This window comes from Mustela erminea, chromosome 3 (assembly GCF_009829155.1).
Source record: "Mustela erminea isolate mMusErm1 chromosome 3, mMusErm1.Pri, whole genome shotgun sequence".
Taxonomy (NCBI): Eukaryota; Metazoa; Chordata; class Mammalia; order Carnivora; family Mustelidae; genus Mustela; species Mustela erminea.
Window position 1 is genome coordinate 8,420,590 of NC_045616.1, and position 72,089 is coordinate 8,492,678.

The 72,089-nt window shown below is 39.3% G+C and overlaps 1 protein-coding gene and 1 pseudogene across 14 annotated transcripts; one reads left to right on the forward strand and one right to left on the reverse strand.

Annotated features, from left to right (window-relative positions):
- Positions 1–2,415: 2,415 nt before the first annotated feature.
- NLRP3 (NLR family pyrin domain containing 3) lies at positions 2,416–48,770 on the forward strand. 14 transcript variants are annotated; one of them, XM_032335144.1, is made up of 13 exons: positions 2,416–2,475; positions 2,976–3,036; positions 4,011–4,064; positions 4,179–4,240; positions 4,594–4,771; positions 8,633–8,731; positions 9,240–11,007; positions 13,100–13,273; positions 15,441–15,611; positions 16,970–17,140; positions 44,154–44,324; positions 44,794–44,964; positions 48,300–48,770. In XM_032335144.1, exons 1-13 carry the CDS (start codon positions 2,431–2,433, stop codon positions 48,436–48,438), a joined length of 3,264 nt encoding a protein of 1,087 aa, XP_032191035.1. In that variant the 5' UTR covers positions 2,416–2,430; the 3' UTR covers positions 48,439–48,770. The 14 variants fall into 14 exon arrangements, with proteins under 14 accessions (XP_032191035.1, XP_032191038.1, XP_032191046.1 ...); XM_032335147.1 differs by lacking the exon at positions 2,976–3,036 and having other exon boundaries at positions 2,458–2,475; positions 4,011–4,087; positions 4,443–4,771; positions 48,300–48,769; XM_032335146.1 differs by lacking the exon at positions 2,416–2,475 and having other exon boundaries at positions 2,952–3,036; positions 48,150–48,392.
- A 22,576-nt stretch (positions 48,771–71,346) lies between these two features.
- The window catches only part of LOC116585790, a 10,561-nt pseudogene continuing 9,818 nt past the window's right edge, over positions 71,347–72,089 (reverse strand).

The window sequence follows — 72,089 nt, forward strand, 5'->3', positions numbered from 1 at the left end:
CAGTAGAACACATCAACAAAACTAGAAGCTGGTTTTTTGAAAGAATCAATAAGATTGATAAACCACTGGTCAAACTAATCCAAAAGGAAAAAGGGAGGACCTAAATTAATAAGATTATGAATGAAAGGGGAGAGATCATGACTAACTTCAAGGAAACAGAAACAATCATCAGACATTATTATCAATAGTCATATGCCAGTAAGTTAAGCAACCTAGAAGAAATGGATGCATTTCTGGAAAGCTCTAAGACTGAGACAGGAAGAAACTGACAAACTGAATAGACCAATATCTAGTAACAAGATTGAAGCAGTGATCAAAAACCTCCCCGAAAAATAAGAGCCCAGGACCTGACAGATTCCCTGGGGAATTCTACCAAGCATTCAAAGAAGAAATAATACCTATTCTCCTGAAGCTGTTTCAAAAAATAGAAACAGAAGGAAAAGCTTCTAGACCTTGTTTTTTTTTTTTTTTTTTTAAATGAAGCCAGCATCACCCTGATCCCCAAATCAGGCAAAGACCCCATCAAAAAGGATAATTTTAGACCATCATCCCTGATGAATATGGATGCCAAGATTCTCAACAAGATCCTATCAAATGGGATCCAACAGCACCTCAAAAAGATTGAAGGTTTCTTTTAGATCTACTTTGAAGAAGTGGGGTCTATTAACTGATTAATTTATTTCTTACTCATATGAGTAATGCCTGGTAACAAAATAAAATTCAAATAGTACAGAAAGATAGAAAACAAAAGGGAAAGGCTGTCTCGTCCTAAAAGAAAAAAAAATTAAATTCCATGTTTTCTGGTTCAGCGTGATTGTCTGTGTCTCTGTCCTGACCATATGAAGTGCTTGCTACTCCTCAGATCGGTAAAGCTTGGCATTCAGGTCTGTTCTGCCCTTTCCATAGTAGGAGTAGGTATCTCTCTTTCTTCTCTCAGGACATTCTGCACACAATTGTATAACAATTGCTACTACCAGTAGCAGGACTTAATCACCGACTCCAGTTTCACTGAATCAGGTTGTGCTCATTTAGTCATTTGTTCAATCCCTAGGATAACTCTCTGCCTTCAGTTCCATCAGCACAGAGACAAAACCATTTTCCAGCACCCCTCCTCTGGACATGGATTCATGTCCCTCTCACTCAAGGGTTCTGCCCTGGCTTGGGGAGCTGAGCACCTATCCTCCACTATGCTCTATGAAACACATGACAGTGGCACACTCTGGTCCTGCAGCCACCATGAGTGCTGGGAAACATGGTCTGGGTGCTTCTCTGACCCCAGATCTTCCTGGGCCTAGCAAGGTGCTTTTCAGGCTTGCAGTCATGCCTGGCACACACCAGGTGCTCTTTAAGTGTTTGTAGACAAGTGAGTTAGTGAGTCAGGGAGCAAAGTTTGTGTCTGTCCAAAGGAATTGAAATCAGGCTCTCAGAGAGAGGCTTACACTCCCAGGTCCATTATAGCATTACTCACAATAGTTAGATATGGAAACAATCTAAGTGTCCATAAACTGAAGAATGGATGAAGATGGGGTGTGTGTGTGTATATATATACATATATATGTATATATATATGTATATATATCACACAGCATGGATATTATTCAGCCATGAAAGAAAAGGAAATCCTGGTGTTTGCAACAACATGGATAGACCTTGAGGGCATTATGCAAGGTGACATAGTCATACAGAGAAAGACAAATACTGTATGATGTCACATATATGTGGAATGTGAATTAGTCAAAATTATAGAAACAGAGAGTGGAATAGTAGTGGCCATGGGCTGGGGAAGGGAGGACTGGGGAAGTATCGGTCAGCGTAACCAAGTTTCTGTGATGCAAGATGTCCGAGTCCTGGAGATCTGTGCAGCACAGTGCCCATAACTGATCATTCTGTGATGTGCACTAAATATTTACTAAAAGGTAGATCTTGTATTAAGTGTTCTTACCATACACACAAAAAAGTAATGATAAAATAACAACAATAATACAAGGATATTAGGAAACTTTGGGAGGAGATAAATGTGGTCTGGTGGAGGTGATGTTTTCACAAGCATATTCTCACTTCAGTAAGGTGGTTACAGACAGTGACAGGTGATGTGGAGAGCCTACTGCCTGCCAACGGCTTCCATCTGATGGCTTGAAGGCTGGTCAGGCTTTTGATCCTGTACTTGCCAGCCCTGGCAGAATCCTTTATCCCACTCAGAACCTTCCCATGGCCACTGGAGACCCAGAGGGAACATCCCTACCCCAATGGCCACTGAGGACAGTGCAGACATCTCTGACTACAGCCAGAAATAAGAACACTATTCATTTCGTTTAGAAAATCCAGCTATATAAGTAACTGTTAGTCTCTGGCTTTGTCTGTGATGCAAGCTTGTTCACTCCATGCTGAGGCCACATCCTTCCTTCTCCTGCTGGGCTGTGACCATTATAAATGCATCAAGTTTCCTCTTGGGCTGTTTCTGAGGCTGTCGTCTGGGTGAGTCCAGTTCTGTGGAGCTGCATGGCTGGAAAGATCTGGGGAGAAATGAGGAGGGGATGTTGAGGGCCAGAGTTGTCTTGGTTAATACACTAAGGATTTCTTCTGACCACTTCCAAGTCTGCCCTTCAGCAATGATTCTGGAAATTCCTTTTATGTTTCTCATTATTGGGCTCTGTGCATGTATGCAAGTGTGTATGTGTGTAGGGGCAGGGGGTGAGGGAAGTAGTGTACAGCTTATACCCACAACTGCATCAGATTTGCCAAGCACGCCCCCCACCCCCTGCCAAGGAGTGGATGTGTATGAGGAAATAAATGTCTTGGACACCAAGGGACACAGGAGGTAAAAGGATAGAGTGCATGAGACTTAGGGATAGGGGTCACAGAGGAGAGGTAGAGTCCTGGTGTGGGTGGAAAGACTGATGGAGGGGTACCTGGGAAGGTCTGTAAAACTGATGGATCTATCTGGACATGCCCCACCTCCCTTTCAAATGCGTAAGGAATGGACTTGGTGGTTGTGTGGAGCCAAAAGTGAGCGGCAAGATGAAGGTACAAGGAGAGGTGAGCATGCTTCAGTTTTCTTGCACACTCGCTGTGGTCACACTAAATTCCCATATGCACTGTTCCACAGCTCCATAGGCCCTCTATCTCCTGTTAACATCATTTATGGCTTCGGGTTGGTGTGCTTTCCCAAATTCAGTAATGTGAGGGGATTGATCCCAAACAAAGACAAAGTATTTATTAATCCAAAATATGGGAGACATAGAACAGAGAAAGACACAGTAGCTGACCTCTGCTCTTTGTGAACCCTAAGTCTATGTAGTAAAACAGATCATGAACTCTGTAACAAGATGCTGTGTGTGGTAAATGCTGCGAAAGTGCTTTTTTGCCTTTTAACCATCTATTTTATTGTCTTTGATCTTGATTGTTGGTATCTGACTAAGGAACCTAGGTATGTAGTGGATGATAGAGTCACACACATTTTCATGCTGTGAAAGTAGTATTTAACATAAGTTCAGAAATCAGTGAACCTGATCTAAATTCTGGTTTTGAACCACCCCCCCCTTTTGTTTTGAAACCCTGGGCAACTCACTTAATTTCTCCTAAGACTCAGTTCCTCTTCCATAAAGTGGGTCTAGGCCTATGTACTACCTCCCAGGGCTTTGCAAGAGTTAAGAAAACACATTAGTGCAGGGTCCTGCCCATGAGAGGTTCTCAGTAACCAAGAGTTCTACAATGACTATGATTGTTAATGTTGCCAGGAGACCTCAAGGAGGTGTTATGTGTTTATCATTCCCCCTATGCATCCCAAATGTCATCTCATTTGTTTCTATCTATCAATAGATGGATGGAAGTGCAGTCGAAGACCATTCCCTTCTCTGTGCATGTCCGTCTTCTCCTTTCTCTGTCTAGCCACGTGCTGCTCTATTACAATTATACTTACTCACTTCCTGGGTCAAAACAGAAACAGGGAACCAGAGCCTTTCAGTTGGGAGGAATAGAAAAGGCATATTTTCCATTCTGTCATTTTATAGATGAAGAAACAGAAGCTGAGGAAGAGTTTGTCCTAGAACATAGTCCAGGAAACAGTAAGAACAAAGTTCTCCCCGTGGTATGTTGAGGGGACATTGTGAAGCGGTTTGGGCATATAGTACTGTGGACATGATTGCGTTTGTAGGTTTAACTACTGTTTCTCTCTATAGGGACACCATTTTTCCATGGATCAGGACACACCCCTGAGTCAAGCCAACAGGAAAACGTTGTGGTGGGTATTTGGGTCACTTTTCAAAACTAAAGATGGCATCTAATTAAAGTTCAGTGTATATATATATATATATACATATATATATATGTATATATATATATTTTTTCCTTTGTATTGTGGGTTTTTCATGGTTTAGTTCTTTCTAAAGAGGATAGACTTTATTGAAGACTCTCCTTGCATGTGCACTGTTTTCACCATCCAGCTTCCTTGTGTGAATCTCTACACAAGGACCCTGAGAAAAGCCACAGATGAACATGACTAGTGTCCGTTGCAAGCTGGCCCGTTACCTGGAGGATCTGGAGGATGCAGACTTTAAGAAGTTCAAAATGCACTTACAAGACTATCCTTCTCAGAAAGGGTGCCGACCACTCCCTCGGAGTCAGACAGAGAAAGCCGACCACATGGATCTGGCCACTCTGATGATTGACTTCAATGGTGAGGAGAAGGCATGGGCCATGGCAGTGTGGATTTTTGCTGCAATCAACAGGAGAGACCTTTATGAGAAAGCTAAGAGGGATGCACCAGAGTGGGGTGAGTGGAAGGAAGACAGCATATTTTTAAAATCATAATAAAATTCATATAACATAAAATTACCTTTTTAAGCCATTTCTCAGCATACGTTTCAGCAGTGTTAAGCACATTCCTGTTGTGCAATCAATCTCTACTTTTCTTCATCTTGCAACACCCTGTGCCCATTAAACAACAATTCCTCTTTTCCCCTCCCCTCAGACCCTAGAACCACCACCTTCCGTCTCTATGAATTTAACTACTCTTGGTACTTATAAACTGCATGATAAAGTATTTGTCTGTTTGTATCTGGCTTACTTTATGTAGTATAAAGTCCTTGAGCCCCTTCCATGTTGTCACATATGACATGATTTCAGTCCTTTTTAAGGTAGAATAATATCCTGTGGTATGTGTATACCACATTTTGTTCATTTATTTATCCATCAGTGGACATTTAGATTGCTTCTAGTTTATTGTGAATAATGATGCTAGGAACATGAAGGTACAAACCTCTTTGAGACCCTGCTTTCAGTTCTTTTGATTATATGTTCAGAAGTAGAATTGTTGTATTATGTAGTGACTCTAGGTTTCATTTTTTGAGGAACCATCATAATGTTTTTTATAGGGGCTGCCCCATTTTGCACTTCCATCAACAGGGTACAAGGGTTCTAATTTTTCGTCATCATCACCAATGTTTATTTTATTTTATTTTTGTTTTGATACTAGTTATTCTAATGGGTGTGAGGTGATATCTCCTTGTGGTTTTGGTTTGCATTTCCCTATTGACTACTGATACTGAATGACTTTTCATGTGCTTGTTCACCATTTGTTTATCTTTGGAGAAATGTCTATTCAACTTTTCCCCATATTTTAATTGGGTTATTTTTTTTGTTGTTGACTTATAAGGGTTTTTTATATATCCTGGATACTAACACTATCAGATATATGATTTGCAAATGTTTTCTCCCATTCCATGGATTACCATTTCATCTGTTGATGGTATTTTTTGATGCAATGAAGTTAGTATGTTTGTTTTTCGATAATTCCTTTTACCATCTTGGCTTTATCCTCTGTTTTCTTCTCATGATAGTGCTATGAGAAGTTGGAGAAAAACGGTTTTCTTTTTTCTAGTTTCTTTAAAAATGAAACTAGAATGAAATGAAATGAAATTTTCTTTAAAAATGAAAGTCAGGGCTCACCTACCCCTAGGACTATGGAGATGCTAGGAGTGAAGTTTTTATTCTTTTGGCTTGGTGTTCAGATCATGGGAAGAGCACAAGCAAGGGCTCAGAGGAATCTAGAAAATCACAGGATGGTGATGTTGAACTAGTTGAAAAGAGGAATAAAAATGGAAAAGCAGATTAGGAGAAGCAGGGTGAGTGGAGCAGCAATATGGGTGAAATGAGGGAGAGACACATGACATGGAGGCATGAGGCAGGGGTGCACGGTAGGTGGATGTTATAAACAAATTGCATATAATAACACAATTATGATTGTGTCAGTGCTTATATACTAGCTAACCAAATTTAAGTTACAGAAGTGAGTTTACTAAGCAGTTTTTACGGATTTTCATCATTCCTCATAAAAACACCACAAAACTGGCATTTTACCTTTTTTTTTTTTTTTTTTTGTAGTCTGTACACGCCCAGGGCTTGAACTCACAATCTCTAGATCAAGAGTTTCATGGCCTACCAACTATACCAGCCAGCAACCTTCAGGCTGCACTTTCGAAAGAACTTTCAATTTCATTACTAAACGAAGTACACCAGTCACGAAAAGACAAATGCAGTATGATTCTGTTTGTAATAGGTACTAGAGTAGATAAATTTATAGACAAGAAGTGGTTGCCAGGGGCTGCCGAGTAGGGACTGGGGAATTTTTAATGGCTATAGAATTTCAGTTTTGCAAATAAAAGATAATTCTGGAGGTCAACCAACCACGTAAAGTGAGCCTGAAAGAGATTTTGGTTGCTTGTGGTTCTCTTTCAGTCAGAGCCAAGGCCTGGGTTCAATGTTGGGTGTGTCTTTGGCTGGAATCTGGCTCTTAACCACTAGGCTATTTTGGCTTCTGTAACTGGGCTATGAGATGGAAGAATTATACCTAGTAAGAAGTTTGTTTGTCTTTTGCTGGGGAGGACCAGATTATAGGGTAAGGCTTTAGATAAGAATTAAGTCATGATTTTGGCATGAGTTAATGTTTAGATTTTGTTTTGTAATTGGGGTCACCAATAGCTTTTGCATTCAGACTGAGTAGACGCCTACCAGGAATCCTTTATGTTGATATTGGGTTCATCTCCCAAATATTTCCCCTGGTGCTTAGCACTCATTCTTTTGTACCTCAGTTTCTCCAGTGAAGTGCCTCCTCTTTAGGATGTGTAATTTAGTGACTGCTTAGATCTATGATTCTTTTTTAAAGATTTATTTATTTATTTATTTGACAGAGAGAGATCACAAGTAGGCAGAGAGGCAGGCAGAGAGAGAGAGAGGAGGAAGCAGGCTCCCTGCCGAGCAGAGAGCCCGATGCGGGACTCGATCCCAGGACCCCGAGATCATGACCCGAGCCGAAGGCAGCGGCTCCACCCACTGAGCCACCCAGGCGCCCCCCAGATCTATGATTCTTAACTGTAGATGCATGTTGGAGCTTTCAAAATATAATAGTGCATGTGCACCCGAATGTTTATAGCAGCAATGTCCACAATAGCCAAACTATGGAAAGAACCTAGATGTCCATCAACAGATGAATGGATAAATAAGTGGTAGTATGTGTATATATATATATATATACACATATATATGTATATATATATGCATGCATATACACAATGGAATACTATGCAGCCATCAAAAGAAATGAAATCTTGCCATTTACGACGACATGGATGGAACTAGAGGTTATTATGCTTAGCGAAATAAGTCAATCAGAGAAAGACAACTGTCATATGATCTCCCTGATATGAGGAAGTGGAGATGCAACATGGGGGGTTGGGGGGAAGGAAAAGAATAAATGAAACAAGATGGGATTGGGAAGGAGACAAACCATAAGTGACTCTTAATCTCACAAAATAAACTGAGGGTTGCTGGGGGAAGGGAGGTCGGGAGAGGGTGGTTGGATTATGGACATTGGGGAGGGTATGTGCCATGGTGAGTGCTGTGAAGTGTGTAAACCTGGCGATTCACAGACCTGTACCCCTGGGGATAAAAATACATTATATGTTTATAAAAAAATAAAAAATATATAATGGTGTTGGTCACACCTTGGATAGACTGAAAAATATTTACTGGGGGTAGAGCTTTTTAAAAACTTCCTAGGTGAATTTCAAGTCAGTAGGGATTATGAACCACTGAGTTAAACAAACCAGCTTGACAATTCTGTCTTGAAGACTCAGAATGTGTGTATGATTAATCCAGGCATTTGGGGGCAGGGGAGGAGGAGAATCCTGCTGGCCCATAACCATTTTGGGGATATTTAGATATTTAGTGTGGGGATGGCCTCAAAACCAGGGCACCAAGGGAAGTTTGCCAAAAACAAAGGATAGGAGAAACCTTGCCTATCTCATGTGTTTGCTGATTGATTTCTGAGCCTGGGAGAGATCCTGAGACTGGATACTGCGGGCACACAATGCTAACTGGGTAAGTGATAGTGACATCCATTGCTTTGAAATTAGGAGTGCACAAATGCCACAAACTGGATGTTAAACTGTACACCTGTCATCTGAAGTTCAAAGCTATGTTTTTGTTTGCAAGATGTCTGGGATAGTGACTTTGAGCTGTGCCAGGTGTTGAGTACTGGGTGTCAATTACATCATCTTATTCAGGAGTCCTGATTTTTAACTTTGTATTTCTTTTTTTTTTCTTTCTTTCTTTCTTTTTTTTTTTGTTCTTCCAGATAATGTATATGTGGTATGCCAGGAAGAAAGCCTTGAAGAAGAGTGGATGGGTTTATTGGGGTACCTAACCAGAATCTCTATTTGTAAAAAAAGGAAAGGTAAGCAATGAGGGTAGTGCTTCCTATTGCATTTGGAAACCCAGTTTTGGAAGCTGAGAAGCTTGATCATTCTAAATGTTACTTCTCCTTGGTGAGCAAAGGCCCATTTCAGGAAATCCACTAGAGCTGAAAAACAGATCAGTGTTCACATGGCTCCTTGTAGTCCCAGAACCAAGTGGAGGTGATTGAGTGTCTCAGGTTCTAAAAGGTATGGGATGCAGACTACCTAAAGGAATATAACTGAATAAGAGGAAAAAAAAAAACCAAATAAGAAGGATTTTCTGGCAAGTGACAGTACCTATGGCACTTTGCTGTTCTCCTGGTCAACTGTGTATAGGAAGATTTTGACATCCTAGATTTTCTCGGGCTGTCCATACCCACAGTGAAGAGAATGTGCATCTCCCTTTCCTTAGCTCTGTTCATCACTCCCTCTGGACCACAGATCCTTGTTGATAGCTCATGTATGCTTGGACTTCTCCCAAATACTACCTTTCTGTCTTTACCCCAGATTACTGTAAGAAGTACAAAAAACACGTGAGGAGCAGATTCCAATGTATTAAAGACAGGAATGCCCGTCTAGGTGAGAGTGTGAACCTCAACAAACGCTACACCAGGCTGCGTCTTGTCAAAGAACACCAGAGCCAACAGGAGAGGGAGCATGAACTCCTGGCCATTGGCAGGACTTCAGCCAGGATGCTGGACAGCCCTGTGAGTTCCCTGAATATGGAATTGCTGTTTGAGCCTGATGACCAACACTCAGAGCCTGTTCACACGGTGGTATTCCAGGGAGCGGCAGGCATTGGGAAAACAATACTGGCCAGGAAGATCATGTTGGATTGGGCATCAGAGAAAATTTACCAGGACAGGTTTGACTATTTGTTTTATATCCACTGTCGGGAGGTAAGCCTCGGGACACGGAGGAGCCTGGGGGACCTGATTGTCAGCTGCTGCCCTGATCCAAACCCACCCATATATAAGATTGTGAGCAAGCCTTCCAGGATTCTCTTCCTCATGGATGGCTTCGATGAGCTGCAGGGTGCCTTTGATGAGCACACAGAGACTCTATGCACAAACTGGCAGAAGGTGGAGCGGGGAGACATTCTCCTGAGCAGCCTCATCAGAAAGAGGCTCCTTCCTGAGGCCTCTTTACTCATCACCACAAGACCTGTGGCTCTGGAGAAACTGCAGCATTTGCTGGACCGTCCCCGTCATGTGGAGATCCTGGGTTTCTCAGAGGCCAAAAGAAAGGAATATTTCTTTAAGTATTTTTCAGATGAGCAACAAGCCACAGAGGCCTTCAGGCTGATTCAGGAGAATGAGGTCCTCTTCACCATGTGCTTTATCCCCTTGGTCTGCTGGATTGTATGCACTGGGTTAAAGCAGCAGATGGACAGTGGCAAGAGTCTTGCCCAGACATCCAAGACCACCACTGCTGTGTATGTCTTCTTCCTCTCCAGTTTGTTGCAGTCTCATGGAGAGAACCAGAAACACCAAGTCTCTGCCAACATCCGGGGTCTCTGCTCACTGGCTGCAGATGGAATCTGGAATCAGAAAATCCTGTTTGAAGAGTGTGACCTTAGGAACCATGGCCTTCAGAGGGCTGATGTGTCTGCTTTCTTGAGGATGAACCTATTCCAAAAAGAAGTGGACTGTGAGAAATTCTACAGCTTCATTCACATGACTTTCCAGGAGTTCTTTGCTGCCATGTACTACCTGCTGGAAGAGGAGGAACAGGGAGAGTTGAGGCACCTGCCATGGAGAAGTTCCAAGCTTCCCAACCGAGACGTGACTGTCCTTCTTGAAAACTACGGCAAATTTGAAAAGGGATATCTGATCTTTGTTGTCCGTTTCCTCTTTGGCCTTGTAAACCAGGAGAGAACCTCCTACTTGGAGAAAAAACTGAGTTGCAAGATCTCTCAGCACATCAGGCTGGAACTGCTAAAATGGATTAAAGAGAAAGCCAAGGCCAAGAATCTTCAAATCCAGCCCAGCCAGCTGGAATTGTTCTACTGTTTGTATGAGATGCAAGAGGAGGATTTTGTACAAAAAGCCATGGGCCATTTCCCCAAAATTGAGATCAGTCTCTCCACCAGAATGGACCATGTGGTTTCTTCCTTTTGTATTGAGAACTGCCACAGCGTGGAATCACTTTCCCTGAGGCTGCTTCATAACTCCTCAAAGGAGGAGGAGGAGGAAGAGGAGGAAGAAGGGGAAATGCAGCTCTCTGAGGTGGATCACTGTGTCCGCCTAGATCCTCATGCTGCCTGTACTCACCGGTAAGGTGATTTGCCTTCAGGTAGGTATTAGAATGGTAGGGCTGCCCTCCGCCATCTAGCCACCTTTCTCTGGGCATTTGTTCTTTCTGCCTGCTTCTTAACTGTCTTTACAATATGGTTGCCATAGCTACATAATAATACCACCACCCCCCATTTCTACCAGACTCCTTCAGTGGCAGAGATGGACAAGTAGAGGAAAGGGAGGTGGATAAATGGATGAGGAGAAAAGCCAATGAAGAAAATAAGCAAGTGTTTGGTAGATGCCAACTCAGTGCAAGGTATTATGTGGGTTACAGAGTTGAATAAAAATGTAAACTCAAAATGCTTGCAGTCGACTTGGGGCTCTACTGCATAGTATTCAGTTAACACACAAGGAGCCAAACAACCCCAGTGACTGTCCCAGGAACACAGAGGACAGAAAGCCTTTAGTTCTGGGTGCTGGGGGGAGGTTTATCAGAGGAGTAAGTATTGAGCCTGCCTTGAAGGACTGGTAGGATGTGGGTGAGTGCAGGAGAAGTTAAAGGGATTCTAGCAGTAGAGTCTGGTGTCTGAGGAACAATGTACATAGGAGACTATGCCAAGGGACATGGCTTCATTGGAACAGATATAATAAGGGAAAATTGAGGGATATAGGCCTGGGAAGGAGAGGGTGCTTTTAAGCTCCTGCACTGTGTTTACAACCAGGAAGTCACCAACAGCTCCCTCTTTGGGGTCTGTTCAGTAATGTAGGAGATCAGAGGCGAGTTGCTATGTTGGGACAGCAATGCAGTTCAGTTACCTGACCTCTGAAGTCCCTGCTTGGGAACTGCCACAGCTACGGTGGGAGGGTGGATAGTCTATGAAAGCTTGGGTTTAACCTGCACAGAAAGCACTTGATACGGGATAAAATTAAGGAGAAAGGGGACTGGCCTTTCCACCAAGAATAATAAATTTTCAGCTCCTTCTTTCATCCTTGGCATCACTAGCAGGATGACCTTTTAATTTATCATTTGGTCATCCAGGACCTCCTGCTGGGGCTTCAGTGGTGATGAAGACCCAGGCCTTGCTCATAGAAACTTAAGGTTCAATTGTGGGGATATCTGGGAAAAAAGGACAGACAGTGGAGAGGATGGGCTATGGCAAGAACACATATAGAATGCGCCAGAAACACATGGTGGGAAGCCCTTGAACAGCTGGACTCTGACACATGGAGTATGAGAAACCTGAGTGTGGGCAAGGGGCAACTCAAACAGAGGGAACAGTGGGTTCAGAGGGCAGAGGCTGGGGAAACAATTATGTCCCTATGATGGCAAATGATTCAGAAAACCTAGAGAGGGTGAGAGAAAGGTAATGAGGGAAGGAAGCACATCTGTCTCTTAGGGCCCTAAAAACTATGTTGGAAAGAAACCTGATCAAGATTACAGAGCTATAAAGAAGGCTGGCAGAGACTTGAATTAAAACTCCTGATGAAAAGCCTGATGCCCATTTGATTGGGTGACAGTTACCTTCTTCTGAGGGCAGGAGCTTGCTTTGTGTGTTCCAGAACCTTCTGAAGGCCAGCAGCATGGATATCCCACCCCATGCTGTCAAAAGTGCAGAATTGCAGGCACAATCTTAGACACACAGAGCCAGAATCTGTATTCTTACAAGGACTGCATGTTGGAACCATGTGGAAGTCTTAAAACTATTGATATACTTGGTCCTGCCTCAGAGATTCTGACTTTAGTCCTATGGTGTGGCCTGGCTCTCTTTTGAGAACATTGGTGATGCTATTATGCAGCCAATGTGAGATCTGAGATCTGGATCTCACAGTGTAGTCTCTGGATCACTTAACAGAAAACAAGGCCTTGGGCAGGACAGCTGTCTGATGACAGAGGGAGGAGAAAGACATCTGAGGGAGGTACTGGAGGGTGTGCCAAGGCAGCCAGTCACAGACTCATGCTGTTTCCATAATAAGGTATGCAGGACAGTCTTACCATGGCCCCCTGGTCTTTGTCATTCCTTAGTAGGCAATTTTTGGTTCTGTGAGTCAGTTCTTAATCCTTGGGGAGTCTTTGAACTGGGGCCAGACACTCCTGATTTTCTTTTCTTTCTTCCTTCCCTACAATTTCAGGTTGGTGAATTGTTATGTCACTCTCAGCCTTTGGCAGGGGCTTTTCTCAGTCCTAAGCACTAACTCACTGAACCTCACTGAACTGAACCTCAGTGACAATGCTCTGGGGGACCCAGGGGTACAGGTGTTATGTGAAATGCTCCAGCGACCCGGCTGTAATATTCGGAGACTGTGGTAAGAAACTGTGTGTGTGTGTTTGTGTGTGCACGCATATCTGTGAGTGACACAGAGAGCAGAGTGGAGGAAGACCTCAGGGTCCAGATCAATGGTTTGTTAATTTTCTAGGGCTGCTGTAACAAAGTACCAGAGAAAAAGAAGCTTGAACAATAGAAATTCATATTCTCATAGTCCTGGAGTCTGGAAGTCCAAGCTGAAGGTGTCAGCAGGATTGGTTTCTCCTGAGTTTCTCTTTTTGGCTTGTAGATGGTGGTCTTCTCCCTAAGTCTTCATGTGGTCTCTGTGTTCGTGTCTGATTTCCTAAAGGATACCAGTTATGTTGGATTGGGGCCTGTCCTCATGACTTCATTTAAGGGTCTAAAACCTGATCTCCAAATATAGTCACAATTCTGAAATCCTAGGGATTAAGACTTCAACATATTATATTTTTTGGGGGGGGTGGACACAGTTCAGCCCATAACAAGTAGGAAAGTAAAATGGATTGGAGGTCACTTGTTTAGAAAGCTTCAAATAGGGAAGAATGATGGGGAACTGAAAGTAAGCCATTTCTTGGTGATAGGACAAAAAGTGCATGGCCCTCAATACCTTCTGTTTCCTCACTGGCTCTCATCACGGCTGAGAATTGGAGAGTTTCATCATATACAATGTCTACCTGTGCTGGACCCCATCAAAACATTTCATATAGGTTGAAATGTCACGGAGAATCTCTTTCAGCTTTCTTAATAAAGAGTGCTTGCTCTGGACTCACACTGTGAATCAGACTCCCATTCCCCAAGATAATACATGAGTGTCTGGGCCATCCTACAAACACTCTTCCATCACACATCTGCATTTTTTATGAGCTACATAGCCAGCACTAAAGCCCATCCCTCCAGGGTGTTTTCATACATCCTTTTCTTGATCATTATACCCACCCTAACACCAACTTTATCAATTTTATTTCCTATACAAACCAGTAGCCCAGGCCCAGTAACCATGACTGTTTGCCATGATATTGCAATACAATTCAAGATCATGGGACAGAATTTGTGTTCATCTTTCCACTGTTCCTACAATGTCTGGACAAGTGTCTTAGCACACATCAGTGCTCAAAAATACATACTGAGTGACTACTGACTGGTTTTCCCACATCCACCCTTACCACCTTCCTATTCTCCATATAGCACCAACCTATTCTCCATACAGAAGTCAGAGGGTTATTTAGAAAATTCTACTTTAATTATGTCATTCCCTTGCTTGAATGCTTTCTCTTTGTTCTTTTGATAAGTTACAAATCCTCCTCTTGCCTTCAAGGCTCTGGCTGCTTTGGGCTCCTTGCCTTCTCTATCCCATGCCAGTCTTCCCACTATCCTGCTGGGTGCCCCTGTGTGATTCCATAGAGTGAGACACAAATAGAGAGACATGGGTGATGATGAGATATTTTGCAAGTAAATAGAGGTTTAGTCATGCGTTCAGCTCTAGTTGGTGTGAAGATAGGGGTATAAAGGAAGATGTTAACAGGCTCTAGGATGATGAAGTATTCATCTGGAAAGAAGAATCAACATTCTTAGTCCTCTGACACAGGCACTCCTAGTTGTTGTTGTGGATGATGGTGATAATGGTGTCTTTGTGTGTGTCTGTGTGTGTGTTGGGGGGAGTTGTAAATCAAATCAAGAAACAGAGCTTCCTGCTATTTTGGTGTAGGTGGAGGGCTGGAATTTAATCATTAAACAGAACAATGGAGACAAGATTGACAGAGAAGTAGATAAGTTAAAAACCCCAGAGAGATCAGTGTCCACCTGAGGGATTTTTGCAGTGAAGAACATGTGATACAGAGGTGGGACACAGATTTACCTCCTTTTTCATTTATAAAACAGGGACATGCCTGTATATATTGTAGAGCTGACCATTATTTATGGAGGGAGTTCACTGACATACTCAGTGGTTGTGGTCCCAGGCTATGAGTTCATAAGCCTGGGAACTAACTTCACAATAAGTCTCAGCCTGCATGTAGGAGTTCTGGTAAGATCATACTCTCACCTAACTTCTTTCCTTAAAATTTTCCCTTTGTAACATGAGACCACAAATTGCCCCAGTTGGTGCTGAAAACTGGCATAGACCAGAAGGCAGTGTCAGAGAAGCAGCCTTTGTTCTGATGCTTTCTGCTTCTGTACTTGGCATGAAGGTTGGGGCGGTGTTGCCTTTCCCATCACTGCTGCTTCAACATCTCCTCAGTCCTGAGCAGCAACCAGAAGCTGATGGAATTGGATCTGAGCCACAACACCCTGGGAGACTTTGGAATTAGACTTCTTTGTGTGGGGCTGAGGCATCTATTCTGCAATCTGAAGAAGCTTTGGTGAGTCTGAGCTATTTTCCTTCAGGTAACATGAGCTGTGGCTTCCGGGATCTATGATGCGCTACAGTTTTAGCATGAGAATAGACTTTACTGCTCAGAAGATTTCCAGGTGTTTATCAGTAATTCATTCAGTTAGTGTTTGTTGTGGGAAGAGCCATATACTAAGTCTTAGAAATGAACTTAAGTAATCCAACAAATCATGCTCACTTTTAAGGTATTTACAGTCAAGCTGAGAAAATACAACCAGTGTAATGCATTGCTCCAGGAGAGTTTTGGGACTTTATGACAAGCTCTTGGTCTCCACACAAAACAGAAAAGAGGTGTTAACACACTTGATCTTTTATGAAGCCCTTCACTAAATGTTTCTGGGAGACTTAATTTTTGAATAAGAGAAAGCACTTGAAAATGGTAGGGCCAATTCACACCCATTAGGATGGCTATTATAAACAAACAAAACAAAACAAAAGATAAGTGTAGGTGAGGAGAAATTGGAACCATCATAATGGCTGGTGGGAATGTAAAATAGTATAGCTGGTATGTTAGTTCCTCAAAGTGGACATAGAATTACCGTATGATCCAGCAATTTCACTTCCAGGTATATAAAAAGCAGTGTAATCAGGGATCCAAACCTGTATTTGTACACTTGTGTCCATAGCAGCATTATTCACAATAGCCAGAAAGTAGAAACAACTCAAATACCCATGGATGAATGAATGGATTAAACATGTGGTAAGGGGGTGGGGTTGGGGGTAGAAGAATGTGGTAGATATATGCATACAGCCTTCAGGAGAATTCAGACACATGCTGCAACATGGATGCATCTTGAAAACATTATACTAATTAAAATAAGCCATACACAAAAGGGCAGAAATGTGTGATTCCACTTACAGGAATGACCTAAAATAATCAAATTCATACAGGCAAAAAATAGAATAGTGGGTCCTGGGGGCTGGGGGAGAGAGGAGTGAGGAGTTAGTGTTCAGTATGTACTAAGTTCCAGTTTGGAAAGATGAAAACCTTCTGGAGATGGATGGTGGTCACAGTTATACAACAATGAGAAGGTAACTTAAATGCTACTGAATTGTACACTTAAGGATTACAATGGTAATTTTTATGTTATGTATATTTTACCACAATAAAAAAAAGTATAGGGAGCTGATAAGATGGAGTATTGGCATGGGCTTGGAAGGTGTTTACTTGCTATTACACCAAACAAAAGGAAATAAATAGTTAATATACAGTTTGGACACTCTTCCTGTGTGTGGAAAGGACTAGAAGCAGCATTGGAGCAAATGCTTCCATGACTCACAGACAGTGAGGTGAGAGAAATGTCTGACATTCTGCCATCTTTATGGAAGGTTGGTCAGTTGCTGTCTCACATCAGCATGTTGTGAGGACCTTGCATCCGTCCTGAGCACCAACCAGTCCCTGACCAGACTCTACTTGGGGGAAAATGCCTTGGGAGATGCAGGAGTTGGAATTCTATGTGAAAAAGCAAAGCATCCACAATGTAAGCTGCAGAAACTGGGGTAAGTCTTCATTGGTATCTCAGTAGAAATCAGCTTCTCTTCACGATGTATTGCTTGGGAAACATGGATGAGGGTCGTTCTATAGTAGGATGATCAGACAGAGTTGAGGGTAGAGAATGGAGGAGACAGTATATGAAGTCGTTGGAATACTAGATACTACTTTCTACTAGTAAGTTATTTATGACTATAGAACCTAAAGAAACCTTAGGGATTGCTCAGCTCAATCCCCCACTGAGGGAAACCATTGTTTTCTCAGACATTCACATGGATAGTTACTGGTTTCATGTGTGGACTCTTCCAAGCACACCAGCCATTGCTGCACATGTGGCCACTGCAGTAAGAGAGAGTTCTTATTTCTACATAACACCTTTGGTTTCTGTGTGTTGGTCCTTGCTCTGCTACGCAGGACTCTGCTGAGAGATATTTATCTCAGTTCCCCAGAGACAATACTCACATTCTAGGCCTTCTCCTCTCTTGCCTGGACATCTCTAAATTCTCAAGAAGGATATAGCTTCACGCCTTCACCTACATAGTCATGTTGTCCTAGGGAAGGGCTGTTCTGTTCGTGTCCCTATTTGAAGTACATTGCCCAGACCTGAACCTGATACTCCTAGAGATGTATGGTGGAATTTTCACCTCCTGTGGCAGGGCCCTGTAACTGTCACAGAGGGAGCCTCTGATTTTCTTGTGTTTCTGGCAGTCACATCAGATCACAAGTTCAAATTGGAATTCTGTAGTACATAATAATGTGAAATTCTGGTGTGTTTTCTAACATTAACACCCAAATCTCTGCAGACTTCCAACTAGGTGCCGTACAAGTCAATTCAGTTTTGACACTATCTACTCAGGGGTAGTGCGGACCCCACAGGTTAAGAACCTAGTCCTACATGTTCCCACACTGGCAATATCAGATATCATCGCAAGTAGTGGCACAGGTTACTTGCACTTCTTTCTTTATGACCTGGGGGTTTTTACACCCCCCTCCTCAGGTTTTAAAGTTTGCTAGGACCCCTCACAGAAATCAGGGAAACACAACTTACAGTTACATTTATTATAAAAGATATTATAAAAAATACATATAAACAGTGATACAGGGTGAAGTCGAGAAGGGTCCGGAGCACAGGGACACTTGTCCCCATGTATTTGGGGCATTTCACCCTCCCAGCAACAGATGCATTCACCAACCCATAAGGTCCTCATTGTTTAAGAGATTTTATAGAGTTTGATCAGCCTTCCTCCTTTCTGCCTCCTCAGGGTTGGTGGATGGGTTGAAAGTTCCACCTCACCAACTGCGTGATCATTCTGGTGACCAGCCCCATCCCAAGGCTATCTGTGGGACCCACCTTCAGTCACCTCATTACTACAAACTTACCTGTGATCAGAAAGGGCTCTTTTGAATAGGAAAAGAGGCTGCTTCACTTAGGACATTTCAAGGGTTTTAGAAGCTCTGTGCAGAAACTGGGGACAAAGACTAAATGTATTTCTCATTATGACACACAAAATATCTACTGATAATCATGTAGTTAAACATGTATCATGGCTTTTCCATGATCATTTTACATGGATTATCTCAGCTGACCTCATAAAAATTATGCCAAGTAGATATTAGTGTCTCTAACTCAAATAGGAACAAATGAGGCCAAGAGAGCTTAAGACCTTTTCCCAAGGACACTTGGATAGAAGGCAGTGGAACCCATGAAGACACAGCCCAGTGTAACCCCCTGCCTGTTGCCTTAACACTAGTGCAATACTGAGTCATGAGTCTTGCTGTCAGGTTTTCTATGGGGCATTTACATCCCTGTCTGGGCCTCACAATCTTATCTTTTTTTGGACAGATTGCTTAGGCATTTTTGAATTGTGATTCTGTCAATGTTATCTCTACCTACAACAAGCAAACTGTAAATGTCTTCATTGACATTACTGATATGAATACCAACCATATCAGCACCAAGACAAATATAACAGAAAGGGTCTTTAATGAGGAATAATACATTAATTCATCATTACAACCTGCATAGGTTCACAACACTCTGATATCCTTCTATCTGTCCCATCAACCCATCCTCAGATATCACCGCATCTCTTTCCTTGGAAAGCCCTGTCTTCAACGTCTCCATATCCTCTCCTTCTTACTCTACCTCAGCAGTTTGGCTTCTGCTACTCCCTATTTGTTCAACAGACATATTTTGGCTCCTTTATTTCTGGGCATGCTGGAGGCTCACTTGTAGTTGCTGACAGTGGCAGTGAGTAAGACAGACCAAGAGTCATTTTTCACAAATATTGGTAGAACAGGCAACAGACACTAGACAATAGACAAACAATATACAGTACATGCAAGTGACATAATAAAACTGGAGTTGACAGTAAAAGTCTGCTTTCTTGTCCAAGTGTTCCTCAAATGCCTCTTGAGTGACGTGGGATCAAGTACTTAGTGAAGTGAAAGTATGAGTGGTGAAGGAGTCAGGAAAAAACAAACAAACAAACAAATGAAAAACAAAACCCAAAGGAAAAATAGAAGGAAGAGGTCCAGAACATAGACTCTCAGTTGGTCCTCAGTGATCCTGGTTCTGACGTATACATCCTTCCCAGTCTCTATTTTCATTGACATCTGTTGCCTTTAATTCTCCTCATTTTCCTGAAACTATTCTCTCTTATTTTTGGGGAATTGCTCATTCTTTCCTGTGAATTCTAAAACTTCTCCTTCTCTGGGTCCTGCATTGACTTCTCATCCTGTGGTCTGGGGAATTTCACCACTGGTTTTCTTTTTTACTGATGTTTGTACACTCTCTGGGAACTTTTATATGCCACTTAGCCTCAAAAACAATGTGTACAGAGGTGGCTCTGAAAAATTGTCTTAAACCCAGGTATTGTTCATTAACTTTTCTTTTTTAATAGATTTTCGTACCTTAGAGCAGTTTTAGATTCACTGAGGATTGAGGGGAAGGTACTGAGATTTCCTATATGCCTTCTGCCCCCTTACATGCATAGTCTCCCTGTTATCAACATCGGTGACCACAGTGGTACATTTATTACAGTTAAAGACTTAATGGCATATCATTATCACACAAAGTGCACAGTTTATATCAGAATTCACTCTCAGTTATGTACATCATATGAGTTTGGGCAAGTGTATAATGACATGTATCTACTACTGTAGTATCACAGAAAGTAGTTTCATTGTCCCCAAATTTTTTGTGTTTGGACTATTCATCCATCCCTTTTGCTAATTCCAACCAACGACTGTTTTTTGCTTTTTAATTGAAGAAGAGTTAACATAAAATGTTATATTAATTTTAGGTGTACCACAAAGTGATTTGGCAATTCTATACATTATGCTATGCTTACCATGATAAATACAGTCACCATCTGTCAGCATGCAAAGTTATTACAATTTTATTGACTATATTCTCTATGCTGCACTTTTTGTCCTCATCACTAATTTATTTTTTAACCACAAGTTATCCCCTTCACCTATTTTGCTTTCTCATTTGTCTCCATCTCCATTTGTCTCCATTTTGTTCATGGAACCACCAGTTTGTTCCCTGTATTTATGATTCTGTCTCTGTTTTTTGTTGATTTCTTGTTTTGTTTTGTTTTTTAGATTCCATATATATATCATGTGATATATTAAATAGGATCATTTTCTCAATTTCTCTTTCTGTTCCATTATTAGTGTATAGAAATGCAACCAATTTCTGTATATTAATTTTGTATCCTGCAACTTTACTGAATTCATTTATCAGTTCAAATAGTTTTTTTGTTGTATTCTTTAGGGTCTATAGTATCATGTGATTGGCAAATAATGAAAATCTTTCTTTTTCCTTACCACTTTAGATTCCTTTTTTTTTTTTCTTGTCTGATTCCTGCAGCTAGGACTTCCAGTAACATGTTGAATAACAGTGGTGGGAGTGGCAATCTTTTCTCATTCCTGGTCTTAGAGGAATTCTCAGTTTTTCACAATTGAATATGATGATAGCTGTAAGTTTTTCCATGTATGACCTTCATTATGTTGAAATATATTCCTTCTGAACCCACTTTGTTGGGAGGTTTTATTATGAATGGATGTTGTATTTTTTCATATGATTTTTCTACATGTATTGAGATGATCATATAACCTTTCTCTTATTAATGTGATGTATCACATTGATTGTTTTGTAAATATTGAAGCACTCTTGCATCCCTGATAAATCCTACTTGACCATGATGAGTGATTTTTTAGTGTATTGTTGAATATTGTGTTGAGAATTTTTTCATTTAGCTTCATCAGGGATATTGGCCCGTAGTTCTCTCTCTCTCTCTCTCTTTCTTTTTCTTTTCTTTGTGTGTGTGTGTGTGTGTGTGTGTGTGTGTGTGTGTGTGTGTGTCTTTGTCTGGTTTTGGTATTGGAGTAATGCTGAATTACAGATTGTTTCTTGTAATTCATGAATGAATTACAAGAATGAATTTGGAAGTTTCCTTCCTCTTCTATTGTTTGGAATAGTTTGAGAGGAATAGGTAATACTCTTTTTTTAAATATTTGATAGAATTCACTTGTAAAACCATCTGGCCCTGACTTTTATTTGTTGGTAATTATATTTGATTACTGATAACATTTCATTAATTGGTCTGTTCAAATTTTCTATTTCTTTCTGATTCAATTTTGAAAAATTATGTTTCTAAGAATTTATCTACTTCTTATAGGTTGTCCAGTTTGTTGGCATATACATTTTCATAAAATTCTCTTATATTCATTTGTACTTCTATGGTGTCTGTTGTTATATCTCCTTCATTTCTATTTTCATGTATCTGGGTCTCCTTTCTCTCTTAATGAGTCTGGCTAAGGGTTTTTAATTTTGTTTATAGTTTCAGAGAACCAGCTCCTGGTTTCATTGATCTTTTGCACTGTTTCTTTAGTCTCTATTTAATTTATTTATGTTCTAGTCTAGAACATTTTTTCTTGTTTCTTCAGGCAGGCTTGTATTGCTATTAAGTTTTCTCTTAGAACAGGTTTTGCTGCATCCCAAAGATTTCGGATTGCTCTGTTATCGATTTGTCTCCATGGTTTTAAAAATTTCCTCTTTGATTTTTTGGTTGACCCATTCATTGTTTTGGAGAATGTTGTTTAACCTCCATGTATTAGTGTTCCTCACAGATTGTTTCTTGTAATTCATTTCTGGTTTTTTACTGTTGTGGTCAGAAAAGATGCTTGATATAACTTCAAACTTCTTAAATTTATTGAGATTTGTCTTGTGGAGAATATTTATATGCACTTGAAAAGAATGTGTATTCTGCTGTTTCTGGGTGGAATGTTCTGTATATATCTGTTAGGTCCATCTGGTCCAATGCGTTATTCAAAGCCACTGTTTTCTCATTGACCTTCTGTGTGGATGATCTGTCCATTGGTGTAATTGGAGTGTTAAAATCACCTATTGTAATTGTATTACTGTCATTTTCTCCTTCTATGCCTGTTAATAACTGATTTACTTATAGGTATTCCTATGTTGGGTGCATAGATATTGACAATTGTTATAGCCTCTTATTGGATTTTCCCATTACCATTATACAGTGCCTTTCTTTTTTCCTTTTTTTTATTACAATCTTTGCTTTATTTTTATTTTTTTAAAAGATTTTATTTGACAAAGATCACAAGCAGGCAGAGAGGCAGGCAGAAAGAGAGGAAGGGAAGCAGACTCCCTGCTGAGCAGAGAACCCATTGCAGGGCTGAATCCCAGGACCCTAGGATCATGACCTGAGCCGAAGGCAGAGGCTTTAACCTACTGAGCCACCCAGGCACCCCACAATCTTTGCTTTAAAGTTTGTTTTGTTAGAGACAAGTATTACCACTTTGACTTTTTTTTTCTTTTCTATTTGTATAGTATATTTTTCAATCCTTTCACTTTTAGTCTGTTTTTGTCTTTTTTTAAAGATTTTTTTTAAGATTTTATTTTTTTATTTGACAGACAGAAATCACAAGTAGGCAGAGAGGCAGGCAGAGAGAGAGGAGAAAGCAGGATCCCTGAAGAGCAGAGAGCCCAATGTGGGGCTCGATCCCAGGACCACCAAGGTACCCCTTTTTTCTAAAGATTTTATTTATTTATTTGATAGAGCGAGCACAGTGAGAGAGGGAACAGAAGCAGGGGGAGTGGGAGAGGGAGAAGCAGACTCCCCGCTGAGCAGGGACCCTGATGCGGGGTTCAATTCCAGGACCCTGGGATCACGACCTGAGCTGAAGGCAGATGCTTAATGACTGAGCCACCCAGGTGCTCAAGTCTGGTTTTGTCTTTAAGTTTGTAGTAAATTTCTTGCAGGGAACATGTAGATGGATCTATTTCTTTCTTTTTTTTTAAATTTATTCAGTCAACCTATGTGTTTTGATTGGAGTACTTAGTCCATTTACATTTAAAGTGGTTATTAATAAGCATGCGTTTATTTCCATTTGGTTAATTGTTTTCTGGTTGCTTTTGTAGTTCCTTTCTTGTCTTCTTGTTCTCTTCCCTTGTGATTTGATGACATTCTCCAGTGTTATGTGTAGATTAAGTTAAAAATTTTGGGGGTAGGTATTTATTATAGGTTTTTGATTTGTAGTTACCATGAGGTTCATATATAGCATCTTAGGCATTTATCAGTCTATATTAAGTTAATGGTTGCTTGAGTTTGAACACATTCTAAAAACACTAAATTTTTACTCCCCTTCCATGTTTTATGTATATGATGTCATATTTTATCTCCTTTTTTAGTTTGCGTATCGCCTGACTGATATTTGTAAATATAATTGATTTTATTACCTTCTTGTTTTAACCTTCATACTAACTTTATAAGTGATTAGTCTACTACCTTTACTGAATGTTTTTTATTATTGATTTTTTTTCTTTTATAATTTTCTTACTTCTAGTTATGGCTTTTTCTTTACATTGAAAGCTTTTTCTTACATTTCTTCCTTTTGCATTTCTTGTAAGGTTGATGTAGTGGTAATGAACTCCTTTAACTTTTTTTCATCTGGGAAATACTGTGTCTCTCTTTCTATTCTGAATGATAATCTTGCCAGGTAGGATATTCTTGATTGCAGACTTTTTCCTTCCAACATTTTGAATATATCATACCACTATCTTCTGGCCTGAAATTCTTTTGCTGAAAATTAAAAAAAAAAATTCTATCATTACTTTTTTGTCATTTAAATTGTTATGCATTCTTGTGTAAACCTCTTTAGGTTTATCTTGTTAGGAACTCTGTGCTTGCTGGACCTGGATGTCTATTTCTGTCCCAAGATTAGAGAATTTTTCAGCTATTATTTCTTCAAGTATGTTATTGCTCTTCTCCTTCTGGATCCCTAGAATGTAAATGTTATGCTTGATGATGTTGGTAAAGTACTTTAATCTATTGTAATTTTTTCTTTTCTTTTTTCTTCTCATTGTTCAACTTGGTTGGTTTCCATTACCTTGTCTTCCAGATTTTTGATCCATTACTCTGTATCCTTAAATCTGCTGTTGATTCCCTCTGGTGTATATTTTATTTCAGCTATTGAATTCTTTATATCTGGCTTGTTCTTTTTTATATTTTCTATCTTTTTGTTGAGGTTCTCTCTGAGTTCATCTACTCTTTTCTCAAGTCCTTTATCTTTATGACTGTTACTTTGAATTCTTTACCAGGCATATTGGTTTTCTGTGTTTTATTTAGTTCTTTTGCTGTAAATTTGTCTTGTTTTTTCCATTTGGGACATATTTATCTTCCTCCTCTTTTTGTATGACTCTCTGTATTTGCTTCTTTGTATTAAGGAAGTTATCTACATCTCCTGGTCTTGGAAGTAGTGAACTTGTGTAGAAAAGATTCTTTGATTCCTTATGGTGCAATGCTCCTGGTTAACAGAATCAAGAATTCCAGGTGTGCTCTTCTATGTGGACTTCATACACCTTCTTGTGCCTACTGTAGGTGCAGTGGATGGGGTTTAGTTCCTGCTCTGTTGAGGAGCCTTCTGAGGCTGCTACAGGCTTATAGGTAGGTGGGGTCAACAATCAGGCTAGTTTTCTGGACTTAGCCTCTCTGCTACAGATGTGGGTACATGGAAAGGCAAGGCAATCTTCCTGTGCAGCCAGCTTAAAGGCTTAGCTGCTGAAGCTGGTGTGTGGGGTTATCTTCCTATCTCTAAAGGACAAGAGTCGCCTTGGAGTGGTGCAGGTCCCTGCTGGGGTGGCTTACTGGTTTTGGTGGGGCAGCCATTTTGGGTGGACACGTTGAGGTGGGTGGTTTGGATATGATGGATCTGCAGGGGAATACAGAGAAGGGCATGCAATGTTAGTAAGGTAGGTGGAGAATGTTAGTGCTGGCTTTGGCTAGTTTCCAGCTATCTAGGTGAGGAAGGAAAAGAGAAATGGTACCAACTAACACTTTTACTCTCAGAAAAATCTTCTGAAGACTACTGCCCCTCCAGAAGGTGATCTTAGATAAGAAAACAAATCACTTTTGGGGCGCCTGGGTGGCTCAGTGAGTTAAAGCCTCTGCCTTTGGCTCAGGTCATGATCTCAGGGTCCTGGGATTGAGCCCTGCATTGGGCTTTCTGCTCAGCAGGGAGCCTGTTTCTCTCTTACTCTCTGCCTGCCTTTCTGCCTACTTGCGATCGGTCTGTCAAATAAACAAATAAAATCTTAAAAAAAAAAAAAGAAAATAAATCATTTTCACATATACCCCAGGCACTTAAAAAAATATATTAATTAATTAATTAATTAAAAAGGGGATGAAGGGCAAAGGGCAAAGAATCTCAAACAGGCTCCCCACTGAACATGGATCCTGACACAGATCTCAATCTCACAACCCTGAGACCATGACCTGAACCAAAAATCTACTGAACCACTGAGGCTCTTCCCCTCTGACTAGGCACTTTTCAGTTGTGTGTTGTGTTTTGGGCTATATTATCTTTTATGCTGTTGTTGTTTTTTAAAATATTTTTAACTTGGGGCACCTGGGTAGCTCAGTCCAGTAAGTATCAGACACTAAGTGTCTGACTCTTGATTTCTAGTCATGTCATGATCTCATGGGTTATGGGATTGAGTCCTGCTTTGGGCTTCCTGCTCAGCAGGGAGTCTGCTTGGGGTTCTTTCTCTCCCCCTCCATCTTCTCCTTCTCCCACTGTTTCTCTCTCTTTCTCAAATAAACAAATAAATAAATAGTTTTAATTTTTTAAAAAAATTACTCTCTGTACCCAACATGGGGCTTAAATTCATGAATCTATCAAGAATCCCACACTCTTCTGACTGAGCCAGCAAGGATTACATTTTTTGTTGTCCTCTGGCTCTCCTAAATTTTAGTCTGCTGATTTTTAAAGTGCCCAGAGTTAAGTCCTGCTTATTTTCAAAGCTAGATGTTATGGTGAATTTTCTTCACAGTTTGAGTCCCTCATGCTTGTGTTGTCCATCTCATTTGTGGTTAGACTTGCCAGGCATTTTGTTCTTAACTGGGCCTCCATGACTGCTATCTGTTTCCATGTGGCCTTCTCTCTGTGGAATATCTTTTCCACCAGTTTTCCAATTATTTTCAGAGTTTTAGTTCTAGAGATGTAGCTCTTGGTATGTCCATGGGTCAAGGTGAACTCAGGATCCTCTTATACCACCATCTTTTAAAAAAGTTTTAATTTAAATTTCAGTTAGTTAACGTACAATGTACCATTAGTTTCAGATGTATAATACAGCACTTCCATACAACAGTCAGTGCTCATCACAAGAAGTGTTCTTAAGCCCTATCACCATTTCACTCATCCCCTCACCCACTTCCCCTCCGGTAACCATCAGTATTTCTCTATAGTTAGAAGTCTGTTTCTTGGTTTGTTTCTTTTTCCCTTTGCTCATTTGTCTTGTTTCTTAAGTTTCACACATGAGGGATGCCTGGGTGGCTCAGTCGGTTTAAGTGTCTACCTTCAGCTCAGGTCACGATCCCAGGGTTCTGAAATCGAGTTCCACATTGGGCTCCTTGCTCAGCAGAAAGCCTACTTCTCCCTCTGCCTACAGCTCCCCCTGCTTGTGCTCACTCTCTCTGACAAATAAATAAATAAAATTTTTAATTAAAAATTTCTACACATGAGTGATACTCTATGGTATTTGCTATTCTCTAATTGACTTACTTTGCTTAACATAATACTCTTTCACTCCATCTATGTCATTGCAAATGGCAAGGTTTACTCTTTTTTTTGGTTGAATAACATTCCATTACACACACACACACACCCCACATCTTGTTTATCCATACATCATTCTGTGGACATTTGGGCTCTTTCCATCATTTGACTATTGTAGATAATGCTGCCATAAACATCAGGATGCATGTGTCCCTTCAAATTAATGTTCTTGTGTCCTTTGGGCAAATATCTAGAAGTGCAATTGCTGGATCTTAGAGTAGTTATATTTTCCACGTTTTGGGGAACCTCCATACTATTTTCTGAAGTGGCTGTACCAGTTTACATATCCACCAGCAGTGTAAGAGGGTTCCCCATTCTCCATATCCTTATCAACACTTATTTCTTGTGTTGATTTGAATCATTGTGACAGGTGTGGGGTGATGTCTCATTGTAGTTTTGATTTGTATTTTCCTGATGCTGAGTGATGTTGAAAATATTTTCATGTGTCTGTTGGTCATCTGTATATCTTCTTAGAAAATATGTTTATTCATGTCTTCTGCCCCTATTTTAAGTGGATTGTTTGGTTTTTGGGTGTTAAGTTTGAGAAGTTCTTTGTAGATTTTGCCTACTAATCCTTTATCAGATATGCCATTTGTAAATATCTTCTCTAACTCAGTAGGATGTCTTTAGTTTGTTGATTATTTCTTTTGCTGTGCAGAGATTTTTATCTTGATGAAGTCCCAATAGTTTATTTTTGCTTTTGTTTCCCCTGCCTCAGGAGACATATCTAGAAAGAAGTTGCTATGGCTGACCAAAGAGGTTATTGCCAGTCTTCTCTTCTAGGACTTTTTATGGTTCAGGTTTTAGGTCTTTTATCCATTTTGAATTTATTTTTGTGTAAGGTGTGATAAAGTGGTCCAGTTTCATTCTTCTGCATGATGTTGTCCAGTTTTCCCAACACAATTTTTCCAATAGATATTCTTTACTGCTTTGTTGAAGATTAGTTGACCACATGGTTATAGGTTTATTTCTGGGTTTTCTATTCTGTTCCATTGATATATGTGCCAGTTCTGTGCTGTTTTGATTACAGCTTTGTAATATAACTCGAAGTCCACAATTGTGATGTGTCCAGCTTTGCTTTTCTTTTTCAAGTATTCTTTGGTTATTCAGTATCTTTTGTTACTCCACATAAACAATCTTTTTTTGTGTGTTTTTTGATGCCTGATTTGTGACCTAATGTGTGATCTATTCTGGAGAATATCTTATCTGCACTTGAAAGGCATGTGTATTGTGCTGTTTGAGGATGTAATGTCTGAATATATTTGTTAAGTCCATCTGGTCTAGTGTGTCATTCAAAGCCATTGTTTCCTTGGTGATCTTCTGCACATGATCTGTCTGCAGATGAATTTCTACAGATTTTCTGTAGATGATCTGTCCATTGTTGTGAGTAAGGTGTTAAAGTCCCATATCATTAAGGCACCACTTAACATTATATTTTGAAAATCTAATTACAATATATCTTGGTGTTGACTTGCTTCTCTTGATTTTGATGGGAGTTTTCGGTGTCTGCTGGATCTGGATATTTGTTTTCTTCCCCAGATTATGGAAGTTTTCAGCTGTAATTTTCTCAAATTAATTTTCTGTCCCATTTTCTCTCTCTTCTTCCAGGATTCCTAAAATACAAATGTTATTATGATTGATGGCAGCCACTGAGTCCCTAAGTCTTTTCTCATGATCCATAATTCTTTCTCTCTTTTGTTCAGCTTTATTATTTTCCATTATCTTGTCTTATATGCCACTAATTCCTTCTTCCACTTCTTCCAGTTTGCTGTTCATTGCATCAAGTCTGTTTCCAGTCTCGTTTATTGTGTTCTTCATCTCTGATTCTTTTTAACTTCTATCTCTGTGGTAAGGGTCTCATTGTGGTATTTTGTCTCTGTGGTAAGGGTCTTCTTTTCTCAAGCCCAGTCAGTAACCTTATGCTGGTTGCTTTAAATTCTCTACCACACATTACCCATAACTGTTTCAATTAGATCTCTGGCCATCCCTTATCTTGTTCTTTCATTTGGGATAAATTCTTCCATCTTGGCGTTGTGTCAAGGAGAGATCATATAGTGTCAAGGTTCTGGTGCCTCAGGGAGTATCTCTGGTGTGTGTTGCATGCACTGTGCTTTTGTGTTCTGGCTGCTCTATCTTTCAGGCCAGTCATCTGAAGAAGCACTCTTTCCCTGCTGTGGGCAGTGTTTGGTCCCTGACTTGCATGTGGTAAGTTTTAATGTGATATGTTCTTGTCTGCTTATAAAATGAAACCTGATACCACTTCCATGAGATCAGGGGACCCTATAGAACTCTCTGGTCAGTTGATGTGGTGGAGGCTGTGCTATGTGTGGTCTTCTGTGGGGAGGGCCCCACCATGCTGAAAGTGAGGCAAACTTTGCTGAGAAGGGCAGAGTCTCCAGAGCACAGGTGTGCGGGGCTTGGTGTAAGCAGGTTAGGCAGCCAATGTGGGTTCTGCCTTGCTTTCTGCAGGTGATTTCTGTTTATGCTGAGGGATGGAGGAAGGAAATGGCACTAGCTACTTCCTTTGTTCTGTAGAGGGTCTCCTTGAATGCTTCCTTGAGTGGGAAAGTGTTCCAGGAAGAGGGAATAATTGTCCCACTGTGTGCCCCAGGCATTTTCAAATTACTCTTTCAATGTTATCTGCTGTAGGAGTAGGGTAGCACCCTCTAGGCTGTATCCCAGCCAAGCCTGCTGACTTTTAAAATCCAAGCTTTAAGCCCTGCTGGTTTTCAAGAACTCACAAAATTCAGTCTTTCTCACTTTCCCAGCCAATGCCTTTGGTGAATTTTTCTCCTTGAACTTCCCATATGTGCTTGCTCTCCTCTCTTTTACCCGTCTCTGTTACCATGGGTCCCATCCCACCAGACACCCATAATCCATTTCTCCCTCAAACCACGTCTCTGACCTTCCTATCTTCTTCTTCAGTGTGCTCTCTTATGTCCCTTTAGTTCTATAGTGTGCTCTGTCAGTCTTCAGGTCAGTTTCTGGAGGTTTTTAAGATGATTTGTTAGATATCTAATTGTGTTCATGGAAGAGATAAACCTAGGGTCCTCCTACTCTGCAGCCATCTTTTGAATTTTTCCTACTCCATCATCTTACTGAACCTCTTGTGTTCAAGTTTTGATATGTATGAATTAGGGGGCATACACATCTGTGTGAAGGTTTTTGCATGGAAATAAGTTTTCAGCTCCTCAGGATAAATATCAAGGAGAGATATTGCTGCATTATATAATTAAAGGATGTTTAGTTTTGTAAGAAATCTCAAACGGGCCTTCTAAAGATGGTGTGTACCATTCTGCATCCCAAACACCATGAATGAGCACTTGTGTTGCTTCATATCCTCACCAGCAATTGGCATTGTCAGTTTCCATCATGGCAATTTTAATATTCATGTAGTCATATTTTGTTTTTCTTTTTGTTTTAGTTTGCATTTCTTTGATGACTTATGATATTGAGTGTCTTTTCATAAACTTATTAGTCATTTGTGTGTATTTTTTGGTAAGGTGTCTGTTATAGTCTTTGGCACATTTTAAATCAGGTGTTTTATGTTCTTATTGGGTGTTAAGGGTTCTTTGTATATTCTAAATAGCAGTCCTTTATCAAAAATGTCTTTGGAGATATTTTCTCCCAGTATGGCTTGTCTTTTTATTCTTTTGATGGTATCTTACAGAAAATAATTTTAATTTTAATAAAGTTCAACTTACTGATTCTTGTTCCCTGCATCTTGCCTTTGGTATTGTATCTAAAAACTCATTGTCAAGCACAGGTGATCTAGGTTCCCTCCTGTTATCTTATAAGAGTTTTATAATTTTGTGTTTTTTACATTTAGATCTGTTTTGCATCAATTAAATTTTTTTTACATACATACATGAAATGCACTAAGATCAGTGTCAAGAGACATTTTTTATTTTTTTATTTTTTTTCACGTGGATGTCCAGTTGTTCCTGCACCATTTTTTGAAAAGATTAACTTTGGTCCATTGTTTCTTTGTCAAAGATCAACTGATGATGTTTATGTGGGTCTATTTTTGAGCTTTCTATTCTGTTCTGTCTGTTACTTTGGCAGTACCACATTGTCTTCATTATTGTTGCTTTATAGCAACTCTTGGAGTTCAGTAATGTCAGTCCTCTGAATTTGTTCTATTCCTTCAATACCGTCTAGGTTGTTCTGGTATTTTTGTCCACCCATATAGACTTCAGAGTCAATTTGTCAGTATCTTAAAAACATTTTCTGGGATTTTGTTGGAATTGCATCAAATCTATAGATAAAATTGGGCAGAACTGACATCTTGACAACACTGAATCTTCTAACTATGAGCATGCACTGTCTGTTCATTTATTTGTTTTTTCTCTGATTTCTTTCATCAGAATTTTGTAGTTTTTCTCATACGGATCTTGTACATATTTTGTGATATATGTCAGCATATATTTCATTCTAAGAGTTTTTTAGTAAATTCTTTCAGATTTTTTATGTAAAAGATCATGCCATTTCCAAACGGTTTCATTTGTTCCTTTCCAATCTGTATATTTCTTTGTGTTTTACCTTTTGTTGTCATATTGCATTAGATAGGACTTCCATTAGGTGAATTAAAAGAATTAAAGAATGTGAGCATCCTTGTCTTTTTCTGATTTAAGTGGGAAAGCTTTGAGTTTCTCTCCACTATATATGCTGTTGCAGTAGATTTTTTTTGTAGATATTCTTTGTTAAATTGAGGAATTTCCCCTCTATTTTTAATTGGCTGAATACTTTGATCATGAATGAATATTGGAATTTTGTCAAAAACTCTTCCTGCATCTATTGATATCATCATGTGATTTCTCTTCTATAGTCTTTTGATGTGATGTGTTATATTAATTTATTTTATTTTATTATTTTTAAAAAGATTTTATTTATTTATTTGACAGACTGAGATCACAAGTAGGCAGAGAGGCAGGCAGAGAGAGAGGGGAAAGCAGGCTCTCTGCAAAACAGAGAGCCCAGTGCAGGGCTCGATCCCAGGACCCTGGGATCATGACCTGAGCTGAAGGCAGAGGCTTTAACCCACTGAGCCACCCAGGTGCCCCTTAATTTATTTTTAAATGTTAAGTAACTTTCAAAGGTAGATTCAGCTTTGTGTACTGGGAATAAATCCTATGTGGTTGTGGCATGTAATTCTCTTTATACATTGTTGGATTCAATTTGGTGATATTTTGTTGAGATTTTTGAACTTATAGTTATAGGAAATATATGTAATTTTTTTCTTGTAATATCTTTGTCTGGTTTTGATATTAAGTTAATATTGGCCTTATAGAATGAATTTGAGAGTATTCCTTTTACTCTTTTCTTTTCAGAGAGATGTAGATAATTGACAAAATTTCTTCCTTAAATATTTGCTAGAATTAACCAGTGAAACAGTCTGAGTCAGGTGCTTATGTGTGTGTGTTTGTATGTGTTTAAATTGATTAATTATTGATTCAATTGCTTTAATAGATAAAAAGCCTATTCAGATTGTGTATTTCTTCTTGTGTGAGTTTGGCAGATTGTGTTCTTTAATCATTGGTCCATTTAACCTAGCTTATTAACTCTGTAGGCATAGACATATTTATAGGATTCTTTTATTTTTATTTATTTATTTATTTTTAATAATATTTATTTTCAGCGTAACAGTACTTATTGTTTTTGCACCACACCCAGTGCTCCAGATTGTTTTTCAGAGTCCATAGTCTCTCATGGTTCACCTCCCCTTCCAATTTCCCCTAACTCCCTGCTCCTCTCCATCTCCCCGTGTCCTCTATGCTATTTGTTATGCTCCACAAATAAGTGAAACCATGTAATAATTGACTCTCTCTGCTTGACTTATTTCACTCAGCATAATCTCTTCCAGTCCCATCCATGTTGCCACAAAAGTTAGGTATTCATCCTTTCTGATGGAGGCATAATACTCCATAGTGTATATGGACCACATCTTCTTTATCCATTCATCCATTGAAGGGCATCTTGGTTCTTTCCACAGTTTGGCAACCGTTCCACCCACCTATCTTAATACACTCAAAATAAATTGGTTTTCTAGGTCTGCTGTAACCAACATCCACAAAAGGGTGGTTAACAAGATTCATTTATTTTCCTTTAGCTTTATTGAGATTCAGTTAACACCCAGCACTGTATAATTTAAGGTCTAAAGCATAATGACTTGATGTACATATACTGTAAAAATCATCACAATAAGTCTAGTTAACATCCGTCAACTCGTTTAGTTACAAAAATATGTTATTTTCCCTGTAATGAGAACATTTAAGATTTACTTTCTTATCACTTTGAAGTATTCCATACAGCAGTATTAACTATAGTCATTATGTTATGTAATGTCCCCAGTACTTATTTATAACTAGAAGTTTATCCCTTTGACCACCTTCATCCAGTTCCCCCACTCCCTTCCCCACATCTCTGATAATCACAAATCTGATATCTTTTTCTGTAAGTGTGGTTTTAGTTTTTAATATTTTAAATTTCATGTATAAGTGAAATCATAATATTTGTTTTTCTCTGACTTGTGTCATTCAGTATAGCGTTCCCCAATGTCCACCCATCTTGTAGTAAATGACAGAATTTATTTCTTTTTTATGGTTGAACAGTATTCAGTTGTATACACAATCATATCTTATTTACCCATTCATATGCTGATGGACAGTTAGGTTGTTTCCTTGTTTTGGCTATTGTATATAATGCTGCAATGAACATGGGGTGCAGATATCTTTCATATACTGATCTTATTTCTTTTAGATAAGTACTCAAATGAGAAATTGGTAGGACATGATAGTTGTATTCTTAATTTTTTGACATCCACACTGGTTTCCACTGATCTTACCAATTTGAATTCCCACCAACATTTCATGAGAACTCCCTTTATTCCACATCCTCCCAGCATTTGTTATCTCTTGTCTCTATAATGATAGTCATTTTGGCAGGTGTGAGGTGGCAATCTCTTGGTATTTTTGATTTGCATTTTGCTGATGATTAGTGATGTTTATATATTTATTGATGTTTATCCACTTTGGATATTAGCCCTTTATCTGATATATCATTTGCAATTTTTTCCCCCATTTTGTAAGTTGCCTTTTCATTTTGTTGATCATTTCCCATGCTGTGCAGAAGATTTTTAGACTGGTGAAATTCTCCATGTTTTTTGTTTGTTTGTTTGTTTTGTTTGTTTATTTTATTGCCTGTGTTTCAGGTGTCATATTAAAAAGAGATCATTCTTAAGACTTATGTCAAAGAGATTTTTCCCTGTATTTTCCTCCATAAGTTTTTATGGTTTCAGGTCTTATTTTAAATCATTAGTTCATTTTGAGTAATTTTTGTGAATGGTGTAAAATAGGGGTCTAGTTTTATTTTGTTTTACATGTGAATATTCAGTTTTCTCAGTACCATTTATTGAGGAAATTGTCTTTTCTCTACTGAGTAATGTTAGCTTCCTTATCTAAGTAACTAAGTATCTAAATAAGTAACTAATACTTTAAGTATTAGTTAACCATATTCACATGGCTTTATTTCTGTGTTCTTGATTCTGTTCCATTGATATATGTGTCTGTTTTTATGTCAGTACCATACTGTTTTGATTACTATAGCTTTATAATGCCATTTGAAATCAGGAAGTGTGATGCCTATAGCTGCATTCTTCTCTCTCATGACTACTCTAGCTATTTGGGAGATTTTTGTGCTTCATACAAATTTTAGAATTTTCTTTTTTCCCACTTAAAAATGCCACTGGAGTCTTGATATAGATTGTATTGAATCTATAGATGGCTTTGGATAGAATGGACATTTTAATAATATTAATTATTTTTTTAATATGGTTACTTTTTAAAGATGATTGATTGATTGATTGACTGAGAGAGCATGAGAGGGAAGGGCTGAGGGAGAGGGAGAGTAAGAGTATCTCAATCTTACTTCACACTAACTGTAGAGCCCAACACAGAGCTCGATCTGAACCAAAACCAGGAGTTAAAACACTTAATTGAGTGCACCACCCAGGTGCCCCAATAATATTAATTCTAATCCATGAACCAGGGTATCGTTACATTTATTTGTCTCATCTTCAATTTTGTAGATTTTAGTAGAGATCTCTCCATTCCTTGGTTAAACTTATTCTTAAATAGTTTATTGTTTTTGATGTTATTGAAAATGAGATACTTTTAAAAATCTCATTTTCAGATAATTCATTATAGAAATAGTACTAATTTTTGTATATTAATGTTGTATCCCACAGCTTTACTGAATCCATTGATTAGATTTTTTTAAAAGAATTACCTACTTATTTATTTGATAGAGAGAGAAATCAGAAATAGGCAGAGAGGCAGGTAGAGAGAGAAGGGGAAGCAGGCTCCCTGCTGGGCAAAGAGTTCAATGCGGGCCTCGATTCCAGGACCCTGAGACTATGACCTGAGCCAAAGGCAGAGGCTTAACCCACTGAGCCACCGAGGTGCAGGCTGTAACTGTTTTTTGGTTGAGTCTTTTGGATTTTCTATCTATAAAATCAAGTCAACTGTAAAAGTCATATTTACTTCTCCTTTCCAATTCTGAGGACTTTTATTTCTTTTTGTTTCCTGCTGGCTCTGGCCAGGATTTCCCAGACTATGTTGAATAGGAGTGCAGGGAATGAGTACTCTTGTTTTGTTCCTGACCACAGAGAAAAAACTTTCAACCTTTCACCATTGACCAAGATGTTAGCTCTGTGCTCACCATATATTGTTTTTATTATGTTGTGGTACATTCCTTCTATGCTTAATTTGTTAAAAGTTTTAATAATGAATGGATGTTGAGTTTTATTAAATGTCTATTCCGCTTCTATTAAGAGGATCAAATGTATTTTCTTCCTGTTCTTTCTTTTTAGATTTATTTTTTTAAATTTCTTTTTTAAATTTAAATTTCTTTTTTAAATTCTTTTCAAAATTTCTAGAATGCACTCTTTATGCACCCCACCCAATGCTCCATGCAATACGTGCTCTCCATAATACCCACCACTGGATCAAATGAATTTTATCTTTCATTTTATTACTGTTACTTATTACATTCATTGATTTTCATATGTGGAAACCATCTTGGAATCTTAGGGATAAATTCCACTTGACATAATTAATCTTTTACATATGCTGCCCAATTCTGTTTACTATTATTTTGTTGAAAATTTTTGCTCTATATTCATGAGGAACATGGACCTCCGGTTTTCTTATAGTGTCTGGTTTGTTAACATCAGGGTAATGTTAGTCTCAAAAATGACTTTGAGAGTATTCCTTTCTCTGAATTTTTGGGGGAAAGTTTGTCACCATTGAAGCCATCTGTTCCTGACTCTTTCTTTGTGGGGAAATTTTTGATTATTGGTTCAATCTCCTTTCTAGTAGTTGTTCTGCTCACATTATTTCTTCTTTGTTCAGTTTTGGTAAGTTGTATGTTTCTAAGAATTTTTCCGTTTCTTCTGGGTTGTCCAGTTTGTTGGTTATAGTTGTTGTTGTTCTTCCTTTTTTTTTTTTGAATTTTTAAATTTAAATTCTGGTTAGTTAACAATAGTGTAATATAGGTTTAAGGAGTAGAATTCAGTGATTCATCACTTACATCAACACCCAGTGCTCATCAAAACAAGGGCCCTCCTTAACACTCATCACCAATTTAGCCCATCCCCACCCACCACCCTCCATCAACCCTTAGTTTGTTTTCTATAGTTAACAATCTCTTGTGATTTGCATCCCTTTCTCTTTTCCCCCTCCCCTTATGTTCATCTATATTGTTTCGTAAATTCCACATGTGAGTGAGATCATACAGTACTTGTCTTTCTGTGACTGACTTATTTCACTTAGCATGATACACTCTAGCTCCATCCACATCATTGCAAATGATAAGATTTCATTCTTTTTGATGGCTGAGCAATAGTCCATTGTGTGTGTGTGTGTGTGTGTGTGTGTGTATGTATATATGTATACCCCACATCTTTATCCATTCATCAGTCATTGTATATTTGGGCTCTTCCCATAGTTTGGCAATTGTTGATAATGTTGTTATGAACATCAGGGTGCATGTGCCCCCTTCAAATCCGGTTTTTTTTTTTTTTTTTTTTTTTTTTAGTGTCTCCAAAGCATAGAACTAAGGGCCATCTAACATTCTTTTATTTTTTAAAATATTTTATTTCTTTATTTATTAGAGAGCACAAACAGTGGGAGGATCAGGCAGAAGGAAAAGCAGGCTCCCTATGAGCAAGGAGCCCAATGTGGAACACGGTTCTGAGATCAAGACCCAAGCCAAAGGCAGATGCTTAACTGACTGAACCTGTCCCCAAATCTGTATTTTTATATCTTTTGGGTAAATGCCTAGAAGTACAATTGTGGGGTTGTAAGGTAGTTTTATTTTTAACTTTTTGAGGAATCTCCATACTACTTTACAGAGTGGCTACACCAGTTTACATTCCTATCAACAGCATAAGAGGGCTTACCTTTCTCCACATCCTTGCCAACATCTGTTGATTCCTGTGCTTTTTAGCCATTCTGACAGGTGTGGGGTGCTCTCATCATGGTTTTGATTTGTAGTTCCCTGAAGGTGGGAAATACTGAACATCTATATCATGAGTCTATTGGTGATCTGGATGTCTTCTTTGGAAAAATGTCTATTCATGTCTTCTGCCCATTGTTTTTTAAATAATTTTTTATTTTTTATAAACATATATTTTTATCCCCAGGGGTACAGGTCTGTGAATCACCAGGTTTAAACACTTCACAGCACTCACCAAAGCACATACCCTCCCCAGCGTCCATAATCTCACCCCCTTCTCCCAAACCCCCTCCCCCCAGCAACCCTCAGTTTGTTTTGTGAGATTAAGAGTCACTTATGGTTTGTCTCCCTCCCAATCCCATCTTGCTTCATTGATTCTTCTCCTACCCACTTAAGCCCCCATGTTGCATCACCACTTCCTCATATCAGGGAGATCATATGATAGTTGTCTTTCTCTGCTTGACTTATTTCGCTAAGCATGATACGCTCTACTCCCATCCACATTGTCGCAATGGCAAGATTTCATTTCTTTTGATGGCTCCAGAGTATTCCATTGTGTATATATACCACATCTTCTTGATCCATTCATCTGTTGATGGACATCTAGGTTCTTTCCATAATTTGGCTATTGTGGACATTGCTGCTATAAACATTCGGGTGCATGTGCCCCTTTGGATCACTACATTTGTATCTTTAGGGTAAATACCCAATAGTGCAATTGCTGGGTCATAGGGCAGTTCTATTTTCAACATTTTGAGGAACCTCCATGCTGTTTTCCAGAGTGGCTGCACCAGCTTGCATTCCCACCAACAGTGTAGGAGGGTTCCCCTTTCTCCGCATCCTCGCCAGCATCTGTCATTTCCTGACTTGTTGATTTTAGCCATTCTGACTGGTGTGAGGTGATATCTCATTGTGGTTTTGATTTGTATTTCCCTGATGTCGAGTGATATGGAGCACTTTTTCATGTGTCTGTTGGCCATCTGGATGTCTTCTTTGCAGAAATGTCTGATCATGTCCTCTGCCCATTTCTTGATTGGATTATTTGTTCTTTGGGTGTTGAGTTTGCTAAGTTCTTTATAGATTCTGGACACTAGTCCTTTATCTGATATGTCGTTTGCAAATATCTTCTCCCATTCTGTCAGTTGTCTTTTGATTTTGTTAACTGTTTCCTTTGCTGTGCAAAAGCTTTTGATCTTGATGAAATCCCAATAGTTCATTTTTGCCCTTGCTTCCCTTGCCTTTGGCGTTGTTCCTAGGAAGATGTTGCTGCGGCTGAGGTCGAAGAGGTTGTTGCCTGTGTTCTCCTCAAGGATTTTGATGGATTCCTTTCGCACATTGAGGTCCTTCATCCATTTTGAGTCTATTTTTGTGTGTGGTGTAAGGAAATGGTCCAATTTCATTTTTCTGCATGTGGCTGTCCAATTTTCCCAGCACCATTTATTGAAGAGGCTGTCTTTTTTCCATTGGACATTCTTTCCTGCTTTGTCGAAGATTAGTTGACTGTAGAGTTGAGGGTCTATTTCTGGGCTCTCTATTATGTTCCTTTTTTTTTTTTTTTTGTCAGAGAGAGAGAGAGCGTGAACACAGGCAGACAGAATGGCAGGCAGAGGCAGAGGGAGAAGCAGACTCCCTGCCGAGCAAGGAGCCCGATGTGGGACTCGATCCCAGGACGCTGGGATCATGACCTGAGCCGAAGGCAGCTGCTTAACCAACTGAGCCACCCAGGCATCCCACTGTTCCATTTTTTAACTGGGTTATTTGTATTTGGGTATTGAGTTTGATATTTCTTTGTAGATTTTGGATACCAACTCTTTATCAGATGTCATTTTCAAATCTTCTCCCGTTCTGAACATTGACTTTTAGGTTTTTTTTGACTGTTTCCTCACTCTTCAGAAGGTTTTTAACTAGATGAAGTCCCAATGGTTAATTTTTGTCTTTGTTTCCCTCACCTCTGGAGACATGTCTAGCAAGAAGTTCCTGCAGCTGAGGTCAAATAAATTGCTTCATTTTTTCCTTTCTAGGATTTTGGTGGTTTCTTTTCTCACATTGAGGTCTTTCATCTATTTTGAGTTTATATTTGTGTATGGTGTAAGAGAATGGTCCAGTTTCATTCATCTATGTGTGGCCATCCAATTTTCCCAGCACTGTTTGTTGAAGAGACCATCTTTCTCCATTGCATGCTCTTTCCTGTTTTGTTGAAGATTAGTTGACCATAAAGATGAGGGTCAATTTCTGGGTTCTCCATTCTGTTCCATGAATCTATGCGCCTGTTTTTGTGTGAGTATCTTACTGTCTTGTTGACTACAACTTTGTAATATATCTTGAGGTCTAGAATTGTGATGCTTTCAAGTTTTCTTTTCAGGATTGTTTTGGCTATTCGGCCTCTTTTCTGGTTCCATGCAAATTTTAGAATTGTTTGTTCTAGCTCTCTGAAGAATGCTGGTGTTATTTTGATAGGGGGTTGCTTTAAATGTGTAGATTGCTTTGGGTAGTATAGACATTTTAGCAATGTTTATTCTTCCAGTCTAGTAGATGGATTTTTTCCCCCATTTCTTTGTGTCCTCTTCAATTTCTTTTGTAAGTATTCTATAGTTTTCAGATCTTTTACCTCTTCGATTAGGATTATTCCTAGGTATCTCATTGTTTTTGGTGCAATTATAAATGGGATCAATTCCTTGATTTCTTTTTCTGCTACTTCATTATTGGTATATAGAAATGCAACAGACTTGTGTACACTGATTTTGTGTACAGTGACTTTACTAAATTTGTGTATCAATTCTAGCAATTTTTTTGTGGAGTCTTTTTTATTATATCTTCTTAAATTTATCAAGAATTTATTACCATGCTGACATATACAGATCTACAGATTTAGGCATAATATTACATAGTATACATTACAGTAATTTATTTAGGTTCTTACCAAATGATAACCTTTTGGATGACCTTTTCCCTTTTTATTATTATAAGTAACTATGAAAAAATATATTTATATATATAAATTTATTTATGTGTGGATATTTCTTTTGAGATGGAAACCTATAAACATAATTAATGAAGTCATCCTTTAAGGCATTTTATATTTTGTTAGGTATGGCCACATGTCCTGAATTTTAGGCCTTTATTTTTGGTTGCATTTTGCACTCCCCCCTCCCATATTACATAAGTGCCTCATAGTGAGCAATAGCAAAATTCTTTAATTCTTATAACTTACTCTCCACCGTCATCCTTTGTCCCCTTCTTGCCCTTTCTTTACTGCCTTGTTGAATACTGGGATTTTCCAGAAGGCTGATTAGCCAGTAAACAGAGGAAAAACCTAGATTATCTTTCCTTTCAGTTCCCTTTACCTGCTTCTTTCTTTTTCAAAACACCAGAGGAGTTTTCTAAAATGCAGACTTGATAATATCACACTTTTTCTCAAAAAAATTTCAAAAGGGGACACCTGGGTGACTCAGTTGTTAAGTGTCTGCCTTTGGCTCAGGTCATGATCCCAGGGTCCTGGGACTGAGCCTTGCACTGGGCTCCGGGCTCAGCATGGAGCCTGCTTCTTCCTCTGCCACTCCCCCTGCTTGTATTTCTTCTCTAGCTGCCTATGTCAAATAAATTAAACAAAAACAAAAACAAAAACAAACAAAGAAAAAACCAAACAAACTTCACAAGTTCTTTGAAGTCAAAGTGTAGTTGCTGTGTCTTAGCATAGTACACAAAATTGTCCCTGATCAGCTTTAGATCATTGCTTCTGCCACATCCTTCACTCCATTCTGAGTCATATTTAGTAAGCTTTTAGTTCTAAGAATGTGACCTATTTTACCCTTCCTTCCTTTGCTTACCACTTTCTTTTTGCCTAGTATGCAAATTATTCACCCATCATCATAGTCTATCTAGGAAACTCCTCCTTATTTTTCAAGTAATTTCACAGCTTTTCCATTTAAAAATAAGGACAAAAATGATACCTAAATCTTGGTTTTGTTGTAATTCTATGAGACAATCCCATTTTAAGTCATTATTTCAGCCAAATATTATTATTGTGTAGAAATGAAACAGACTTGTTGCACTTTTATTCCTTAATTTTCTTTCTGACACATTTTTATAACATAAGCATATATTAGTGATTTAAAAAAACCACAATCATTTAACAATATAGTATATGGCAAGATATCTTTACTCAGTGAATGTAGAACTGAGTCAAATGGATTGATTGAGACCAAGATGTGTGATGTTGGTTACATCCCTCTAATCAACTGGATTGCTGGGTAGAACTCATTTGATTGCCTAAACATTTCATTATGCACTCCATGCACCCACCGCTCAGTCTCAATAGTAATTAACATTTTGATAATTGAGATGTGATTTATATTTAACAAAATCACCTTGTGCTACCATTTCGTGCACTGCTAGTCAAACACCTGTTCATAATTCCTTCTAGTCATTTTCTGGAAATGATGGCAAAGCTTGTCATTTTGTAGCTTACAAAATAATTTTTCCTTTCCTTTTGGATGGGTATCTTCAGTTTTCTGGAATGGTCTTCATCTTTGCTGTTCTTCGTCTTCATCTTGTCTGTTCAGGCTGCTGTAACAAAAACACCATGGTCTGGGTGACTCAAACAACAAACATGACTCACAGTTCTGGAGGCTGGAAGCCCAATATCAAGGTGCCTGTAGATCATTTCCTTCCTGGCTTTCAAATAGCCACCTTATTGTTGTGTCTTCACATGACAACAGTGGCAAGGGAACTCTTTGGGGTCTGTTTTATCAGGGCACTAATTCCATCATGAAGACTCCACCCTGATGATGTAATTACTTCTTAAAGTCTGCACTCTTACCATCACAATGAAGGTTAAGATTTCAACATATGATTTCAATATGACACAAACATTTGGCTTGTAATAGCTAATAATCTTGCACATTAATTAAGGACCATCTGATGAAATTATTCTCAGCTGGAAATAAAGTTCTTACTAGAAGTCTTGTCCTGTTTTTTGTTTGTTTGTTTGTTTGTTTGTTTATTTGTTGTTTTTTTTAAATTCATCCATCTTGGGATTTATTCCCCTCTTTGTCTTGCATATTCAGGTTTTTTTTTTTTTTTTTAATTACGATTCATCCCTGACTGCCAAGATGGAAGCCAGTAAGTAGATAAATACTTCTGTTTTCTTTTGACTACCTGCTGGTGCTACTTTCTATGTTTCTATTTTTCCTGATTCTAAAACATCTTGGAACTTATGAACATGTTATTGTTAAGAATTCCTTCAGGAAGGAATGTGACTGCATGAGATGTTGTTAAGTCAAGGTTTTGTTGAAGGCCTAGCATAAGTGGCTTTCTGTGTACTGTATACCCACCTCTTAGCTTCTGTGCTAGAGGGATGCAGCTCTCTCTCCTAAAACCCTCATGTTCTGTTGGGTGAGAGAATATATTCAATTTGACCCAAATGCAGCACACCAAATTTCTTAGTCCCACTGAGTGTAATAAAAATCTAGAGCTCTAAACTCTGAGAGTCCCCTACCAGTGCAGAAGGAAGGGTGATACGGATAGAAGGGCCACAGAAGAGGGATGGCCCTATAAGGCTTAAATTCATGTCTTTTCCCACTAAACACTTGCTCTTTCAACTTAAGAGAAACATAGGATTCAATAAACCTGATTTCTAGTCTGCAAAAGACACATAATAGTTACAGCTGCACTGCTGCCTTACTCAGTTAATGTGAGAATCCAATAAGGCAACTCTTTGCAATGTTGTTGGAATTATCAGTGAAGGATAATTTGGGATGTATTTCTGGTAGGTGTGGTGGTAAAGAGCATGCATGGCAGAGGTAATATGTGTAAGAAGGGAGAAGAATGTAAAAGATGGAAGAAGAATATGTAAGAAATCTGAATCCGTTTGCTTTTTCTGTCTCTTCCACCAATCCCAGCAGAGCAGCCACTGTGACTATTATTTGTCTCTCTTATGGGTTCAGAGACAGAGAGTCATGCTTTCCTCAGATTATATCCAAGAGGCTGGGTCCTGACCTTGAAGGAGAAGGATGCAGCTTTTTAAAAAAAAATTTTTTTTTAAGATTTAATTTATTTGAGAGAAAGAGGGAAAGAGAGAGAGAGAGAGAGAAAGAGAGAGAGAGAGAGAGAGAGAACCAGTTTGGAGTGGGGGGCAGAGAGAGGGAGAAGCAGACTCTCCACTGAGCCTGACATGGGGCTTGATCACAGGACACTGGGACAACAATCTGAGCCAAAGGCAGATGCTTCACCAACTGAGCCACCCAAGTGCCCTAAGGATGCACTTTTTAGATGAGATTTGATTCCTGTGCTAAGATAGCTTTGCAGTGTTCAAGAAAGGCTGAACATTGAGGCCTCATTTCCTTGTTCCTTCTCCAGGTTGATGAATTCTGGCCTTACATCAGGTTGTTGTCCAGCTTTGTCATCAGTGCTCAGCACTAACCAGAAGCTCACACACCTTTACCTACGGGGCAATTCTCTTGGAGACACGGGAGTTAAGCTACTCTGTGAGGGCCTCTTGCACCCCAACTGTAAGCTTCAGATATTGGAGTAAGTCCCTAATTATAGTGATGGGGATGCATGGTGGCTAAGGTGGGGGGAATGATGGTGGGATGATTTTCATCTGAGAAGTGATGGTGATCTCCTAAGATTTGGCTTATTGCAGGATCATGGGACTGGGAGGAGTTCTATTTCTTGGTGGTATAAAGGTAAAAACTGGATTTCATCACAAAAGAATGGGGCAATATGGCACTTGTGTTTAAGGGAAATTTGGAGAGAGCCATAGAATTTTGGAAAAATCAGTTCAAAAACGATTACTGATTGGAAATGCACAATCCAGGAGACTGGAAAAAATGCCTTCATCTGAAAAAGGGAGAAGGATAACCACAGGCACATAAAATTGTTCCAAATTCATTAATCCTGTGCTTTTTGTGCATTTGAAACATTGCAGGCTGAGATCTGGGGGGTCTAGGAGGATAGGTAAGGGGACATTTTCCTTAAATCACCATCTTTCTTGCAGATTAGATGGCTGTAGCCTCACCTCACACTGTTGCTGGGATCTTTCCACACTTCTGACCTCCAATAGGAGCCTGCGGGAATTGAGCCTGGGCAGTAATGACCTGGGTGATCTAGGGGTCATGCTGCTCTGTGAAGTGTTAAAACAGCAGGGCTGCCTCCTAAAAAGCCTGAAGTAAGTATGCTTTGAACATATTTATATGGCAGTGTTCAGAGTACTAAGGACAAGTTGATGAGTTATCAAAACCCAGGATGTCTTCATTTGTATTCAAAGAGTGAGGTTGGATCTGTGTCTATTGTTGCAGACTTTTTTGTGATTCACAAACCACATATTTAACTTCATCCAGACAGTTAGATAATTAAGATTCAGTTGGGTGTCAAAAGAGTTTCCATTTATATTCCTGAAAGAAATCCAAGTCCCAGTGAAAGTGGCCAAATAAAATTATATGACCCTGAAAGGGACCAAAGGTACTTCGTAGACCTAGAGCAGTCCATGGTTCCTCTTAATTGCAAAGGTCTTTGCACAGTGGGGGTGTTCTTAGAATTTGAAAATGAGAAAAGAAAGTTCCAGAAATGTCAAGATTAGAAATTCCATAAGCCAGTTTATGTGCATTGTGTTGTGTCTCATTACTGGTGATACCACTGGTATTCATTACCTCTCCAGTAAGAGCTTCCTAGTGAGTCCTGTACCTTTGTCAACCCTGATAATCACGTTCTTGCCAGAAGAACTTCCCTCACTTGGCTTTAGGGGCCACACCTTCTCCACACTGGATTTTTTTCTCCTTCATTTGCTATTTCTGCTCAGTCTCCTTTTGTGGATTCTCTTTATCATCCTGACCTGCACATGCTGAAACACCAGGACTCAATCATTGAGCTATTTTTTTTTCTCTATACTTTATCCCATGTTGATATCATCCAGTGTTCTGGCTTTATCATATATATGCTGTGCCAGCCAATTTATACCTGCATGAATTCCATGTCAAAATGTTAGTCTGACCTTTCCATTTTATGTCTAATAAATGTGCTAAACTTTACATGTCCAAATACAAACCTATATTGGCCCCTCTCCTGCCTCTTCCTTATCTCAAGTCAATGGTTACTCAGTGAGAATTGCTCAAGCCAAACACAAACAAAACAATGCCACAAAAACAACAAAAAACCCCATCACTCTAGGTCAACTTTCTTATATGCACATTAGCTCATTGGCATGTCCTGTTTGTTCTGCTTCCATATCATGCCAGCTTCATGACTCCTACCCTAGTTCAAGCCACTGTCCCCCTTGTCTGAATTGTTCCAATGGCTCCTTCCAGGCTACTCTGCATCTATTAGTATCCTGACGATGGCAGATGGAGGGTGCAGCTAAAACAGGAGCAAGTGATTATATCATTCCTACCCATGTGCCCTAGTGACTCCCTATCACATTGAAAGTAACATCCACAAATCCATGGCAATGCCTAAGGCCTCCTTTGATCCCCCTCTGCTCTTTCTGCAAATTCATTGTCTCCTAATCCATGTTCCTTCTGCTCCACACACACTGATTTTGCAGTTTTCCAAAAATATGGTCACCTCCAGAACTTGGCATTTCCTGTTCCCTCTGCCTGAACCTCTCTCCCCTTTGATATCCATGTGTCTTGTTCCCATGTATCCTTAAATTCTCTGCTTCGACGTCTTCTTCTGTGTCTGTCTCTGACCATCCTACTGAAAATAACAGTCCAGCATATTCCCCTCTTTTTCGCTTATTTTCCTCCGCAGTGTGATCACCATCATACATACCTGCTACATCACTTTCTTGCTTATTTGTTATCTATATCTTACTCAAATAATATAAATTCTATTAGTCCTGGGCTTCTGTTCTAGTTCATGACCTCAAGGCTGAGAACCAGTTGGAATTCAGGCTCAAATAAACAGAAGTGTGCATCCTTATGTAGAGACAGTGGAACACAGGTACTGCAGGAAAAGCCAACATTCTAAGAGTGAAGAGAAATAGAACGAAAAAGGGAAGGGTAGGCCAGGATGAAGCTGAGACAATGCTGTATCTGAAGTCACTGACCTAGCCCTGAGGGACACTCTGCAGATGAGGGATAGGCTTCAAACTGACTAAGGAACCTCTGGATACAATCAACCTGTCTCATTAGCTCAGGGTGCCTTAAACAACAGATATTTATTGCTCACAGTTTTGAATATGGGAAGTCTAAGATCACAGTGCCAACCAATTCAGGTTCTGGTGAGAGTTTTCTTCCAGGCTTGCAGATGGCTGTCTTTTACCCATGTACTTACGTGGAAGAGAGAGACAGAGACAGAGACACTGTGTGCCCTCACATCTCTTACCTTAGTGATCTCATTGTGATGACCCACTCCCATGACCTCATCTAACCTTAACTATATCCTAAATGTCCCATTTCAAATACCATCATATGAGGGATTAGGGCTTCTGTATAGGAATTTTGAAGAATCACAAACATTCAATCCATAACACAACCAAATAAAGATTGGTAAAAATGGTGCAGGACAAATGGTGTGATTTCTTAGCTAAGTTGCAAGGGAAACAAGAAGAAAAGAGACAAGAGGGAAGAAATTATATATCAAAGAAGACTTGAGAGGCATACAAAACAGTTGCAATGTGGGAGCTTTACTTGGCTCCTGATTAAATGAACCTAATATAAAAAATGTATCAGCTAATCGAGGAAATTTAAATGCTGACTGGACATATATTGATATTAAGGAATCAGTGTTAACTTTTTAAGTGTGATATTGGCATTGGTGGTTGTGTTTCTAAAAACCTTCATTTAGTGTCACATAGTGCAACATTTATAGATGCATGCAATGCTGTTTGTAATAATCCATTGGGTGGGTGATAGATGAAACAAGATTGACCATGAGTTATTTTTTTTAATGTATTTTTTAAAAAGATTTTATTTACTTATTTGAGAGACAAAGATTGAGAGAGAGCAAGAGCATGAGCAGGGGAGGAGGGTAGAGGGAGAAGGAGAAGCAGACCCCTCACTGAGCAGGGAGCCTGATGACATGGTAGTCAATTCCAGGACCTTGGGATCATAACCTGAGCTGAAGGCGGATGCTTAACTGACTGAACTCCCCAGGCGTCCCTGGCAATGGGTTATTAATTGTCAAATTTGGGTAATAGGCATAGGGATTAACTCATTCTCTCTAAATTAACATGTTTAAATATTTCCAAACTTGAAGGTTAAAAATATAACATAAAAACAATAGGCATGAAGTGTAGCATTGGAGAGCTTAGAAGTATGTTAGGTTAAGGAAAGTAAGGAGATGAGGTTTTTAAGGCAAAACTCTGAGAGTGCTCTCTGAAGAATATAACACAAGGCTGTCAATTTGTTCTTACAGGTTATGTGAAATGTATTTCAATTATGATACAAAATGTGCATTAGAAACACTTCAAGAAGAAAAGCCCGAGTTGAGCATTGTCTTTGAGCCCTTTTGGTAGTGATAGATGCCGGCTACCAGATGCAAGCATTTTGGCTCCCTGTCATCCAGGTGTGGAGAAGTGAGAATGAGCACTCCCCCAACCAAGGTGAAGACCATCACTCCACGACTCCTCTGGTCCAGGGTGGGACAGCGAAATCTTGCCGATGGTGTGTTTTACAAGAGAAGCATCTCCTTTCCCCTGGCTTGAAGACACCAGGACAATGAAATCATCCAAATGAGGTGGTTCTCATTATAGAACCTTAGAGGATATGTTCCTGTTGGTGACCTCATATAACTAACTCATGTAATAAAGCACTTTTTCTGTTTTTCTCTTCTTACTCTCTCTAAATCTCCTTTCCCTCATACCCTTTTTACCCATCTTTGTTCTGTTTACCTTCACCCATATCATCATTGTCACACACTCCTATCTTTCTGACTATAACAGAACTAGTAAACTATATGCTATGTTGCAGTTTTGTAGCAGCAACTTATTTATTTTTAATTTTTGTAACAGTTATATTTTCTAATAAAATAATTCATGTTTATTGTAGCTGGTTGAAAAGTGAGAAAATTTAAAACCTTTTTGTATTTATTGATTTAAATAGTCTTTCCCTTAATTAATTAATTTTATTTTTAAATTATTTATTACTATTATGTGCAATGATAGTACATCATTAGTTTTTAATGAACAACGATTCATTAGTTGCATATAACACACAGTGCTCATCACAACATGTGCCCTCCTTAATACCCATCACCCAGCTACCCCATCCCCCATGTCCTCCCTTTTTTAACTCTCAGTTAGTTTCCTGGAGTCGAGTCTTTCATAGTTTGTCTCCCTCTCTGATTTCTTCCAATTCAGTTTTCCCTCCCTTCTCCTGTGCTTTTACTTAGTTTCCACATATGAGTGAAACCATCTGATAACTGTCTTTCTCTGCTTGACTTATTTCATTTAGCATAATTTCCTCCAGTTCTGTCCATGTTGATGTTAATGCTGGGTATTCATCCTTTCTGATGGCTGAGTAATACTCCATTGTATATATGAACCACATCTTCTTTATCCATTCATCTGTTGAAGGGCATCTTATTTCCTCCCACAATTTGGGTATTGTGGACATTGCTGCTATGAATATTTGGATGTATGTGCCCATTCTTTTCACTACATCTTTATCTTTTGGGTAAATACCTAGTAGTGTAATTACTGCATCCTAAGGTAATTCTATTATTAATAACCTGAAAAAACCTCCATACTGTTTTCCAGAGTGGCTGTACCAGCTTGCATTCTACCAACAGTGTAAGAGAGTTACCCTTTCTCTACATCCTCACCCACACTTGTTTCCTGTCTTTTTAATTTTTGCCATTCTAATGGGAGTAAGGTAGTATCTCATTGTGGTTTTGATTTGTATTTCCCTGATGGCTAGTGATGTTGAACATTTTTTCATTTGTTTGTTAGCCATTTGTATGTCTTCTTTTTGGAGATATGTCTGTTCAACTCTTCTGCCCATTTATCCATTTATTGACTGGGTTATTTATTTTTTGGGTGTTGAGTTTGAGAAGTTCTTTATAGATCTGGATACCAGTCTTTTATCCATAATATCATTTGCAATTATTTTTCCCATTCTGTGGATTGCCTCTTTGTTTTGTTGACTATTTCTTTTGCTGTGCAAAAGCTTTTTATCTTGATGAAGTCCTAATAGTTCATTTTTACTTTTGTTTCCCTTGCCTTTATACATGTGTCTTGAAAGAGATCACTGTGACCAATGTTGAAGAGGTTACTTCTTATGTTCTCCTTTAGGACTTCGATAGATTCCTTTCTCACATTGAGGTCTTTCAACCATTTAGAGTTTACCTTTGTGTATGGTGTAAGTGAATGGTCCAAACTCATTCTTCTGCATGTGGCTGTTCAATTTTCCCAGCACCATTTATTGAAGAGCCTGTCTTTTTTTCCATTGGGTATTCTTTCCTGCTTTGTCAAAGATTAGTTGACCATAGTGATGAGGGTCCATTTCTGGGGTCTCTATTATGTTCCACTGATCTATGTGTCTGTTTGTGTGCTGATATGCTTTCTTGATGATTACAGCTTTGTAATATAGCTTGGAGTCAAGCACTGTAATGCCTGTAGCTTTGGTTTTCTTTTTCAACAATCCCTGGAAAATTTGGGGTCTTTTCTGGTTCCATATAAATTTCAGGATTGTTTATTCTAGCTCTGCAAAAAATGCCAGTGACATTTTGATAGGGATTTCACCGTACGTGTAGATTGCTCTTGGCAGCATAGACATTTAACAATGTTATTCTTCGAACCCATGAGCATGGAATGTATTTCCAACTCTTTGTGTCTTACTCAGTATCTTTCATAAGCATTATGTAGTTTCTAGAATATATATCTTTTATATCTTTGGTAGGTTTGTTCCTAGGTATCTTATGGTTTTTGGTGCTATTGTAAATGGAATTGATTCCTTAATACCTCTTCATACACATTGTTAGTGTAAAGAAATGCAACTGATTTCTGTGTATTGATTTTGTATCCTGACACTTTACTGAATTGTTGTATGAGTTCTAGTAATTTGAGGAGTCTTTTGAGTTTTTCACAAAAAGTATCATGTCATCTGTGAAGAGAGAGTTTGAGTTCTTCTTTGCCAATTTGAATGCCTTTTATTTCTTTTTGTTGTCTGATTGCTGAGGCTAGGACTTCTAGTACTATGAGGAACAAAAGTAGTGAGAATGGGCATCCCTGTCATGTTTCTGGCCTTAAAGAAGAATCTCTCAGTTTTTCCCCATTGAGAATGATAGTTGCTATGGGCTTTTCATAGATGGCCTTTTTGATATTGAAGTATGTCCTCTCTATCCCTACACGCTGAAGAGTTAATCAGGAAAGGATGCTGTATTTTGTCAAATGCTTTTTCTGCATCACTTGAGAGGGCCATATGGTTCTTCTCTTTTCTTTTATTATTGTGCTGTATAACACTGATTGATTTTCAAGTTTAACACTTGCATCCTAGGCATAAATCCCACCTGGTCATGATAGGTAAGACTTTTAATGTACTGTCAGATCCTATTGGCTAGAATCTTGAGTATTTTGGCATCTATCCATGTTCATCAAGGATATTGGTCTGTAAATCTTTCTGATGGGGTCTTTGCCTGGTTTTGGGATCAGGGTAATGCCTCATAAAAGCAGTTTGGAAGTTTTCCTTCTGTTTCTATTTTTTGGAACAGTTTCAGTAGAATAGGTATTATTTCTTTTTTTAAATATTTGGTAGAATTCCCTTGGGAAGCCATCTGGCTCTGGACTTTTGTTTTTTCTTGCTGCTTCAATTTTTTTTTTACATCTGATAATTGGTCTATTCAGTTGTCTATATTTTCCAGTTTCAGTTTTGTTAGTTTGTATATTTCCAGGAAGGCATCCATTTCTTCCAGATTGCTTAATTTGTTCACATATAGTTGCTGGTAATAATTTCTAATAATTGTTTCAATTCCTTGCTGTTAGTCATGATGTCTCCCCTTTCATTCATAATTTTATTAATTTGGGTCCTTTTTTTTTTCTTTTTTCCTGGATAAGTTTGGCCGGTGGTTTATTGGTCTTATTCTTTCATGGAACTAGCTTCTAGTTTCATTGATCTGTCTTACTGTTTTTTTTTCTGGTTTCTATTTCATTGAACTCTGCTCTAATCTTTATTATTTCTCTTCTCCTGCTTGTCTTAGGTTTTGTTTGCTGTTCTTTCTCCTTTAGGTGTGGGGTTAGCTTGTGCCTTTGGGATTTTTCTACTTTATTGAGAGAGGACTGGATGGCTATGTATTTCCCCTTAGGTCCACCTTTGCAGTATCCCATAGGTTTTGGACTGATGTGTTTTCATTCTCATTAGTTTCCATGAATTGTTTAAGTTCTTCTTTGATTCCTTGGTTGACCCATTCATTCTTTAGCATGATGCTCTTTAACTTCCAAATATTTGAATTTCTTCCAAATTTTTTCTTGTGATTGAGTTCAAGTTTCAAAACATTGTGGTCTGATAATATTCAGGGAATAATCACAATCTTTTGGTATCAGTTGAGACCTGATTTGTGACCCAGTATGTGGTCTGTTCTGGAGAAAATTCCATGTGCCCTGGAGAAGAATGAATATTCTTTTATTTTAGGGTGGAATTTTTGTATATATCTATGAAGTCCTTCTGGTCCAATGTGTCAATCAAAGCTCTTGTTTCTTTGTTGATCTGCTTAGATGATGTATCTGTTTTTGTGAGTGGAGTGTTTAGGTCTCCTACTATTAATGTATTATTATCAACGTGATTCTTTTTTTGGTTAACAGTTGACTAGTTGGCTACTCCCATGTTGGGGAATAGATATTTATAATTGTTAGATCTTCTTGTTGGAAAGACCCTTTCAGTATGATACAGTGTCCCTCCGCATCTCTTACTACAGTCTTTGGTTTAAAATCTAATTGTCTGATATGAGAATTACTACACCAGCTTTCTTTTGAGGTCCATTGGCCTGATAAATGGTTCTCCATCCCCCTACTTTCAATCTGGAAGTGTTTTTAGGTTCAAAATAAGTCTCTTGTAGACTATGTAGGGATGGGCCCTGTTTTTTTACCCAATTTGCAATCCTGTGTCATTTCATGGGGGCATTTAGGCCATTCATGTTGAGGGTAACTATCGACAGATAAGAATTTAGTGCCATCATATTGCCTGTAAAATCCCTATTTTTATAGATTATCTCTCTAAATTTCTGGTCCATATTACCTTTGGGATCTTTCTTCTTTTATAACATCTCCCTTGATATTTCTTGCAGGACTGGCTTGGTGGTCATATATTCTTTCAGTTTCCGCACATTCTGGAAACTCTTTATCTCTCCATCCATTCTGGATGACAGCCTTGCTGAATACAGTATTTTTGGCTGCATGTTCTTCTCATTTAGTACCCTGAATATGTCTTGTCAGCCCTTACTGGCTTTCCAGGTTTCTGTAGACATGTCTGATGTTATTCTGATGACCCTCCCTCCATATGTAAGAAATATATTTCCAAAGCTGCTCTCAGGACAGATTACATGGCTCTAAGATGTGAAAGTTTCATTATTATATGTCAGTGTTGCTTTATTTTTATCGATTTTATTTATTTTACTGATCTTGAGAGGGGTCGTCTCTGCCTTTTGGACACGATCACTTGTTTCCTACCCCAAGTTAAGTAAGTTCTCAGCTATGATTTGATCAAATATATCTTCTAGTACTCTCTTTCTCTCCACCCCCTCAGTGATCCTAAGAATTCTGACATTGGAGCATTTCATGGCATCATTGATCTCTCTAAGTCTGTTCCCATGGGCTTCTAGCTGTTTATCTCTATCCTCCTCAGCTTCCTTCCTTTCTATCAGCTTATCTTCTAGAATACCAATTTTTTCTGCCTCATTTACCCTGGTTGTTGGAGTATCCAGTTTAGACTGTATTCTATTCATAGCATTTTAAAGTTTGGCCTATTAGACCACATTTCTGCCCTCAGAGATTCTTGTTGCTAATGCTTTTTTTTAAAGGATTTTATTTATTTATTTGACAGAGAGAGATCACAAGTAGGCAGAGAGGCAGGCAGAGAGAGAGAGGAGGAAGTAGGCTCCCTGCTGAGTAAAGCGCCTGATGTGGAATTCGATCCCAGGACCCTGAGATCATGACCTAAGCTGAAGGCAGAGGCTTAACCCAGTGAGCCACCCAGGCGCCCCAGGTTGCTAATGCTTTTATGAGGCCTAACTATTGACTTCATAATTGCTACCTTGAAGTCTATCTCTGATATCTTGCTTATATTCATATCTATTTGTTCTGTGTCAGAGACCATTTTCTCTGGTTCTTTTCTTTGTTGGGAGTTCTTCCTCCTAGTCATTCTGTTGAGAAATGGTTGAAGGAATGTACAGAGTCCAAAATATCAACCATGACCCAAGCAAAATGCACCCACACAAAAATCCAAAGTAGTCTAAAGCTACCAAAGATACACCATTAAAGCAGATGATCTGAAACAATACAAAAAACAAAGATAAAAGAGAGAAAAAAAAGAGGGGGGACAGGGAGAGAGATGATAACCTCGCCGAGTGGACACAGCAGGGTGATTTGCCTGTTTTTGCTTTATTTTTGGTCTCTGTGTTAGAAGACACTATATCCCAACATTGCAAAAAACCAGAACTTGCATATATATCAAGATAAAATTGAATAGAGTGAAAAATGGGCCACAAGGTAGGAGGTGTAGAGAAATGAATCCAAGGAGTATGTTTGGGGTATAAGTCTATTATATATATATGTGAAAACAAAAGTTAAAAAGTGACTTAATACATAGTTTGGGAAATACAAATCTATTTGAAATGACAGCAAGGTCAAAAAAAGAAAATAAGAAAAAAAACTAATAAAGAAATATAACATTTTAGCCTAAAGTATAATCAAGTTGGAAGGGAACACCTGGGGCTCCTTATATTATTTCCCCCTGGCACTGGAGTTTTACAGTGCTCTGGGAAATAAGCTTAAAAGCTTATTCATCTGTTCTTCTAGTCGGTCTTCTTCGGGAAAGGCCTGTTGCTTGGCTTCTCAGGTGTCTTAGCCTAGGTGGAGTTGCCCCACCTCTTGTCAGGGGGATGAACTTAATGTGAGCTGGTTGGCTGTGTGGCTTTTGTTCCCTGGTATCTTTCTGCTTCTCTCTAGATGGTTAGAGCAAATGTGGCCATGCAGGAATCTCCAGCGCAGAGTTTCAGTGTCCTGGTCCATGCCCCTTAACAAATCATCCAGGTCAATCTGTATCCACCTCTGCCTGTACCAAACTCCATAGACTCACACATCTTCTGTGGGAGGGCATGTTGTGTTGATTATCAAATAACTTTTCCCCAGATTGAATTGCTGCATCCTTGTTTGGAGGCCTGGCTAAGTAATCTGCTCGTTTGCTCTATGTGGCTTTTGTTCCCTGAAGTCTTTCTGTGCAGGTTTAGAGGATAAGAATGAGAATGGCGACCTCACAATTTCTGGGCCTGGAGCTGAAAGCTTGGGGCCCCACTCCTCAGTGAGCCCTCTGAGAGAAGTAGTCAATCACTCCTGTCTGTCTGGTCTCTGGCCACAGTCTGTGCTCACCCAGCCTGTGACCGAGCATTTCTATCTCAGGGATGTGACCCTGTTTTGAGTTTCCAAACCCAGAAGCATCCTGTGGTGTGCTACTCACTATTACTCCTACAAGAGGAAGGGGGCTCTCCCTGGTTCTGCCACTTGTTGGGCCCCTGCTCCAGGAGTAGGGGCCAACAGTGCTGCAGATCACAGTCATGCCTGAGCTGAAATCCCACTCCTGGGCTCATTTTTTGGGCTGGCTTCCCCATTCTGGTACTAGGGATCTCTGCTGCACAAGGTTTCCTGTGACCCTGAGAATCCGGGGACCACACTGTCCCAGCAAGTGTTCTACCTCCTGCTTGGCTGCCTGAGGGATGACCTTCAGAGAATCAGACTCCTAAAAGTTCTGATTTTGTGCTCCTCTGCTCTATCATTTGCTAGAAGCTGGCTGATGGAGTTTGCCTCCCCCTGGAGTTTATCTTCCCATATATCGCCTTGGATTCACTTCTCTGCACCTCCTACCTTATGGAAAATGATCGCTTGTCTTTTTGTATTTGTAGCTATTCTTTTCTCCAATCTCCAGCTGAGTATGCAGGTGTTCAGAATGATTTGATAGCTATCTAGCTGAATTCCTGGGGCCAGAAGAAATTAATGTTTCCTACTTCACCATCTTGGACTCCTCTTTCCCTTAATTTTAAAAGAAGGTGACTAGAAATCTTTTTACTTTAAACTACTGAATATAAATTAAATTGCTTTATGCATTAAAAAATCTCTTTGGCAAATGATTCACTTGTAATAAATGGGGGAAAAATCATCTTTACCCTAACTCTGCTGGTTAAAATTTCAGCTCTGATAGGACAGGAAGTTAAAAATCATGCAAAAGAAGGTTTTAGAATAGATGGAACCTATACTCATAAATGAATGCATAATGTAGAAAATGCCTTTTGATTCTGCACAGCAAAGGAAATAGTCAACAAAACAAAGAGGCAACCCATGGAATGGGAGAAGATACTTGCAAATGTACAGTACAGACAAAGGCTGATATCCAGGATCTATAAAGAACTTCTCAAACTCAACACACACAAAACAGATACTCATGTCAAAAAATGGGCAGAAGATATGAACAGACACTTCTCCAATCAAGACATACAAATGGCTATCAGACACATGAAAAAATGTTCATCATCACTAGCCATCAGGGAGATTCAAATTAAAACCACATTGAGATACCACCTTACACTAGTTAGAATGGCCAAAATTAGCAAGACAGGAAACAACATGTGTTGGAGAGGATGTGGAGAAAGGGGAACCCTCTTCCCCTGTTGGTGGGAATGCAAGTTGGTGCAGCCACTTTGGAAAACAGTGTGGAGATTCCTCAAGAAATTAAAAATAGAACTTCCCTATGACCCCACAATTGCACTACTGGGTATTTACCCCACAAATACAGATGTAGTGAAAAGAAGGGCCATCTGTACCCCAATGTTTATAGCAGCAATGGCCACAGTCGCCAAACTGTGGAAAGAGCCAAGATGCCTTCAACGGACAAATGCATAAGGAAAATGTGGTCCATATACACTATGTATGGAGTATCATGCCTCCATCAGAAAAGATGAATACCCAACTTTTGTAGCAACATGGATGGGACTGGAAGAGATTATGCTGGTTGAAATAAATCAAGCAGAGAGAGAGTCAATTATCATATGGTTTCTCTTATTTGTGGAGCGTAATAAATAACATGGAGGACATAGGGAGATGGAGAGGAGAAGGGAGTTGAGGGAAATTGGAAGGGGAAGTGAACCATGAGAGACTATGGACTCTGAAAAACAATCTGAGGGGTTTTAAGTGGTGGGGGGGTGGGAGGTTGGGGTACCAGGTAGTGGGTATTATGGAGGGCATGGATTGCATGGAACACTGGGTGTGGTGAAAAAAATAATGAATACTGTTATGCTGAAAATAAATAAATTTAATTAAAAAAATTAAAAATAGAGCTTCCCTACGACATTGCAATTGCACTACTGTGTATTTACCCCAAAGGTACAGATGTAGTGAAAAGAAGGGCCATCTGTACCCCAATGTTTATAGCAGCAATAGCCACAGTGGCCAAACTGTGGAAAGAACCAAGATGCCCTTCAACGGTTGAATGGATAAGGAAGATGTGGTCCATATATACTATGGAGTATTATGCCTCCATCAGAAAGGATGAATACCCAACTTTTGTAGCAACATGGATGGGATTGGAAGAGATTATGCTGGTTGAAATAAGTCAAGCAGAGAGAGAGTCAATTATCATATAGTTTCTCTTATTTGTGGAGCATAATAAATAACATGGAGGACATAGGGAGATGGAGAGGAGAAGGGAGTTGAGGGAAATTGGAAGGGGAGGTGAACCATGAGAGACTATGGACCTGAAAAAAAACCCGAGGGTTTTGAAGGGGTCGGGGGTGGGAGGTTGGGGGAGCCAGGTGGTGGGTTTTATGGAGGGCACGTTTTGCATGGAGCATTGGGTGTGGTACAAAAACAATGAATTCTGTTACGTTGAAAAGAAATTAAAAAAAAAAAGAAAAACAGCATTTTACAAAATCTAATGAAGCATATTATGTCTTTGCAGTCTTTTAAATTACAGCCTCCTTTTTATAATTAAAATTTTTCTTATAATTTAAAAAAAATGCCTTTTGCCTTCAATTATAAGAGCTTATCTTGGATTTATCTGATCTGAGGAGCAGTTCATCTGCCATACTTCATATTGATTAATTTCTCCTCTACACATGGGACAACCCTTGAACCACATGGGATTTTTCAGGATGGAAACACTGCTTCCTCTGTTAAATTAGTCATACAGACTTCTGCTGCTCAAGCATGGCCTGTGGACTGTTGATATAAGGAACTTGTGCAATAATGTAAGTCAATCACATTACAAAATATGCTTTTTAGATAAGCTTTTTTTTTTCTTGGTAAGATTATATCAATAAAGGAAGCAGTATGTGATTTATATTCTGTTGCAAACTTTTTTCTTGTCTAGGACTAGCACTTGGAAGTAACTCAGATGTAGGTTTTTATTTTTCACATGTTGGTGAAGGGAACTATTGCATACTGTCTCTATGCTATATACACCGTGACATGCTGAGTAAAATGTAATTAAAGCACATTTAATCTGGAAAGAGAAAAACTTCTGGGCACCACAAACTTACAACTGAATTAAGAGTTTACCTGTCAATCATCAGAGGAATATCTGAACAAATAAAGATGCCACAGTGTGACTATTAATTTGGAAAAATCCATGAGGCTTTCTATACCAGTAAAACTAAAAAATGAGTAGTTTCTGGATAGAAGATTTACATACAAACATCAACAGCATGCAATTGTAAAACAAATAACTTTTCTCAACTATCATAGTCAAGATTGGATAAGGTATGAAGCAAATGGATGCAAAACTCTAAAAAGAGTATAAGTGAAGAGCAGGATACTTACACAGTTGGAAAGCATCTCTCCACAGTTGGGTAATCAGTTGCAAAAAAAATAGTAACTGTATAAAGAACAGAAATTAGATAGTGGTCTGACCATCTAATAAAAAATATTGGGGGGTTGGGATGCCTGGGTGGCTCAGTGGGTTGAAGCCTCTGCCTTCAGCTCAGGTCATGATTCCAGGGTCCTGGGATTGAGCCCAGCATCAGGCTTTCTGCTCAGCAGGGAGCCTGCTTCCTCCTCTCTCTCTGTCTGCCTCTGCCTACTTATGATCTCTGATGGTCAAATAAATAAATAAATAAATCTTAAAAAAAAATCAGGTACCTGAAGTAAATCTATCAAAAACTGTATAAAAATTATACAAAAAAGAACTAAATAAATGGAGAACTATTTATGGATGACAAGGTTCCAAAGTTTCAGTACTGCAACAATGCAAGTTCTCTCCCCTTGCCCCCCACTTTCCACCAACTAACAAAAATTTAGTGCAATTGCTATTAATATACTAACAGGGTTTTTAATAGATTTGAGCCAGATGATTTTGAAAATGTATATGAAAAATAGATGGAGAGAGGATTGAGGAGAATTTTGGCAACATAGGAGGATTTTCTGTACTAGATATTAAGGTGTTAAAATTGGTCTATGCAGTAGAGGCAGGATAGAGTTCATGTGCTGCCACTGGAATGCATGGAAATGTCATCTGTGACATTGAAAATGATGAAGAAAGGAACCTGGTTGGGACAAATAGCCATAAACATGGGAACACTGCTACTCATATCATACAAATAATTTCCCTATGTAGGAAAGACACAGTTTATTTTTTTTCAATAACGTTGATATTATTTATTTTTTATTTCATGTTTTTATTTAAATTCCTGTTAGTTAAAATATAGTGTAATATTAGTTTCATGAGTAGAATTTAGTGATTCATTGCTTACATATAACATCCAGTGCTCATCACAAGTTCCCTCCCTGATACCCATCACCCATTTAGCCCATCACCCCCCACTCCTCTCCCTCCATCAACCCTCAGTGTTCTCCATAGTTAATAGTCTGTTTCATGGTTTGCCTCTCTCTTTCTCCTCCCTATGTTCATCTGTTTCTTTTCTTAAATTCCACATGAGTAAAATCACATGTTATTTATCTTTTTCTGACTGACTTGTTTGACTCTACCTTCATCCACATCATTACGAATTGCAAGATTTCATCCTTTCTGAAGGCTGAGTAATATTCCATTATATATATACTATATCTTTTTTAAAATTTATTTTTTATTTATTTTCAGCATAACAGTATTCATTATTTTTGCACCACACCCAGTGCTCCATGCAATCCATGCCCTCTATAATACCCACTATATACTATATCTTTATCCATTCATTTGTCCATGGACATCTGGGCTTTTCCCACAGTTTGGCTATTGTGGACATTGCCACTACAAACATTGGGGTGCAAGTGTCCCTTTGGATCACAATATTTCTATCCTTTGGGTAAATACCCAGTAGGGCAATTGCTGGGTCCTGGGGTAGCTCTATTTTTAATGTCCTGGGGAACCTCTGTACTATTTTCCAGAGTGGATGCACCAGCTTGCCTTCCCACCAACAGTATAAGAGTGTTCCCCTTTCTCCACATCCTCACCAACACTTGTTGTTTCCTGAGTTGTTAATCTTAGCTTTTCTGAGTGGTGTGAGGTGGTATCTCTTTATGATCTGTATGATCTGTATTTCCCTGATGAGTGAGGCTGAGCATCTTTTTATGTGTGTTAGACATTTGTATGTCTTCTTTGGAGAAATGTCTTCTGCCCATTTCTTAACTGGATTATTTGGGGGGGGAAGTTTAATAACTTCTTTACAGATTTTAGATAGTAACCCTTTATCAGATATGTGATTTGAAAATACCTTTCTACGTTGTCTTTGGGTTCTGTTGATTGTTTCTTTCACTGTGTAGAGGCTTTTTATTTTGATGAAGTCCCAATAGTTCATTTTTGCTTTTCTTTCTCTGGCCTTCAGTGACACCTCTAATATAGATGTTGCTATGGGTGATGTCAAAGAGGTTGCTGCCATTTTGATGGATTCTTCTAAAAGTAGATCTAAATGTAGAGTAGTCTGACTATAGTTAATTACGCTGTATTGCACTCTTGAAATTTGTTAAGAAGGTAGATCTTAAGTGTTCTCATCACTCACACACACACACAAATGCACAGATTAAAAGGGTGACTATGTGAAATGATGGATATGTTAAATATCTTGTTGGTGGTAGTGATTGCAAAATGCATACTTGTTTCAAAAGATTACATTATATACCGTATATAAACCTGGATTAAAAAAGCCAACAAATTTCATTGCATGTCATGTAAGCATATTGACATTGAACATTAACTTAACAGAATGGAATTACCATAAAAGCATATTGTTTCCATGGGTGTTGGGGGGGATAAAGGCATAAACCATTTAGAAGAAAATAGGGCAAAATATCTAAGATATAAGTTGAATGAATTTCTTGGAATAGACTTAAAATGCACACAGTATAAAAAAAACTTAGTAAATTAAACTACACTAAAAAGTAAAATTTTTGAATATTGTAAAGTTAACATTATAGCCCCAGCTTAAGACTTTTTGTGCTGGGCTCTGGTCCACATTTCCCTCCAGCCATCATTATGCCCACACATGCCACAAACTGCAGGAGATATAATCTGACAGCATGGCACATCAGTGGGCCACCTGTGATTCTTCATAGAGTTTCTGTGACACTGCTTAGGACACATGCAGAACCACTCCCTTTTGCTCAATCTGTCAATACAACAAAGTGAATGCCTGTGGAGCTGCCTTTGACCAACACTGGTGGGGGCCCCATGAAGATTTCCACCCATTTCTTTTTCTTTTTAAAAAATATTTATTTATTTGACAGAGAGAGAGATAATGAGAGAAGGAACACAAGCAGGGGCAGAGGGAGAGGGAGAAAGAGGCTACCCACTGAGCAGGGAGCCCAATGCAAGGCTTGATCCCAGGACCCTGGAATCCTGACTTGAGCTGAAGGCAGATGCTTAATGACTGAGTCACCCAGGCCCCCCTTCACCCCTTTTCTGAGATGCATTCTACATGTCTTTCAGAAGGTCCGCTGGGACTGAGCCTCTGTATCTAGCTGTAGATGCCAGTTCATTAGACTTCCCTTGTATTTGTTTCCTTTTCTTATGGGGTATAGTGTGTCCCCTGCCCCCACCCCCCGGACTTTTCAATTCAGAGGTTAAAATCCTCACCCCTGGTACCTCAGAGGGTGACTTTACTTGGAAATAAAGCTGTTGCAGATGTCATTAGTTAAGATGGGAACACAGGGAGTGTGGTGAGTCCTAATTTATATATAAGATGAGATGGGAAGAGTGGAATTTGGATACAGAAATGCATGCAGGGAAAACACCAGGTGAGGATGAATGATGACAGAGATGTACCAGCCATGCAATGCTGGGGATTTCCCACAGACCACTTGAAGCCAGGAGAGAGACATGGAACAGATTCTTTCTTATAACCCTGAGAGGACCCAAATCTTCTGGCATACCACAGTCAGATTCCTACCCTCCAGAATTGTGGGATGATACATGTCTATTGTTTAGATTATGCTGTTTGTGGCAGCCCCAGCAAATACGTACAATCCGTAACAGCAAAATGTACAGTTGGGTTACAATGGTACCATTCAGTCCCAGAATCAAGGCATTCAATTGAAGATTTCCTAGTAACCAAACTTTGAAGAAATACCTGTAGTAAAGGAGGAGGTCCACTGTACACTAGTATGTCCTCATCTTAATTAGCTACAACTGCAATGTTGTTTTTCTAAATAAGCTCATATTCTGAGGTTGTAGGGATTGGGAGTTCAGTATATGAATTCTGGGAAACACGGTTCAACTCATAAATGTGATCTCTCCCCAAATTCATGTTCTCACCTGTAAAATTATTCACTGTCTCTCCAAATCCCCTGAAGTCTTAACTCACTTCAGCACCCAATTTCATCTGAACAGCATCTAAATCAGATATAGGTGAGACTTGAGGGATGATTCATCCTTTCCAGCTGTGAACCCATGAAGCCAGACCTCTTGCCATGTGCTTTCCAGATAAAATGGTGGGGCAGCATAAGATAGACACTCTCATTCCAAGGGAGAGAAATCAGAAGGGCAACAGGGGCATTGGGCCCAAGTGAGTATGCAACTTGATGGCAGATTTCATTAGATTTGAAGGCTTGAGAATAATCCTCTTTGGCTGTCCTCTGCCCTCCTTGTCTACACTCTGGGACTGAGGAAAAGACAGCCCCACCTCTGAGACTCTACCCTCTGGGTCCTGATGCCAGTGACAGCCTTGTTAAACTTGGACCACCTCTGGGATTATTCTTTCCTTTTCTTGAAAAATAATATATATTTCCAGATATATAGCTCAGTTTTCCCTTTTCCTGCCAGTGGAATCTTACATTAACAGCCTTCCTTCATTTCATTCTGTATCTGCCTCCTTACTTTTCCAAGCTGTCAGTGTTTCTGCTGATAGAACATTCACAGAAATTTTGTTCATTTCCTGTGCAATCATAGGGGTCCAAACTGTCAAAGAGAGTCCTTTGTAGATCTGTCCCATATAACCACATTTCTATTCCTGGTGTCAGTTGGGTGGATCACCTGGGTAGTGTCACTGTTGGATTGTGAAAGTGATTATACACACACACACACACACACACACACACACACACGTGCACATATATATATATACACACACACGTGCATATATATATATATACATATATATAAAATCAACAACTTAAATAGTAAGTTACTATGTAAATATTTACTATTTATCTTTAGTCAAACAGTTATACTGAGATGTCTTAATGTTCTAGTAGTTTGTCTAGTGGGTTCATTTAGTGATCTACTCATTTTTCCTATATAAATAATGCTTTTAAATAATAACAAGGCTGTCTCTTCTTTACTCATCCTCCTACATCTTATTCTTCCTTCTTGGTTTGTTACATTATATAGTTTTTAATGTGGGAAACAAAGGCAGAAGAAAAATTATTAAATTTCCTTACTATCTACAACCCATTGACAAGTCCTTCAAACAGGTAGAGTGATATTTCTCTAGGGATCCAAATGCCTCGATGTTGCTACTTTGTTAAGGGCAACTGGCAATCTTAGCCAGACCCCCCACGATCCTGAAAGTTTACTTTAACATATGAAAATTCTTTTGGAAATTTCCTTAATCTCTACCCCCTAGATACATGTTAGCAATCATCCCCCAAGCATATGGCTCACCACTATACATCTGAAGGGTTTCATGACTAAGGTTTTATTAGATGGTAATAAGTGACTTTTCTCAACAATAGCTAGCCCCTCAAGGTCCTGACAACCTTGCTTCTAAATTCCTTAGAGACTTATGCTCTCCCTAACCACTCCCAACTTGAAAGCCATTCCTCATGACCCTGGTGCAGCTCTTTCTGCCCACAGGTCCTGTCTTCATGCTTTAATAAAATCATCTTTTTATACCAAAGTCATCTCAAGAATCCTTTCTTGGTCATCCTCTTTGAACTCTAATGTCTTCTCCTATATCAGTTTTTGCTACTTGGAGTAGTGGCGATATTTCTGTTATGCTCCATGGTTTAAAAGGAACTGACCTAAGATTCACAATTCTTGGTTTCTTTTAGAGTAAAATGGTGTTTACAGGTTACAATCAGGACTGTAAGTTTGGGGTTACTACTGGGTTATTTTTATAAATAAATAAGTCAGTACTTGAAAGTGATATTTCTTGTTCCAAAGTAAGATTAAAGGATTTTTATTTAATTTCTTGGCATTTTATCTTTATTTTATATAAAAAAATCTAGGTTCCTAAGCATATTAACCTCATTATAGATTTACTTTATCCTCTCATCGATGTATCTGTGTATCTATCACCTATCAACCAACTGTATAAATAACTGTGAAATCAAGATACAGAGATTCAGGATTTCTTTTTTTTTTTGTATGTGTGTGTTATGTTAGTCACCATACAATAATACATTAGTTTTTTTCTAATTTAATTTTTTTTTAATGTTCCAAAATTCATTGTTTATGTACCACACCCAGTGCTCCATGCAATATATGCCCTCCTTAATACCCACCCCATGCTCACCCATCTCCCCCAGCCCCCCCCCTTCTAAAACCCTCAATTTGTTTCTTGGATCTTCATGGTTGTTTTTGTCTGAAAACAGGTTATACAGCAACAGTATGGTTTGACAGCTCATTAAAACTAAATCTCGGTAGAGACTGCACCATTTTATGCTTAGATTGAAACCTGTTCTGACTCTTCTCCTCTGTAGTTGAATTGTTTTTCTGATAAGATGCATTTAGATTCTACTTCTTTTAAAAATACATTTATTTATTTATTTATTTGACAGAGATCACAAGTAGCTAGAGAAGCAGGCAGAGAGAGAGGTTGAAGCAGGCTCCCTGATGAGCAGAGAGCCTGAAGCAGGGCTCGATCCCAGGACGTTGGGATCATGACCCTAGCCGAAGGCAGAGGCTTCAACCCACTGAGCCACCCTAGATTCTACTTTTTTATCTTTGAAGCTAAGTAACTTCATTAGGCACTTCTCTTTCAATACTGCATGTTCTATTTCTTTTTGGCCTTTTAATCTTCAGATTCAATTCTCTTTTATTTCAGGAACATGCTATGTTTTAATAATTTCCAGGTGCATCTGTTTTGCTGTGTTTTCGTTAGTGATAATAATTTTGTGTAAAAGGACAGTCATAGTCTTCTATGCCTGTCATCGTTTTCTATATGCATGACTTAATTTATCTTTGCAGCTTAGTTTTTTGTAATTTTCTTCTATTTTCACCAGAAGACATATTTTTAAAGATTTTATTTATTTATTTGAAAGAAAGAGAGAGTACGCATGAGTGCAGTGGAGGAGCAGAGGAAGAAGGGGAAGCAGACTCGCTGCTGAGTAGCCCCCTCCCCCACCCCCACCTGGGACTGGATCTCAGGACTTGAAATCATGACCTGAGTCCAAAGGCAGAGCTTAACCAACTAAGCCATCCAAGCATCCCTTCAGCAGTAAATACTTTGCTTGCTCTTCCTCCAAACTATTTTGTGGTGGTGCTAGAGAGGTCTGTAGACCTTTGAACTCCCAGGATCTGATCAGACCCTGTTGGCACCTTTGTCAATCACATCGCCACAATGCGTGTTTGTGTCATGTTTCCCACTAAGACTTGCAGGGCTTAGAAGTCAGTGGGATGAGGGCACTCCCCTCTCCCCTCTCTCCTTTCTATCTCACCTCCAGCCAGAGGAATGTCTGATTCCAACCTCTAGGAGCTACCCCAATTTCCCTGTTGTTGTAGATGTGGACTGCATCACACAGAGAGAGCCACACATCACACACAGCTGCATACCACACCCTCAAGATTGTCATTGCCATGGCCCATCCTGGGGTCAAGATAGTGATCTCTGGACTGACCACACAGGCCAGTACCTCCTCACTATTCATTGACTGTGTGACCATGGGAGCCCCTTTATCTCTGTGTCTGAGTCCTCATCTGTAACATGACAAAGATCATCACATCTGCTTCACACATAATTGGTGTGTGAGGAAGAAATGAGTTAATATCTGTAAAGCACTTAGAATAATGTCTGTCATGCAAAAGGTACCATTAAGTCTCTTTCAGCTCTAAGTGTGTCTGAGAAATGAGGACTATCCTATTATTGGGATAAGACTGCAGGTTCTCATCACGTTCTTCATCTCCATAATAATGGAGCACTGTGTGACAATGGGTGACAGCTGTGCATGGGGGTGGGATCTCTGTGCCTGACTCAGGGTAGACAGATATTTGTGGCTATGAGTGTGATTGGACAACCATGCCTGTTTTCAGTCCTGTTTCTTTACTTATTCCTGCTTAGAATTCTCTTAATGGACATGTGCATTCTAACCTTTGAGGAGCTATTATCTTCCCTTCCTCAATAGCTGTCTGTTCAGAATATATACTTGAACTGTGCTGTGTTCTCTATGGCTCTGTGTTATGGACTGAATTGTATCCCCCCACCCCTAAATTCCTATGTTAAAACCCCAACCCCCAGTACCTCAAAAAGGTGACTGTATTTAAAGACAGAGACTTCAAAAAGAGACTTCAAAAAAGATATTAAGTTAAAGCACACTCATTAGGCTAGGTTGTAATTCAGTCTGATTGGGTCCTTACAAGAAGAGTAGGTTAGGACACATACATGCGAAGAGGGAAAACCATACGCATACACAAGGAGAAGACAGTTATCCACAGGCCAAGGAGAGAGACCTGAAGAGAAATCTTCCCTGCTGACATGTTTATTTTGGACTTTGTAGCCTCTAAAACAGTGGCAACATAATTTTCTGTCATTTAAGCTGTCCATTAAGCTGATGGTGGTATTTGTTATGGCAGCCCTAGCAAACTAGTATGCTCTAAATGCTCTAATGCAGAGTTAGTGCAGAAAATCCATGCCTTTTGGCACCAATAAAAGGGTCTAAATTACTTATCAACAGCCAAATGATCATAGGTCCAGGTAAATGCATTCAAAGATCAAATAAGTGATAATGAAATTTCAGCATCAAACATATAAAGTGAAAAACTGGGGTTCGAAGAATCAAGTAAAATTTGAAAACTTTCTTCCATTTCCTCAAGGAAGACTTCACTTAGATGAGATCTAAGGTTGAACATAAAACAGAGTTGTGTCCCCTGAGTGTGGAATGGCAGAAGAGAAAAGTTACAAAAGAAATTGATGAGCTGTTTAAGAAGAAAGAAAGAAAAAGGAAGTGGGCAGAGGAAAAAGTGGGATGAAGAATGCAAAAGGAAGGGCACCAAATAATTCTGCTCATGAAGATTATAGACCAATAGAAATGTATGTATTCCATTACTGAAGTGGTTTGGTACTCCTCAAGCCTCTTGAGATGAATGAGCAGTTCCCAGGACTGAAGCTGATGAAGCATGGAGAATGTTTCAGTAGGCCCTGAGGCCATGCCAAGTGTTTGAATAACAAATTCTAATAAGGGGGAATCCCTTTCTGAGTGATCATACATGGAGCTGTGCCTCCCATGCTGTTCTGCTCATGTATATCATCTATGAACAGGATAAAACACAGATTCAGGCTTGATGGGTTTGGCTTTGAACCTGGGATTCTGCATTTATATCATGCTCCAGGTGATGCTGATGCTGTTTATCCCACACTGGAGCAGGGAGGCTACAGGTCCAGAGACACATGCATTTGTCTGGGAAGCAGGGACAGGTCAGCTGAGCTGTACTCAGACAAGTATATGGTTCTCTTTTATTGCAGGATAGAGAGGACTGCATTAGCAGGTTATGATTTTGTTGACTTCTTTATTTATATCAACATTTAACTAAAAACAGTCCGGTGGAATGTCTTCTCTGAAGATGGATCAAATTTTCCAACTGAAACCTTGCATATTGCATATAAAACAAGTATCAGGAAGCATCTGAAAGAAGAGAGAAGAAGCCAGCTGGGGGCCTCCAGACACAAGGAATGACACTGTGGTGAGGTCCCTGGCTTCAGTTTCCTTGTTTATTATTCATTCCTCTCCCCCAGTCTTGGAGCTCATGAAGCTCTTTTCAACAAATGATGCTGGAGTAATTGGATATTCACATGCTGAATAAGCAAATAAACCTCTGCCCAACTTTACATTTTGTGTAGAAATCAACAAAAATGGGATGCACAGCTGCCTTTGTCAGTGGAACATGAACTCTTGTTTTTGGGGTTGTACATTCAAGCCCCGTGCTAGATATAGAGATTACCTAAAAATAAAATGAAAAACCACAAAAATTCAAGAAACAATATAGGAGAAAGTTTCTATAGCTTGGACCTACAGCATGGAGAGATTTTAGAGATGACACTAAATGCATAATCCATAAAAGGAAAACTTGGTAAACTGGATTTCATTAATATTTAAAATGTTTGGGGGTTCCTGGGTGGCTCAGTCAATTGGGTGTTCCACTCTTCATTTCATCTCAGGTTATGATCTCATTGGTTCAAATGATATCATACCCTGAGTTGGGCTCACTCAGTGCAGAGTCTGCTTGAAGATTCTCTCTCTCTGCCCCTGTCCCCACTAACCCTCTCTCTAGGATAAATAAATAAATCTTTAAACAAATTTTAGTGGTGGCTGGGTGGCTCAGTGTGCTAAGCATCTGCCTTTGGCTCAGGTAATGATCTCAGGTTCCTGGGATCAAGTCCCTCATCAAGCTCTTTATTCAGCTTGCTTCTGCCTCTCACTCTGTCCCTGTGCTCTCTCTCAAATAAATAAATGAAATCTTAAAAAAATTAAAATGTTTGCTGTGTGAAAGACTTTGTTAAAATGATAGTAAAAACAACAACCACCACAGCAACAACAAGCTACAGATAAGGATCAGGTATTTCCAAACCATATGTCTGACAAGAAACTTCCCTGTAGAATATACAAGGAAATCTCAAATTTAACAACAGAAAACAATTAGAAAACAGGCAAAAGATAAGATTTATTGAGGACGATTCACTGATGAAAGATGAAGAATGTTCATCTTTATAGTCATTAGAGAAATTAAAATTAAAATCAGTGAGATATTCTTAGGCATCTATCAGAATTGGGGAAAATTAAAACAACAACAACAGCAACAACACCAAATGCTTGAGAGGATGCAGAGAAACTGGATTGCTCCTATGTTTTTTTGTGGGAAAAGTAAGTTTTACAGCTGCCCTGGGAAGCTTATGGCAGTTTCTTACAACGTTAGACACGTGCTTTCTATATGATTCAGCAATTGTACTCTTCCGCATTTGTCCAAGAGAAACACAATTCTAACGATCACACAAATCCTGTTCCTAAATGTTCATAGCAGCTTTATTCTGATAGTCCCAACCTGGAGACAGCTCAGAATCCTTCCATGGGTGAATTAGATGAACTGAAGCATCGATACCTTCAAATACTCTTTGGCAATTAAAAGGAAATACAACAACAACAACAAAAAACTATTGATACACACAACAACAGATACAGTTCCAGAGAATTCTGCTGAACGAAAAATGTCAGTCTCAATAGGCTACTTTTTATGTAGTTATATTTGTATAAAATTCTCAAGTTGGCCAAAATGTAGAAACATAGCATAGATGGGTTGATGCCAGGATTTAAACAGGTGTGATTGGGGTGGGAGAGAAGCAGGTGTGGCTTTCAAAGAAAGTGAGAAGGATGCTTGTGTGTGGGGAAATACTCCGTATTTTCTGTTTATCAATGTCAGTATGCTTGTTACATTATAGTACAGTTTTGCAAGATGTTACCATGGTGGACTCTGGGTAATGGGTCTGTGGGATAGCTATTAATTCTTACAGTTGCATATGCATCTACAATTACCTCAAAATACAAAGTTTCATTTAAAATAAAAACAGTGTAGCAGGCACAGTAAGAATGTCTTTATAGCCATAAGATTGTAAGTTTTGAGATTATTATTTTCTTTAGGGTATTTCGAGAATGTAAACTCCTATATTTGTTTCTTATCTTTATTCTGCTCACACATGGAGCTTTTGCTTAACAGAAAGTGATGTGTGGGAATTATACCGAGCATAATCTGTAAGATAACCAGGGCTGTACCTTCCTCTTGATTAGATTTGTATTCTGGATTGCTTTCATGGTGTCAAGAGTTATGAGACATGAAGCCTGTGGTTTACAGCTCTGAACCCACACTTGTATCACCCAGCTTCATGGTGAGGGTGATTCTGGGAGTGTGCACGCCATATTTCTGCTTCGCTTGCTCATTTCTTATGAGACTTCATATAAGCAGGTGGGCTGTGAGCAGGCTGATGTTGGGAAGGAGACGTGTTCTTCCCTCTTTGTTTTTTGTTTGGTTTCTTTCCTGTTCATTTCATCTATAGGGGCAGTGTATTAGGGAAAAAACAGTTGAATGAAGATTCTCCACTAGGTGGTAACAAAACCAGTGTTTCCTCAATGACATTAACCCCAGCCAGCAATGCTTTTGTCTCAGAAGTAGGAAGTCTGAAAACTTACGCTCCCAGGGCCCTTTTCTCTGGGCCTTAAGTTTGAAAAATTCCTATTCTTTCTTTGTGTTCCTCTAGTGGTAGAGGGTGCTTCCTTTTGCGTTTTCCTTCCTTCAATATCTAGTTAATTCCTCATAATAAATGCTCTCTTTTTGTTTTTATAGTGAGAGTGGTATCTACTTCCTGACAAGTCCCAGTGTTACTCCAGCATCTCTGTTTAAAGATAACAGACTCAGGGGCACCTGCGTGGCTTAGTTGGTTAAGCCTCTGCCTTCGGCTCAGGTCATGATCTCAGAGTCCTGGGATCCAGCCCCGCATTGGGCTTTCCGCTCAGCAGGGAACCTGCTTTTCCCTCCCTCTCTGCCTACTTGTGATCTCTCTCTCTCTTTCTCTGTTAAATAAATAAATAAATAAATAAATAAATAAATAAATCTTAAAAAAAAAAGGTAACAGTGTCAGGTGCATCAAACGTACATTTCATTAGTCCACTGTACAATGAGGCTAATGTCCCCTCGACTAGAGGTGATAGTTCAGAGTTCTCATGCATGAAAATCACACATTTGAGCAAAGGAAGCTGATCTCCCTTTGAGTCTGAGCCCTTTCCTCACTCTTCACTGGCCATTCTGTCTTTCCATAAGAGCCTCTTGAAACCTCCCTTTATGTCCTTGTTCCTCAAAGTGTAGATGAGAGGGTTGAGAGTGGGAGTTACCACAGTGTAGAAAAGAATTAGGAACTTGCCTCCCTTCCGGGATAAGTGACACTGCAGTAGAAGAGAAAGACGACGGCCATGTGGGAAGAGCAGGTGCTGAAGGCCTTGGTTCTGCCCTCCTGGGACTGGATGGCCAGTACTGCCTGGGCGATGTTGTTGTAGGAGACAAGGATAAGCAGAAGAGGCCCCATCAAGACGATGGCACCAATCACTGAAATCTGGAGCTCATTGACATGTGTATCTCCGCAGGCCAGACGGATCAGTGCAGGGACCTCACAGACAAAGTCATCAACCTGGTGGTGGTGGCAAAAGGGGAGTTTCATGGTGGTAGGAGACTGTACCAAGGTACCAAAAATTCCACTTGCCCAGACCAGGAATGCCAGCTTGTGACACAGGCTTGGGCACATGATTACTGCATAGTGCAGGGGTCGACACACTGCCACATAAGCGATCAAAGGCCATGACCAGCAGCAGGACACACTCTGCAGCTCCGAGTCCCAGGAAGATGTAAAGCTGGACTTCACATCCCAGGTAGCTGATGGTCTTGTCTGAGCCCCAGAAATTGACCAGTATCTGAGGGATGCAGCTGGTGGTAAAGCAGAGGTCCAGGATGGAGAGGTGGGCAAGGAAGAAGTACA

Bases quoted from the DNA above. Each gene is read 5' to 3' on its own strand.
- NLRP3 (XM_032335144.1), top strand. From the start codon at position 2,431: ATGCATCAAGTTTCCTCTTGGGCTGTTTCTGAGGCTGTCGTCTGG. The intron at 17,141-44,153 runs GTAAGTCTTCAT...TTCCTTCTCCAG, and splicing joins TGTAAGCTGCAGAAACTGGG to GTTGATGAATTCTGGCCTTA. The intron at 44,325-44,793 runs GTAAGTCCCTAA...TCTTTCTTGCAG, and splicing joins TGTAAGCTTCAGATATTGGA to ATTAGATGGCTGTAGCCTCA.